Raw genomic sequence first — 70,569 nt, 5'->3', positions numbered from 1 at the left:
ATTGGGTTCCTGGGTGACCTTGATTGTGAATAATTGTTCCTACTGTGGGTAGGAAGACTGAACTGAAAACTACAAGCCCTTCAGTTGCATTAAAGTAACACTTGAGCAAGTGTTTAAAGGATGGGTGTGTCTGTCTGTTAACCAAGTTTGTTAGTGTCCATCTTCATCAGATAGTTTTCCTTGAAAGCGAGATGGATGGATTCATAATCCCTTTTCCAAAACCTGCTTATTCAAGCCTTGCAATGGCAGAAGTATGCTAAATTGAAATTATAATGTGTCATAAAGCAATACCTTCTTTTTAAAAACATACACACACAACCCAGAGGACATGTGCCATTTGAAGGCTATTCTTAGCAATTAAATATGTTGTTGGAATAAACAACTGGCTCCAAACTCCACTGAAAGTCTCTAAAGATGGTAGTACATTCTTAATTGTGATGGCATGTTTGACCAGAATAAACTAGCAGCTAACACTCCGTTGTGTGTGTCTCTAGATCCCTCTGGTGTCTTGGTTCTGCTTGACGAGGAGCTAGAAGCTCGCTGTGGCTATGTCCTGTCAAATGATGTGTGGGGTAATACCATATTCCGGGCTTCTTTTCTTGGCTGTCATGTTATAAATGAGGTGAGGCCAACTCATGCTCTGATTCTATACTCTCTGTATCCGCAGTGCAGGAAAGGTTAATGTGCAGTTTTACTGTTCGGTGCCCCCTACCAGAATGAAACAAAAGATTTGATCTGTGAAACTTCTGAGAATTGTGGCAGGGACTCCTGACTTGGAAAGCTCCCCTCATTCAGTCTAATCTTTGGTTTTACATTGAGGTAGCTGCTTACGAGTCTTGCAATGCTAAGATCCCTAGCTCAAAGGAGGATGGGAAGCAGAGGCTGGATTTGATTTTCCAGAGATGCTGGATTTCCCCTTACCCAACTGGGGACCTTCTGGATGAACACAGAGCATTTATCTTGATTTATTTGAACAAAGTTTACATGTAGCTTAGACATAATTCAGCAGTGCATTCATCCTGATTTGCCTGTGGAGTGTTCTTCCTGTTAGTCATCTGACTTTCTTCAATGCATTCCTATGTCCCTTCCTGACTTCAAAAAGCCCACTTACCGTATTTTTTGCTCTATAAGATGCACTTTTCCCTCAAAAAAATTAAGGGGAAATGTGTGCGCGTCCTATGGAGCGAATGCAGGCTCCTTGGCTTCAGCGATAGCAACGCGAAGCCTCCGAAGCGCAGAGGGAGCGCTCCCTCCGCGCTCCGGAGGCTTCACGTTGCTTTCCCTGAAGCCTGGATAGCGAGAGGGGTCATTGCGCACCAACCCCTCTCGCTCTCCAGGCTTCAGGGATAGCTGCCTGAAGCCTTTGGAGCGCAGCGGGACCTCGCCTGTGCTCCAAAGGCTTCGGGTTCCTTTCGCTGAGGCCGGGAGAGCAAGACTCTCCTGGCTTCAGCAGAGAGGGAGAGCTGCGCAGCGCCCCTTCAGCGAAGTGGGGGGAGAAATGGAAGGGGCTCCGTTTCTCCTGCTGCTTCGCTGAAGGGGCGCTGAGCAGAGAGGGGGAGAATTTTTTTTCTTGTTCTCCCCCTCTAAAACAAGGTGCATCCTATGGTCGGGTGCGTCCTATAGAGCGAAAAATACGGTAATTATTATTTTTTTGCTGCACTAGAGTTACAGAACACTCTAGTCCAATGCAATTTAATTGCACAAACCTAAATTTCCAGTGTGTGCTTGAATCCCCCCAAAGTTTGCAGTTACTAAGTAATGGGTAGACCACCTGTGCTTTTTTCCTCCTTTTTGCCTGCCCTCTGTGTACGTATTATGCTAAAAAACACCAGATGCACTTCCAGACTTCCAAACTTTTGCAAAGATCTCTCACATTTGAGCAGATACTGATAACAACAACAACAACAACAACTTTTTATTTATACCCCGCCCTCCCCAGCCAAGGCCGGGCTCAGGGCGGCTAACAACCAATAATAAAAATAAGTTGAATGAATACAACTTAAAAACAATAATAAAATACAACATTAAAATATTGAAGCATTAAAATATTAAAATGCAGCCTCATCAGGAGTGCAACATCGTATCCCGTTGCAAAGAAAGCGGATACCTTGCAATAAATTAGCAATGGTGCTCTTGCAAAACAAATCTGCTCCCCCATGCAAAAAATGATAAAATTTCAGTTTTAGTTTATTGAGGCAAGAAAGGTGACAGAAAACTACTGTGGAATGTGCAGGATAACAGCCACATGACAGCGCTGCTTTATAATCTCCATGCAGTTGCTCAAAAAAAAATTATCCGGAAGCCACCCAGTTTTGGATCACACAATGACAAATGTCATTAATGGGCAGGAGTCTTTTCCTGGATACCCAGGGAAGCAACTAGTACTGAGTGAAAACATGATTGCCATCTTTGTGGACCCCAGTCCTCCACACTTCCTATAGATAAATCCAGATGGTAATTTTGAAGTTGCATGTGCAGAAAAACAGAATAAATCATTCTTCTTTTCATACAATTTAGTGCTGGGCCAGGTGTTGTCAAAATGGCGCCATTCAAACAGGTGGGGGAAATCAGCTGAAAATGAAAATAAATAAATAATTTGGGCAAAATAAACCTAAAGAGGGGTACCCCCAAACCATGAGGACTAAGTAAGCTCAGCAAACATATAATTTTGAAAAGGGAGAAGTGTGAAGAGAGATATGAAATAGAGTATCCAGGAAAAGAGCCATCAATGATGTGCTGGAATACTGAATAGGAACACTCCATACTTCAGGATTTTGTAACAGGAACTATTTGTTGTAGGTGTTCTGCTGCCCAAGCATGCTAACCCACACACATTTGTGTTTTGACTGTCAAGAGAAATGTGTGATGAGGGAAGCTGGGACTATTATTATTATTATTATTATTATTATTATTATTATTATTATTTTATTAATACCCTGCCCATCAGACTGGGTTTCCCCAGCCACCCCGGGCGGCTTCCAACAAAATATTAAAAAGACAATAAAATGTCAGACATTTAAAAAATATCCTAATGAAAGGCCATAGATGTGGAGGCAATGAGAAAACAACTCTGGGATAATGTATGCAAGCATTAAATTAAGTTTATTTAAGGAACCAGTTATGTCAGATTCTCTTTGAAAAGCACTGAGTTGGGTTTTGGAAGAGAACAGCAGAAGAAGAAGAATCTGCTCAGTGACAAAATCTACAGAAGCTCAGTGTTCTCCTCAGATATTATCTCCTCCTTGAAGATGTAAACTACAATGGCACAACTGATAGTAAATGCAGCAAACTTGTATGGATCATCACTCTGGCTTTATTAAGCACTTTGGTGGGGGGGGGGATGCATCTCTGTCACTAAATTCAGTGTTTTCTTCCCAAACCAATATCTCAAATTATTGCAGATGGATGAAAAGTTCTCTCTTACTTTAAACATCAGAGTGTCATTATTCCAAGACCTGAGAGCAGCTACAACCTACCAACACCCTATGCGCTGCTCCTACCCCACATGGGCTCCAAGGGAAATTCTGTGTGAAGAGAATTACATGGAGGTAAGAAATGGTTCGATATGCTTCATAAGAATGTGTTGGTATAAAAATGATAAGAATATAAGAGCATTTAGCTAAAAGATTATCAAAATAAGACAAAAATTAAGCAGAAGTAGCAAATATTTAAAGAAGCAGAAAGGGAAGTTGAGGGAAGTCACAGGGTAGGGGGAATTTTCTTTTATTTTCTCTTTTATATGATAAATGTGTTGAATATTAAATTGTAAAATCTAATTTAAAAATTATATATATATATATATATATATATATAGAATGAGTTGTGCTACCAATAATCCTACCATGTGCAGGATGTGAGCAGCCTTCCTCCTTTACACAACAAATAAAAACATTGGAAACTTAAGTTCTCTAAAATAAGGAAACTGGTAGGAGGGAACCGAACAAGTTTGGACCTCATAACCTGTTGCACATTCTATAAATAAGTATAATCTCGTTTCAAGGTATCAGTGAAGACCGATGTCCCTGTGATTTCGGATTATGAGACTGCAGAATGGATGTCTGCATTGCCTGAGGTAAGAGGGGGGAGGGGAGTATATGGTATGCTGTTTTTTGTAAGTTTTATTACCTACCTTTCATGGTAAGAAACACTCTAGAGTTGACTTACGGCAATTCAAAAACAGAAAAATTTAAATTTAAATCCAATGAAATATCAGTTGAAATCTCTCTGCCTCTTTCTCCCTCTGAAAGAAATCGTTTGTAATAAGCTGCCCATCCTATGTGTATACAGTGGTACCTCGGGTTACATACGCTTCAGGTTACATACGCTTCAGGTTACAGACTCCGCTAACCCAGAAATAGTACCTTGGGTTAAGAACTTTGCTTCAGGATGAGAACAGAAATCGTGCGGCGGCAGCGGGAGGCCCCATTAGCTAAAGTTGTACCTCAGGTTAAGAACAGTTTCAGGTTAAGAACGGACCTCCGGAACGAATTAAGTACTTAACCCGAAGTAAAGGTAAAGGTACCCCTGCGGGTACGGGCCAGTCTTGACAGACTCTAGGGTTGTGCGCCCATCTCACTCAAGAGGCCGGGGGCCAGCGCTGTCCGGAGACACTTCCGGGTCACGTGGCCAGCGTGACATCGCTGCTCTGGCGAGCCAGAGCCGCACACGGAACGCCGTTTACCTTCCCGCTAGTAAGCGGTCCCTATTTATCTACTTGCACCCAGGGCTGCTTTCGAACTGCTAGGTTGGCAGGCGCTGGGACCGAACGATGGGAGAGCACCCCGCCGCGGGGATTTGAACTGCCGACCATGCGATCGGCAAGTCCTAGTCGCTGAGGTTTTACCCACAGCGCCACCCGCGTCCTAACCCGAGGTACCACTGTATATTGGAATGCAGAGCCAAGTGCAGTCATTATTTATGGTCCACCAAAGGAACTTGAAGTAGCGGTTTTGGATTTTTTAATTTATTAAAAAGGGAAGGGGAGTTGTTAAAACATCATCCTCACAACCATAAGGTAAGTTAGACTGAGAGAGAATTACTGGTTCAAAGTCACCTAGTGAGGTAGCAGGTATTCAAACCCAAGTCTCACTGGGCAACATCTAGTATTTTGTCTGCTACGACAAATTGCATCAATTCTGGTCATGGCATAGTTTCTCCAAAACCTCAAAGTGCCCACTGAGAGGAATATCTCCATTCTGCATGGTGGATCTGTAGCCATGACTAGATAGCAGCCCCCATTTTATGTTCCTAGCTTACAAAAATCTACAGCACTTCAAACCCCCTGACAAAAAAGTACCCATCACACTTTACTAATACAGAAATAGTTGGGTATTCCTCTGGAATATATCTAGCTCACGCATGCTGGTGGATTTTATGGCTGGTTGAAGAATTGTACTGAAGTCTTGACCTTGCATAACATTCTTTAAAAGCTTGTAATGAAATTGAAAAATTGCTCATTTTTGTTCTGAAGCTTAAGCCGCTTGAAAATGCTTATCAGCCTAATACGCTCCCCCCCCCCATTTTTAGGCACGAAAAGTTCTGTATCAGATATGGCAGCTGATATTCTATTCTCCTTCGGGGAGAAAGAAAACATTGGTGAGTGACGCTGACAAGCTTGGCTACAGTTTCAATAATACGCTGTCGAGAGTGTTCCTCCGGTCTCCCTACTCTACAAATGAAACAGAACATTCAGTGGTGAGTTAATCCTACTAGGAAGAAGATGGTATTGCTGAGATAGGTCTCATACTCCAGCTGGACTAATAAAACTTTACCAAATGCTTTTTCAATAGGCTAATGGGGTCACTATGAGCACAATCAGCTCCACTTCCATGTACAGACAAAGGTGGCTGCTTCTGTTGATTGACACCACAGTGTCATGCCCAGTTGGTGAGTACCTCCCTTCTCTTACCCTAAAAAAGCATAGTTCATTCCTACAATCCAATGTGACCTGATCCTTTCTGGGAAACTGTTTCCTTTATGACCCTTTTCATGAAGTCCCACGACACCTGGTCAAATGCCTTTTCTGCATCTATTGATATTAAAGCAGCCTTTTTGTCTGATCTTTCTTCTTGGTATTCTAGTAAATTTATTACATTCCTCATGTTGCTGTGTATGTATCTGCCTGGCAGAAAGCCAGTTTTCTGGGAAACTATTACATGAATGTTAATACAAGCCAGGGCCTTCAGCAACTTGAGTTGTATGCCTACTGTGTATGTAAAAAAATAATTAAAAATGCATGTATTAGTACTAGGTCTTAAAATAAGATTTGGTCAGCTTGTGCATGGGTGGTGTTACAAGGTGATTCACAAACATTTAAATGTTACCTCCTGGTGATCTTGCCTGTTTTTTGTCAAGCACTGATCTGAGTCTTACTAATCGGTAGATGGTACCAGCTTTACGGATGTTGCCATAATATGGACTGTGCCAAGTATGATCCCCCGATTGGTCCTTCAAGAACCCACCTTTACATCCCATAATATATCAATGGCAGTTGATGGGCAAAGAATAGAGAATCCTGAACTTTTCGGTTATACGCTGGATCGTAACCACACACACATTGTAACGACTATCCCAATTGGAGCGTCTGGGGGCAGGTTAAAGGTAAATGTGATTTTTATAAAATCAAACAATATGGAAGCAGGCTCAAGTTGGTATACAAAAAAAAATGCAATGTAAGTTTCCATTAATTCAGTCAGCTGTTAGATCAGCACTGCAGCAAAGCAAAACCCAACTACTTATTTCCTTTGCATATAGATATTGCAATCAACCCAGCTGGCATAGGGTAGGGCTGTCTCCTGACTTGTTCTGCGTATGTAGGTGAACTCTGAGGCCTCATGATATGGTTTTACAAACTAGAAAACAGTATAAACTCTGCTTATATACAACACTGTGACCTGCCTTTTGGGTCTCTGAAGGAATGCGGTCACTAAAACCTTGCGACAGAAAGATTAGTGTGTTCATGTTAACTTCATATTGCCATTGAAGTGTTATGAAGCCTTAGATGGTTGAAATCATCATACCTGAGAAATCAATAAGGCTGACATGAGTCCTCTGAAATATATCTATACACCAAATCATATTTTTATAAAGACATTCTTGATGGCTGCTCTTTAACTCTGGAGTGCCCTTCCTCTATAGTTTTCTGAGCCTGCCTTCAGAAAGTAGTGTGATATATTTCTATTCAGAATAGCTTTTGACAGTATCATGTACTGTCAATCTATCCAGAACCCTCTGGATGGGGCAAGCTTTGAAGTCAATAAATATAAAGTGTTAAACTTCTGTTATTCGGGACAATGATAGATGCATTTAAGCACTGCAGAATAGAATGTGGGAAGATACAAACCCTGTATGTTTTGAGTTCAGGGGCATATAACTACTTAACTGTACAGGTGGTTTTCACTGCTGTTCGTCTAAATCAGGCATGGCCAAACTTGGCCCTCCAGATGATTTGGGACTACAGTTCCCATCATTCCTGACCACTAGTCCTGTTAGCTAGGGATGATAGAAGTTGTAGTCCCAAAACATCTGGAGGGTCAAGTTTGGCCATGCCCGGTCTAAATGAATCTACTTTCCTTAACACTTTTTTTCCTCTTGTAGAGCACTGTATCCAATGGTGTCTATGGGGCAGTATATAGCATTGACTTATTATTGGAGCATACCTGGACAGATACAGATTGGCACTTGACCAAGTACACTGTGATTAAGCAAATCACCACACCCTTCATGCCTCGAATACCAAGAGTAGTCAATAGTAAGTGGGGCTAAGATGCATCTACTTTTCAGTTATATGTAAAACATAGGGTTGCTGCTGGGTCATTGTAGAAAGATGTGCCTTATTGATAAAGTATTTCTTTTTTTTTAATTAAGAGATGAATGTACTTTCATTAGTTCCTCTGCCGGGTTTTGTTTTGTTTTTTATAAAATCTTCATTTACCATTTGGGATCTAATCCCCTAGTCCTGAGTCCTAATATTGACTCAAAGATGGTATGTGGAAGGGTGTAAATGCATGGCTTGTAGCTTTTTTTGTCTCAAAGGTGAAGAAAACAGTTCTGCAGTAAAGGGTCTTGTTGGAGGGACAAGACTAAGATCCCAATTTCTTATTGAAAAAGTTTATTTTGTAAATTCCTTTTCAAAATACATCCAAGAACACCCCCCTAGGCAGAATATAGATCCTTAAAGAAGACCCTTTCTTCTGCATGGAAAGTTTTTGGGAGTCAGTTTACTAAACCTACCAGTTATTACCTGTGGCTACCAGTTGACTTCCATCATCTAGTTACAAAAGACATGTAGATCAGTTTAGAGAAACTTCAATTCTCTCTTCCCCCTGCCCCCAGTCACATTCTTAAATGAGACTAAGCTAGTGGTAAATTCTCCTGAGAGTTTATTTTCAAAGTGGAGACCACGGGAAACAAACTGTGTTCTAATGTTCTAGTTACAGGTAGGTAGCCGTGTTGGTCTGCCATAGTCGAAACAAAATTTAAAAAAATCCTTCCAGTAGCACCTTAGAGACCAACTAAGTTTGTTATCGGTATGAGCTTTCGTGTGCACGTATCTGAAGAAGTGTGCATGCACACGAAAGCTCATACCAATAACAAACTTACCGTATTTTTCACTCTATAAGATGCACTTTTCCCCTCCTAAAAAGTAAGGGGAAATGTGTGTGTGTCTTATGGAGCAAATGCAGGCTCCATGGCTTCAGTGAAAGCAACGTGAAGCCTCCGGAGCGCAGCAGAAGTGCCCCCGCTGCAGTCCGGAGGCTTCAGGCGGCTATTCCTGAAGCCAGGAGAGCAAGAGGGATCGGTGCGCACCGATCCCTCTTGCTCTCCTGGCTTCGCTGGAGAAGCGCTGCACAGCTTTCCCTCTCTGTGCAGCACCCCTTCAGCGAAGCGGGAGGAAAAATGGAAGGGCCTCCGCTTCTCCTGCCGCTTCCCTGAAGGGGCGCTGCGCAGAGAGGGAGAGAATTTTTTTTTCTTGTTCTCCTCCTCTAAAACTAGGTGCGTCTTATGGTCGGGTGCGTCTTATGGAACAAAAAATATGGTAGTTGGTCTCTAAGGTGCTACTGGAAGGATTTTTTGTGTTCTAATACACTATTCCTAAACTTTGAGTCCTTGGATATTATTGGATTAAAATTCCCATGATCTCCAACAAACACCTGGGCACCTTAGGCTGAAGAACACTGTTCTAATATTCATGCCTTCCCAGTGACAAAATGCTTTTGTCTTAACACAGACACTGTTCCAGAAACACGACTCTTTGATGTAACCTTGGGAGTCTTCCTTCATGATGTCATTCTGGTAGCACTTAAAATAGGAGAGGAACATCTATCCCGTAAGGAAGCACAGCAAAGGGGTTACAAGATCTCTGACATTCACTTCCCCAATGGAACAATAGGCTTTAATCTGGTAGTACCTTTTGACGATCCCAACATCTTAAGAGAGGTAAGGCAGCTGTGCATAACATCTCACTGGGGCAAGCATTGTACACACATAATGGTTGAGCTACTGGTAGGTTGGATACAAAAGCTATTTGAGTCTCCTTGTGCATGTATTTTCTTGATCCCGGAATTAGACATTAACTCTAACCATACAAATGTGCATATAATTAACTTGATCTTGGCAAATATGCATGTGTTTCTCTGCACTGACCACTCAAAGTATTGAGAGTATTGGGAAACTTTTGCCTCAGTAAGTTTGATCTTGTGCTTTTTAGCATCTTACGGTAAAATACTGGTGGGAAGTGGTGTTGAAAGCTAATAAGAGGTACATGTGGGAGAAGTTCATACCTAGAATATGGCGTTGGGGAGAAAAACATCTGTGCAGCACTAGAGATCTTTCTATTGTCATCCTTCCAAAGTGATTTTGGCATAATGTGACTATTGCCCTGAAAATCCATTCTGATTAAGCTAATGCAGTCAAATTCTCTCTCTTCGTGGGTTTTACAAAACTTGTTTAAAGTATGTGAACAAAAATGAAACCAAGTATCACCTTCATGTGAACTACACTCTGAATGTGGGACCTCAGCTGAAGTTGTATCACCACCCTGCCGACATAGAATGCATAATTGCAGATGTTGGTAAGTTGTTTTGTCTAAACTGACAAAGTTATAACTCCTGAATGGCTTGTTTAAGCTGCATGCACGATAGCTAGACAATTCCTATTGTATCCTCTAGAAATATAAACCACTGGGAGCAATGAAATCTGTGTGAAACTGAGTAGATGAGCCAGTAAACTGTCTGGATAGATTTTCGTTCTTTGCTTTTTAAGACTTTAAAACTCTCATAGCATGTCCTAAAGAGGCAAATATTTGCAATACGTAACCCCAAACCGTATGATAGCAGACTTCTTTAGGCTCTGGGTTCCACCATCAATCCTAATTTGAAACAAAGAATCTACTTCTACATTTCTTTTCTTTTCTCTCACTCCATGACTCCTTCATTTTTATTTTTATATACATTATTTAATCACATTTTTTTTTAGTGTAAACCATCTAGGGCACAACCCCAAATTTGACTATGTACCATGAGTTGGAAGACCAAGTATGCGGATAAACTGTGGGGAAATCTGTGGCCTTCCAGATGTTGAGGGACTTGAACTCTATTGGCCATGCTGGCTGGGGCCAAAGGGAGTTGGGGGTCCCAACAACATCTGGAGGACACCAGGTTACCCATCCATGATACTGATAATCTTTATATTTGCAACCAAATGGAGAACAGTTACCCAACAGAGAAGCGGTTTCCGGTGTCCCTACCTGTTAGGCATTTCAATGTTAAGCCACTTCTGTCAGAAGCCTCATGAGATGGTATCTTTTCATACAGCTTTTTTTCAAAAACAACAGCATTCACTTAGCAACTTTCTTTTTTCCTTTACAGAACTACCAGAAGGCATTGGGTACTGCGACAAAGAGAACATGTATTTAGCTGTTCCGATTGCAGGCCTATATGAATACTGGAGCCTGTATGTAGGCAGTAAGCCGCTAAGTCAAGCCACTGCCCTCACAGATGGGTATTTTGTTACTACAAATGATACTCATCTAATATTGCAAGTGCCTCTCTTTGCTGTTGGGATTATTTATGAGGTACACAACGTGAAGGCCGTGGTGCCTAAAGCTTCCTTGTCTTGATGAAAAAAGCAGTGATATAACTAATGTGATTTTCTAGGGATGGGAGGCCAGCAGAACTCCAGATGTTACAAGTTCTATCAGACCCCAGCTAGCAGGGTTAATAGAGATGATGGGGAGCTGTAATCCAAAATCACCTGAAGGTCCACAGGCTCCCCATAGGCTTTTCTTCTGCAAGGATATGTGTGTCAAAGTATGGATGCCCAGGGAGGGTGGACAGTGCCTCAGATGGCAGGGGTGGGCCATGCACAGGTTCTAGTTATGGAGAAAGGGGTATTCACAGAATTGTGTACGCTAGGGGGCTATTATCCTTTCAAAGCAATCCTAGTTGATTAGTGTGGTATTTGTACGGAGCCCCCGGTCATCTCACGGACTATTGACCTGTACACCACTAATCCGCTGCCACCAACCAGGTCCTCCCTGGTAAATCACTTAGTCTCAGTCAGGTTCTCAAGTTAACAAAGAAGAGTGTAGTTTATTGCAGACAAAAACAAACTTTAACTGCATTCCAAATGTTGTTACTCTTTACCTTCTTAGTCTTATTTTATCTTGTCTCTCTCTTCTACCTCCCCTCACTCAAGAACCCGCTGCACTAACTGTCTCTCTATTTCCAACTGCCTGCCAACTGCTTTTCCAACTGCCTTTCCCAACCAACCAACCCACCAAAACCAACCAGCTACCCACCAACAACTAACTCAAACCTCAGGCTAAGCCCATTTATAAACAGGTAGGCTCCGCCTCCAGCTTTCCTATTGGTCTACATTTTAACCCTTTTTCTCCCCCCCCCCCCCCGTACAGACATTTTCTAATCGAACGGGCAAACGCCAGTTAGTCATATGGGTTTTAACTGATGATGGGTTTTTAATTTATTTTCGTAGATGAGATGAGGGCTCAAATGCTTAACTTTTAACTAATGCTAGAATATATAAATGAAAAGTTATCCTTATAGATACACTTCTTATCATGTTTAAAGGAAGTGTCATTTGAGAGAATTCGAGCCAGGTTTGATCTTCTTCTGAAGAAAACAAGCACTATGGAGACTTTGGATATCTTCTCTGTTAGATGCAATTTTCACTCTTCACAATTCATAGGTGAGCTATATTCCAGTCCAGTTTATCACTAAAACAATGGGGAGATGTCTTATGATCTATTGTGTTTTATTTTTTAAAAAAAGTTTTTTATTTATACTTTTCAAATTTATACATTTCACATTCCAAAATTTGACTTTCTTCCCTCTCTTTCTGCGGTTCCCTAAATTTATTTTTTAATATCTTCTGCAGATCCAAATTCATTTAACTTGTTCATTTAATTATGTACTGTAAATATATACTCTCATAAAAGTGCAGGTTATTACAATTATCCTGCGGGACTTGACATCTTTCCGCAGGGCCTGCAAGACAGAACTGTTCCACCAAGCCTTTGGCCAGGGCACAGCCTGACTCCCTCCCTCGGCAATCTTCGCGGAGCTCTGGCCCAATGGTTGCCAGTGGCTTGAATTAATTAATTTTATAATGAATGATTTTAGAGTGTTGTTTGTGCTGTACTTTTGTACTGTTTTATTGTTGTTAGCCGCCCTGAGCCCGGCTTCGGCTGGGGAGGGCGGGATATAAATAAAATTTATTATTATTATTATTATTATTATTATTATTATTATTATTATTATTATTTAATGTTTTATCTGTTTACAATTTATCTGTAAATATTCAATGATTCTTATGATCTGATTTATTGTCATGGGCTTTTCTTAGTGTGCTACCCTAATGGAACAGTAACCGTATCTGCTCTCATGAAGACTGTGCCATCCATTGACATGGGCAAAACCAGGCTGAAGGACAGCACCTGTAGGCCTAAGGAGTTTACAAAGGAACAAGTCTTCTTCCAGTTTCATGTTTCTACTTGTGGCACTTCACTAAGGGTTAGTCCTTGGGCGAAGGGGGTGGAGAACAGAAGGGGGAAAGGGTGTTCTTTCCAAGCATGATGAACCTGAAATATTTTCCCCAACAGTTTGAAGGTGATCACCTTATTTATGAAAATGAATTATTATTTGAAAAAGAGGCTCTTCCAGCACAGGGACCACCAACTATCACAAGAGATCCAGCATATAGGTAGGAGTTACTTTTTTTAAAAAAAGGTGGAACCAGCACTACTCTAGTATCTAAGAAATGTCCCTCTGTTGCAGGCTGACTATCTTGTGCTACTACCCAATCAAAGAAACGCTCATGCAAAGTGCGGTGATCTATGGCTCCTCCTCCTCTTCTGGAACTCTTCCTACTGGCTACGGCACAATGATGACTAGGACAAATGTAGCAGGTAAGCAATTTTGTAAAATGCAAAAACCCGGAAGCATGTAACTTCATTTTGTGTGTGTGTGCAAGAGAATAATCATTGAATACTTTCTTCTCCTATAGGCCCTAGAAGAGCAAGGCAAGTTCTACATATCATCTCAAGCATGTTCAAAGGTAACATTTTCCTAAAGGGAGAAGGAGAGCTATACTTGAACTAAAACTAAATATATCAATTGTTTTAAAAATAATGATCTCCTTCCCTTTATTGCTCTTGCTGTTGGCAGATGAATCTTTCACGGAAACCTATGGGCAACATTCGGTAGCTCTCAAATACTCAAGGGAACCTGTTTATCTTGAAGTTGAACTAAAAGACGAAGCTCCTGGTGTTGAACTGTTCCTGGATAACTGCTGGATGGCTGGGTCTGAAGAGTTTGGCGCCATTCCCCAATGGAGCATCATTGAAGATGGGCAAGTGGCTCTAAACACCTGTTCTATAACCGTAATGATCAAGCTTCGTGGATTAATGACTCTTTATGTCTCCTCTCAAACAGATGCGAGAGCAAAGAGAGTGGATCTGTGAGCTTCAGCCCAGTTACTAAAAGTGACAGAGTGAAATATCCCAATCACTTCAAAAGGCTGAGAATACAGATGCGGACTCTTCCTTTGAGAAAGGTACAATCCAAGTGAAGCAGACAGGACTAGAAAATATTCATTGTGCAACTTCCATAGTTGAGGCAATCAGTTCACAATTGTCAGTTTTACTTGAGCATGACTAATTTATTGCTGTGGCATTCCTAATCAAACGTCCCACCCCGCATTTGAAAATATATTGGGTGGGAAGTGCATGATGTTACCCAGTGAGCAGTACTTAATTTTAGTTTCTTTGGGATTCCATCCTATATGGCAAAAGCCGCTTAAGCCAAACTCCTACTGAAGTTCAGTAAAACCAGAAATGGCACATGAAGGGCCAGTGCAAATGATGTCATGCAGGGGAAACAGAATAAGCAGCCCTAGAGTATCAGCACAAACATCTGACATCATCCCTCTTTGCTAGTGAACACTGATGGCAGGTCTGAGTAGGTCTTTTTCTCTTAAAGTTCTGAATGGCGTAGACCTGGCCTGTGCAAGTTGTGATCCATCAGATCAAATGCAGAGAACTCAATTGTTTTAATGGTTCCCTACCTCCTTGCCTTGGAATGCAAGAGGGGGCTGTGTTGGTTAGGCTTAATCAGTGCTTTTATTGAGTGAGTACCTTCTCACACAGGGACGCGGGTGGCGCTGTGGGTTAAAGCCTCAGCGCCTAGGGCTTGCCGATCGGAAGGTCGGTGGTTCGAATCCCCGCGGCAGGGTGCGCTCCCGTTGTTCGGTCCCAGCACCTGCCAACCTAGCAGTTCGAAAGCACTCCCGGGTGCAAGTAGATAAATAGGGACCGCTTACTAGCGGGAAGGTAAACGGTGTTTCCGTGTGCGGCTCTGGCTCGCCAGAGCAGCGATGTCACGCTGGCCATGTGACCCAGAAGTGTCTCCGGACAGCGCTGGCCCCCGGCCTCTTTGAGTGAGATGGGCGCACAACCCTAGAGTCTGTCAAGACTGGCCCGTACGGGCAGGGGTACCTTTACCTTTACCTTTAACCTTCTCACACACAAAAAGAGTTTTGATGCATCACAGTTGCGCAGGACTACTCTATACTGTTGTCATCCAAGCACTGGTCAGAAGTGTGTCACTTTTAAGAAACTTTTTAAATGCTGGCACTTAGCATATTGCTATTTGAAACAAAAATGTAAAATCCCACTACAACAAAGCTAGCATCTTTTCATAAAGCTTTTTTAAAAAAAGTTCAATTAAGGGATCCTTTCCATAGAAATAAGGCTTGTTGAATGAGAGCACTTGGGTACATTATTTTCGGCTGTAGGACTTATTCTTGCAATTTTCTAAGCCCGCCTGAAATAAGGGTCCTTTAATTTCTCTCTTCCCCTTCTAGGTATACTTCCACTGTACTGTAAAAGTCAGCACCTGCCTTCATCTGCCTGGTAATGGTCTTCCAGAAGGACAATGTTCACAAGGAAGGAAACTTGGTAGGTGCAGCACTGAAAACTTGGGAGATGCTGACCATTAACTGACTGCTGAACTTTTAATATATTGTAAGGTTACTTGTCTTATCCCATAATTTCAGTGCAATGTTGTTGTTAAAGAATGAGGGGGGGGGGGTCACCAGCTCTTTTCAAACTTCCTGGTAAATATGCACCCATTAATTCCAGGAACATATGACTACACTTGCCATACTTCAGATCAGCGTTCTGAAATCCACGGTTACGCCGCAGCTGGGCCAGTCTTGGTTAATCACTCCTGAACAAATTAAGTAGTCGGACACACAGATATATAAGGTATGTTTGGGGAATTTCAATAAATATACAGAATTTACTTTTTTATATAGAATTGTGCATCTATCAGTATTGCTGATTGCCTGTGGCAATCTAGGGTTCTCCAACCTACCTTTCGTAGACCTACCTTGAAATGCTGATTGAACCTGGATCGCTTCTGCATTGCAAAGAATAAATTCTACTCAGCTTTAGGCCCCAGCCTTATAGCAAGATGGTATACAAGATGCTGTGTATGGAGGATGAAATAATGCCTTCGGTCTTAAGATCAATAACTTAGGCCACAATTGGTGCTGCAATATATATGCAGTTAGGTTCGGCTGATGACAAATAGATTTAACCTGTCTGCACTTCATTGGTGGCAGATTTAGGTAAAGGTACCCCTGCCCGTACGGGCCAGTCTTGACAGACTCTAGGGTTGTGCGCCCATCTCACTCAAAGAGGCCGGGGGCCAGCGCTGTCCGAAGACACTTCCAGCTCACGTGACCAGCGTGACAACGCTGCTCTGGCGAGCCAGAGCCGCACACGGAAATGCCGTTTACCTTCCCGCTAGTAAGCGGTCCCTATTTATCTACTTGCACCCGCGAGTGCTTTCGAACTGCTAGGTTGGCAGACGCTGGGACCGAGCAACGGGAGCGCACCCCGCCGCGGGGATTCGAACCGCCGACCTTTCGATCGGCAAGCCCTAGGTGCTGAGGCTTTAATCCACAGCGCCACCCGCGTCCCAAGGTGGCAGATTTAAGCATGTCTAATTCTACATGGTGTTGGAGGAGACTCTTGAGAGTCCCATGGACTGCAAGAAGATCAAACCTCTCCATTCTGAAGGAAATCAGCCCTGAGTGCTCACTGGAAGGACAGATCCTGAAGCTGAGACTCCAATACTTTGGCCACCTCATGAGAAGAGAAGATTCCCTGGAAAAGACCCTGATGTTGGGAAAGACGGAGGGCACAAGGAGAAGGGGACGACGGAGGACGAGATAGTTGGACAGTGTTCTTGCAGCTACCAGCATGAGTTTGACCAAACTGCGGGAGGCCGTGGAAGACAGGAGTGCCTGGCGTGCTCTGGTCCATGGGGTCACGAAGAGTCGGACACGACTAAACGACTAAACAACAACAAATTCTACACTGAATTTTGGGCAGAGTCTTTCTCCCAGACTCTGAAACCATAAAAATGAACCCCGTGATCACAGACGCAAGGCTGGTGTGGAGACGAGGACACTTTGCCTATCAATTCTGTTCTTGATCCTGCCCCAGGCATAGGCAACAGTCCAAGACAATGGCCCACCACCTGGATCCAGAAACCTTTTGACAAATTTAACAGCTTGATGTAGCCACACCTGCTGAATGAGAAGTTTGACTTAACTTTCACAAGCTGTGGACTACTGATTATTCTAGTACCAAGAAGATCTAAAAGTTTCTTCTTTCTCCCAAACAAACAAACAAATAAACAAACCCCAAGCACCTACCTGGTACAAAACCCATGCTTATTTGCTGAATTCTAGGACAAGGGCAAATCTGTGTGTGGTCCATGTATGTAGTAGGCACCCACGTGTGTAAGGGGACAAACTGAAAATTATTTTTCTTTTCCAGATATAGCTACACAACCCTACTTGCTATGGCTGGCCTTTGGATTCGGTGCATTACCTGGGACTGATTTAAAATGTACATATTGGCTTCCTATGGCAACACTTCATAAATAAAAATCTGGAGGTGCAAAATGTGAGTTGATCTTATTTTAGGACTGAATATGCTACTTCTACAAAAGCATTTTGAATAATTTTGAATTTGGGGGGGGAGCCGAGAGGCCTGTGGGATGCAGTTACAAACCCAGATATTCAGTGTTGGATTGGTGAGGGGGTCAAGACCCTGGTTTGCCAAAGGATATAGTCGTACCTTGGTTGACAAACGCCTTGCAAGTCGAAATTTTTGGCTCCCGAACGCTGCAAACCTGGAAGTGAGTGTTCCAGTTTGCAAACGTTCTTTGGAACCCGGACGTCCAACGCGGCTTCCACGGCTTCCAGTTGGCTGCAGGAGCTTACTGCAGCCAATCGGAAGCCACGCCTTGGTTTCTGAATGTTTTGGAAGTCGAACGGACTTCATGCTAAGCTACCACCTTCTTGCATATCTTAGTTACAAGGATAAAATGAGAACCTTGACTTATAATGCTTTAAGTCTCTTACAGTAGAAAGAATCAAACTGTCTCATTCTGCAAGACAAATTCATTTGTTCTTGGAGGCAAAATCACATTATTTTGTATCTACTCGATTGTACTAGACAGCTTGGCAAATATCCAGGGTTAGCTAGTAAAACATTTTGCAACAACCCATGCCTTTGCCATTTCAAGCAACACCAATGTAACTTTATTCCCCATTTTGTAAGGCCAAGAGTTGAATAGCTGGCTGTCAAGCAACAGCCTACTTTAGACCTCCTGCCAGGTGTGCATGTGGGCCAAACTACCTCATAGAATAAAACAAAGCCTTATGTAATGCAGTGAACCACTTCTAGACAACTATAGTAGGATCACCAGACAAAAGTGTGGCCATTGTTTGACATTAATGGCGCAGATCTTATAGGAAGTGACGCATCCCAATTTAGAAGAAACATGAGGAGTGCATAAAATAATCTGCATCATTGTTCTGGACATTCTAAGGCTTTTCTTACAATATAACCGAAGGTTTCCTATAAACTGTCCATGTCTGAAGACATCTTAGCCAAGGGAGAGTCCACCAAACCTACAAATCAGCAGCTGCCCATCTGCTAAATTTACAGGTCCCCAGGACTGTGAAAGGCACTGCCGGAATTGCTTCATGCATTCGTCATATAGTGCTGGAAGGCTGTAATCCTGCATGCTGACCTGTTTTTCTATAGAATCTCTACAGCTTATTGTCTCCCTGAAGCTCAGCAGGCTCTTTTCCGTTGGAAATATATTGTTAAAATGTAGGGGGGGGGGTTTGTTTCACAGCCTCTCTACTAATCAATCTATGAAGGCTTTACACAATTATTAAACCTGCTTGTAAGAGCCAATGTGACTTCGTTGTCACATTTGTCTAATGTCATACGTATCATACTATGCAAAATCCTTAAATAAGTGAATGTGGCCCCTGAAGGAATTTAATGCTTGTCTTGAGAAAGACAAAATGTTACCCACCCTTGGTTCCAATATCTACAATGAAGAGAACCCGAGGCAAGGTTAATACAGGACTTTTAAAAAATAATCTGCTTTGTGATTAGAAAACATTCACAATACAAACAGGTTACACTTCAAATTAACTGACTTTAAATTTGACAAATTAACATAGTGGAGTGGGGTGGGGAAAACATGTGTGTTCCTATTACCAGGTAATCCAATCTCAAGTTCGTCCAGGTTCATCTGGAGTAGAATTTCAATAGTTTCTTTTTAGCTTTTCTTCTTTATCAAGAATAGTCTGCTTTAAACTCAGAGAAGCATCTTCAAACTTAGGGTTTAGCTCCAAGACCTTGTTAAAATCCTTCATGGCTTCATCAAAGAAACCTGCCTCCAAAAAAAAAAAGAAAAGAAAAAAAGATGCATTTCTCTTACTCTGAATATGACTATTGAACTATTTTTATGTATCTCTTCTGTCTATTGAATCTTGCTGTCCTGCAGAAACTTCAACTGCTTACTTTCATTGTCACTCACAGAACTCCCCACAAAACCCAAATTTGTTGGGTTGACCTAACAATGAATGAATGAATAATAATTATTTGCACCCTTGTGTGTTTTCCAAAGACACAAAAAGTGCACACCAGATACTATTCCTTGGTAAAGTGTAATGATTAATATACTGAATAATAAACTCTGAACTAATTCATGTTTGTATGTCTGTGAGATTGAGGCTTCTGGCTGCATGAGTTGACAGAATTGCAATGGAGGATATAGAATCTATTACAAAGCAGTTATGTCCCCCCCTTGCCTCTGAGGCCATTTCAGTGCACTGTTCCTTTGCCTACAGTGGGTGTTTTCACCTTGTATATTAGTTAGCAATACTAATCTTAATTCATAGCCCCAATAAGACAAAGCAATGGGTATTACAGTGCAATTGTGTAGACTTGTGTTTAGGAACTATCCAAATGCTTGAGTAAACCATTTACATGTACAGTAGTAATATACCAGCTTGAGCAGGAGATTTAAGAAGGTTTCAGTCACTGCCATCATACTTTGAACTGATCTATTTCTGATACATTAGTTTGAATCTTCTTCATAAAACTTTTATCTAAGAAATCACAGCACACAAGTAAAAGGGCAAAATCTTCAAACAAACAGGAAACAAAGCAGCTTTTACAAAGTCAGCACACATTATGGACACTGTGCCCTTTCAGATAGTGGGTCGTTGTGTTCTAGGGTCGAACATTGCACAAGCACTTTATTTTTACAGTACTGCATTTCTAAAGTGGAATCTTTTGGGAATATGGTGTTATGTAAACCCAAGGGAAATCACGGAATGTGCTGCTACAGTTTTGCATTACCTTTTTATTCCATTTGTTAAAGGTAATGTGTTGGCATTCTGAAGGGGGGCTTACTCTGTGTTCTGCTGTGTTCTGGGTTTCCTTAGTGGAAGGACTGCTGATGGCTTCTGGAAGATTTCTGGAAATACTGCTCACCTACACTAGCAATAAGCCATGGGTCGGCAAACTAAGGGCTGTGGGCCGGATCAGGCCCAATTGCCTTCTAAATCCGGCCCACGGAAGGTCCGGGAATCACTGCATGGATCGCCAGCGAGCGAGTTCTTTCCCTCCTCCCTCTCCCTCACACGGCGGCAGCGGTGCCTCCTCCCTCCCTCCTCCTGGCTTCTCCCCGCCCTGCCTAGAGGAGGAAGGGGGCTGGGCTCTGTTGGTGCCAGCCCCTCTCCGGAGCCCTTTCGTGCACCGCTCATCATCCCCCCTCCACCACCGCTAGCCCCTGCCACTCGCAAGACACAGATAAGCAGCCACCAGGGCTCGTCCGGTGCTGTGGAGAAGGGAGGGAAGCGTCTGGGGGGTGGCCTACCTGAGTAGAATGTGTCCTTTTATTTAAAATGCATCTCTGGGGTATTTCTGCCTGGTGGTGGTCTTGCATAGAATATTGTGTCCTTTTATTTAAAATGCACTACAAATACAATATGTGTAGTGTGCATAGGAATTCATTTTTATATTTTTTTCAAAATATAGTCAGGCCCCCCACAAGGTCTGAGGGACAGTGGACCAGCCCCCTGCTGAAAAAGTTTGAGGACCCCTGATAAGGCCTGGCAGTGCACAACCACAGGAGAGCACTGGGTTTTTGTTAGGGCAAGGAGCAGAAAGTAGATACCACTCAAATGTTTAGCAGCAGCCGAACCTCTGATTATACTGCTGAATATAAGGAAGCTGGGGCTAATCAGAAGTTCAGCTCAAAACTAATTCCTGCACATAGAATTATTTAATTTTAAGTTAGAATTGGGACATGGGTGGCGCTGTGGGTTAAAACACAGAGCCTAGGACTTGCCGATCAGAAGGTCGGCAGTTTGAATCCCCGCAACAGGGTGAGCTCCCATTGCTCAGTCCCTGCTCCTGCCAACCTAGCAGTTCAAAAGCACATCAAAGTGCAAGTAGATAAACAGGTACTTCTCCGGCAGGAAGGTAAACGGTGTTTCCGTGCACTGGTCTAGTTTGCCAGAAGCGGCTTAGTCATTCTGGCCACATAACCCGGAAGCTGTACGCTGGCTCCCTCAGCCAATAAAGCGAGATGAGCGCTGCAACCCCAGTCGGTCACGACTGGACCTAATGGTCAGGGGTTCCCTTTAGCTTTAAGTTAGAATTAGCCTCTATTCTGTGGATCTTGGGATTGATCCTGCAAGCCTGAAGTCTGCCCTGTTTCGGGAAATTTTTAATTTTTAATATTTGATGTTTTATTGTTTTTAGTCTGTTGGGAGCCGCCCAGGGTGGCTGGGGAAACCCAGCTGGATGGGCGGGGTATAAATAGAAAATTATAGTGAAGATGATGATAGGGTAGAGCAAGCCTCACTTCATATAAGTGAAGCCTAAGAGGCCTGATGAGCACTGATGTGCACACAAGAATCTGCCTCAGAATCTTGCTAGACAGGGGTTCCTCAACAAAGTGGAAAAAGTTCCCAGAAGGTAGAAAGTTTTAAGCCATCAGTCAAGAGAACCTACTCTGAATGTTGCCAATTGAATTAGGACAAAGAAATGCATTTAAATATCCAATAATGAAAGCTTACTTCCATACCTAGCCTATATAATATTAATCCTCTGTTATAGTATGGGACTTCAAATTCAGGCCAGGCTTCTATAGCTGATGTATAATCCTCCATTGCTTCATAGAAGTCAACTCTCAAATACTTGATCTGTCCCCTGTTGTTAAATGCTGTTGCCAGATCATGACTGATGAAAAGAAAGGGAAGAGAGTTATTGTCACCTACAAAGAATTGTGCTGCCTAAACATAAAATGACACAGAGAATCTGTCAAGATTTTAAAAAGTTAAGACACGGCTGAAATAAAGTGAGTTTTTAAAATTAGGTGAATAAAACAAAACTTTGGAACTACAGGAAGAAGATGCACACAGTAGTCACAAATCTGTTGCAACATCTTAAGCAACAACCCAGGGCTAATCCTGTGCATGTTTACTCAGTACAGTGAGGCTTGTCTTTGAAGTAAAAGTACACAGAATTGCAGCCTTGGGACTGCTTGCAAAATCACTTCCTGTGTAAATGACACGGAGGTCTGTTTCCCAAATCCTCATGTCCTTGCATTTAAATCCCACCCTTTTCTCCAAGGAGTGTAATGTGACGTCAGTAGTCCTCCCCCCCTCCTCATTTTATCTTCCACATCGACCCTGGGAGGTAGATCTATGACGCAGTAGTGACTGACCCAAGGTCACCTAGTGAGCTTCATGGCCCAGTGGGAGTATTTGAATCATCCTCTCCAGATCACGCAGCCTGGCACTCTAACCACTAAACCACACTGCCTCCCCTTCCTTTCCCTCTCCCTATTTTAAGAGGGAAAACGAGGGGAAGGGGCTGTGAAGTTCATTACTGCAGCAGAGACGTTGAAGGATTTTGGATGGGGGGGGGAGAGAAAATGCGTAATAGCTTCCCTGCTAAACACACACGCGATATTAATCTCGTCTATTGGAACTGGACTGCCCACCTGCCGGCGCATGCGCAGTACTCGATGTAGCTACTGTACAGCTCTTCCGCCCTTTCGTACCGTCTCTCCCGAAACGCTGCGTGCGCATCACGCAGGACGTTCAGCGCAGGTGCGGACTCAGCTGTCGAGCCTCCGTCCATTATTATTATTATTATTTTAACGGCCGCTGTTCGGATGTGAGAATTACTCGGCGGCTCCCAACACGCAGCTCTTCCTCCCAACCCGCCACAAAATATCTACCGTGGGAGCAGAGCCCCCTTCCCTCCCTCGCGCGTGCCCGTTCGCCCGCCTGCTCTCGCCCAACTGTCCTCCGTGGCAGCCGTTGGGGCTGAGGCGGCCTGGCGCGTCTCTCCTGCCGTGACGTCATCAGGAAGGCCCCAACCATAGATCTATTCAAGAAATGAAGACTGCCGAACGTTTCGGAGCTTCCGGGTTAGTTTGGGATATTCGCTCGGATGGCAGCTAAACGGAGCACATGCGGTTTTTAATGGATTTGGACTACGGAATCTTACGGGGAATAATTATTATTATTTTAAATATTGCTAACAGTATTTATGGCAGTGTGTAAGCAAATATATATGTATGTGCATGTGTATACATTATATATATATATATATATATATATATATATATATATATATATATATAATTAGTAATATTTTATATATATATCGAACATTATATATGCAAATAAAAATACAGTGGTACCTTGGTTTACGAACTTAATCCGTTCCGAAAGTCCGTTCTTAAACCAAAGCGTTCTTAAACCAAGGCGCGCTTTCCCATAGCAGCGGAGGACTCAATTTAAAAATGGAACAAAACTCAACAGGAAGCGAAACATGTTCTGCTTCCAAGGCAAAGTTCCCCAACCAAAACACCGGGTTTGCAGCGTTCTTAATCCAATTTGTTCATAAACTAAGCTGTTCTTAAACCAAGGTACCCTTGTAATAATATTAATAAAACAAGTGGTTGGGTGGCCATCTGTCATGGATGCTATAGCTGAGATTCTTGCATTGCAGGGGGTTGGACTAGATGACCCTCAGGGGTCCCTTCCAACTCTCACATCATAAAACTCTAAATTTTAAAAGGCAAAAAGTTGGAAGGGACCCTGAGCAATACCCTCCAACATTGTCTCTGATGAAAATAGGGACGTCCCATTATCCATAAGGATAATTTTACTATTTCTACCCCACCCATCTAACTGGGCTGCCCAACACATATAAAAAACATAATACAACATTAAACATTTTTTTTAAAAAAAACATGCGGCTTTGGGGGGTTGGATAACTGCGTACCCCCCAACATTTTTCTAATTAAAATAGGGACATCCTAAGGAAAAGCGGGACGTCCTGAGGTTAAATCAGAAACCGGGATGGCTTCTCTAAATCAGGGATGTCCCTGGAAAATAGGAGACTCCTGCAATACAGGAATCGCAGCAAAAAATCTCTGATATAAGGCCATTGAACCTCTGTTTAGAAACATCCGATAAAGGAGTCCACATTTCCGCTGTCCAAAAGCTCTTACCCTCAGAAAAGTTCTTTCTCGTGTTTAGTTGGAATCTCCTTTTTCTTGCAATGCCTTCTTTCGTTCCATCAGTTCAGGTCCTACCCTCTAGATCAGAAAAGTTCTCTCCATCTTCAACGTGACAGCCCTTCAGATATTTGAAGATTACTATCATCACCTCTCAAGTCTTCTCTTCTTCAGGCTTAGCAATGCCTGACTGCCTCATCTGTTCCTCAGAAGGCTTGGTTGCCACACCTTTTAACATCTTGGTCTCCTTCCCCTTACCCCAATCTGTACAGGGGCACTACACATGCACAAATAAGCTTACAGGTGCATATTCTTGCCTGAGTTGAAAATTGAATGTGCAAAATGCATCCTCTGTATGCAGCCTTTAAAAATAGCTAATATTCTGCTGATCGGCTGCTTGGCCAGAGCGTGGATTCAGCCTTCACCCAATACCTGATTTGAAGGTGTTTTAGCTTTGGAAAAAACCACTCCATGTGCTGCTGTGACTGATCTGTTTGAGCATGGGCTGCCATCACAAATTCTTTCCTTCCAACGTTTTTGGAAACTTCTTTGGCCCAGTATATAGTGCCCATAGAAAAAGAAGAAGAAGGAAGGCCTTGTGAAGTAGAGAGGGACTTCAAGAAACCAGAGAAAGTCAGGGCAGGCATTCATTTTGTTTGTGTTATGTCTCAGGCCTCGTTTATGTTAAGAAAGTGTTCTGCCAGATTTGAAGAAAAGGTTCAGATCATTTCAGTTGCAGGAATGGATGAGTCATTAAATTGCTTTTTTTGTTTGTTTGTTTCTGAGTTCATTCTGTCCTCTAACCACTTTAATGGGTTTCTAAACTTTTCAGACCATATCTATCAAGTGTGTAAAAAGCAAAAAGTGTAAAAAGCAGAGACATCACCTTGCTAACAAAGCTCCGTATAGTTAAAGCTATGGTTTTCCCAGTAGTGATGTATGGAAGTGAGAGCTGGACCATAAAGAAGGCTGACTGCCGAAGAATTTGAATTACGGTGCTGGAGGAGACTCTTGAGAGTCCCATGGACTGCAAGAAGATCAAACCTATCCATTCTGAAGGAAATCAGCCCTGAGTGCTCACTGGAAGGACAGATCCTGAAGCTGAGGCTCCAATACTTTGGCCACCTCATGAGAAGAGAAGACTCCCTGGAAAAGACCCTGATGTTGGGAAAGATGGAGGGCACAAAGAGAAGTGGACGACAGAGGACGAGATGGTTGGACAGTTTTCTCGAAGCTACCAGCATGAGTTTGACCAAACTGCGGGAGGCAGTGGAAGACAGGAGTGCCTGGCGTGCTCTGGTCCATGGGGCCACGAAGAGTTGGACATGACTAAATGACTAAACAACAACAAAAATCAAGTGTGTAGAATCCCAGAACTAATACCATATGACAGGAAAGACATGTTAGAAGGTTCCCTTCTCTCCAACTAAACACACTGAAGCAGCATAATTTTTGCAGAAGAACCCCAAAACTCAACATTATAATGTTGTGAGGGTTGTTTTTTTAATGCAGGGCTGTATGCTTGAGTCTTTTCTGTTTCCTGGGTCCAGCAAAGAATCAGTTGCTGAAATAGCAATGCTATCTTCCTGGTGAGGTAATGCCCTTTGTATGTGTTGTTAAGGTAACAAAGAAAATGGCTCTGTGCCAGAGGACAAATGTGTGGTGCTCCCTTGCCTCAACTGGTTGGTAGTTATCGAAAGACAAAAGCCAGAGTTGGAGGTGGGTGAGAACTAGAAGCAGGCAGCAGGCTGAAGCATGTAAGGGAGAGATATGCTTGATATCTGCGGAAATCCAAGGCTGTGGCTATGGAAGAAGCAAGGCCGCCTTGGGGGGTTAATGCTGTGAGCCCCTGACTTGTAAGCTCAGGTTGAAGATCTGTGTAAGCGCCTGGAACCCCTGAAATCTCACACGGCTCTGAGATTGGGATGGCACGCAGCAACAGAATTGCTCTTTGTTTAGGGTTGCCATGTTTCAAAAAGTAAAAACCAGGACACCCAAAAAAAAGACTTATACAAGCATATGAACAACTTGCATATAAACGCAGACTTCCATGGGCGAATTCAATGATATTTGGAGTCCATTTTTACAAATACTGTAATAGGTTAAAATCTGGTGAAGTGCAATAAGAACCTTGTAATATATAGTTATATGCTATATGGTATATGGTAATTTTGGACACGGGTGGCGCTGTGGGTTAAAGCCTCAGCGCCTAGGACTTGCCGATCGAAAGGTCGGCGGTTCGAATCCCTGCGGCGGGGTGCGCTCCCGTCGCTCAGTCCCACGCCTGCCAACCTAGCAGTTTGAAAGCACCTTTGGGTGCAAGTAGATAAATAGGGACCGCTTACTAGCGGGAAGGTAAACGGTGTTCCGTGTGCTGCGCTGGCTCGCCAGAGCAGCGATGTCACGCTGGCCACGTGACCTGGAAGTGTCTGCGGACAGCGCTGGCTCCCGGCCTATAGAGTGAGATGAGCACACAACCCTAGAGTCTGTCAAGACTGGCCCATGCGGGCAGGGGTACCTTTACCTTTAACTTTACCTTAAAATATAGTTTTGGTTTCCCCCCCTCCCTCCTTTATTTTCCCTTCTACGTGGGTTCTGTTTCTCTTTTTCTGTTTCTCTTTTTTATTTCCATCTCACCATGTTCAGTGCACATATAATTATGTACTTTTTGAACTTTTAATAAAGATGTTAAAAAACAAAAATAAAAATGCCAAAAAAAACACAGTTTTTCGCCACATCTCGGAAATTCCCCCCGTACATCATTTCTGCCTTTGAAATCCTGGTACTGTCTGAACGTATGGCACCTTTGTGCATGAAAACAAACGAGCCACTCTAATCAAAGCTCTGGTTACAGCTGTGAGTCATAACACTATCTTCACTAAACTGTGATTTGGATCCAGGCTAAGGCTCCAATACACACTTAACTGGAAGTATGTTTCATTGAACTCAGTGGAGCTTACTTCTGAGAAGGCATTCCTACAGGTATGTGATGATTGCGCTGTAAATCTGTTGCATGTAGATTCCATTGAACGCTGTAGGGCAAATCTATCATCACTTAGTTCTCATTGAAAACAGTGAGGCTTGAGACAGAAGGTACTTTCTTTCACCTTTGGTGGACGTGCCCAAGGATTAAGACCTTCTGGGAAATAATATATAACGAAATGAAAAAGGTATTCAAATATACCTTCTTGAAGAAACCAGAGGCTTTTCTCCTGGGCATGGTCGGCCAATTTTTATGTATGCCACAACAGCAGCAAGAATACTTATCACAAAGTATTGGAAGACACAAGATCTACCCACCCGGGAAGAATGGCAGATGAAGCTGATGGACTATATGGAAATGGTGGAAATGACTGGTAGAATCCGAGACCAGGGAGAAGAGTCGATGGAAGAAGACTGGAAAAAATTTAAAGTATATTTACAGAAATACTGCAAAATTAATGAATGTTAGAAGAATATTGGAATGAAGTTATATGGTTTTAGCAGAAATGTTATAAAGAATTAAGCAAAAACTGATTGTTAATGGGTTGAAATAGAAAATTTAAAGTTAGATTGTGTCAAGATTAATTATAGAACAAAAAGTTGAGAAAGAGGGAAAGGATTTGCCGAATTAGCTAATTTGAACTAGAATACAAAAAAGGGAGGTGTGAGGAAGTCGAGGAAACAAGTAAATGAAAGGTAAAGATATGGAAATTGGATGTGTTTTTTAAATGTTTTTGTTTTTTCTTGTTGTCTTGATGTATCGTTTCTTCTTTTTATTTTTTTTGATGTATTGTTTGTTAATTTTTTATTGTCTTTTTTTTCTCTCTTACTTTTTTCCCCTGTAACTATAAAACCTTTAATAAATATTATTATATAAAAAAAGAAAGAAAACAGTGAGGCTTAAGTGCAACTAACTTACAGTGCTATCCTTCAGATGCCCATAAGAACGATCTTTTAAGTTCAGCGGGCTGTCAGTGAAGCTGCAGCAGAATCAGGCAATGTGGATCATAGACACCGTTGAGGCTGCAGCATTCAGAACCAATTGAAGTTTCTGAACTGTCTTCCAGGGACATGGAGTGAAATGATTCTATATTGAGTTAAATTAGCATGTGGGAAAGGGAAATTAACCCTACAAGTAAGATATTGACATAGCGAGAGTGCAAATCCTATTAGTGCTGCTGAGTTTATTAATCATGTTACCAGTGGATGTGCAGTTTTGAAATCCAATTATTGGCCCATTCACAAGTTTCCTTTGCTGTTTCTATAGGAACATATGTCAACCAGGATTTGTTTTCTCTGCAGAATTATCTTCTATAACCTGAGGGCCACAAAAGAAGCCTCAAATACACATTAGGTCATGCTGGCAAACAGGGTTTGCAAAAATGAGCTGTAAATTATTCTGAAAATCTGAACAAATGTGAGCCTTAAAAAAAAAAAAAACCTCTTAGTCCTACCTCACAGAACTTTGGTCTGACTACCAACTTTTTGTTTACTATGGCAGTGACACGTTTACTCTGAGCAATGGACCATTGCATAAGATTCCAGACCTGGTTTGAAACTCTTGCTTTTTTTCTTTTTCTTTTCAAAGAGTGTATACACAACAGTCCTAGCCAAAAACCCAAATGGGTATGGCCTTGGAAATGAAAAGTAAAACCAAATAAAACCACTCTCCTGAGTTGACATGGCTTTGATAGATACTGTTGATGTCTTCTCTGGAGGCAGGCGAGACCAATAGTGGGTCCAACAGGGGCTCGTCAACCTGGGAAGGTGGCCCATCTAGGAGAAGGAAAACTCTAATCCTAAACCTCTGCTGCCTTGTGGGACATCTTTGGGAGAGAAAAAGGCTAAGGGGTAAACCCTACACAAATTCGGAGTGGAGTCCCTAAGACAGTAGCATGTTATCTTGTACTCCTCCTTCTGGCTGGGACGCAGGTGGTGCTGTGGTCTAAACCTCTGAGGCTCTTGGGCTTTCTGATAGTAAGGTTGGCAGTTCAAATCCGCACAACAGGGTGAGCTCCTATTGCTCTGTCCCAGCTCCTGCCAACTTAGCAGTTTGAAAGCACACTAACGCAAGTAGATAAATAGGTAGCGCTGTGGCGAGAAGGTAGATGGCGTTTCCGTGTGCTCTGTTTTCCGTCACAGTGTTCTGTTGCTCCAGAAGCAGTTCAGTCATGTTAGCCACATGACCTGGAAAGCTGTCTGTGGACAAACGCCGGCTCCCTCGTCCTGAAGCAAGATGAGCACCACAACCCCATAGTTGTCTTTGACTGGACTTAACCGTCCAGGGGTTCTTTTACCTTTTACCTTTTTACTCCTCCTTCTGGCAACTCCCACAGCTAAGCTGGTGCCAGACCTATTGCTCTGCTTTCCTGTGGACCACATCAGCAAGACAGAGAGCAGGGTCTTGTCATCTGGCAGCCCAGGACCTCCATACACACTGCCCAGACTTGTGCCCCAGGGAGGTCACTATATAATAATAATTGTCTGTTATAAAATGCTGTTATTTGACAAATTGGATTCCTTGTTCCCTGAAACCGTATAAATGTTATTATCTAATAATCAAAATTGGAATAAGTTAAAACACACACAGAGAGAGAGAGAGAGAGAGAGATGCAGAGCAAAACCACTAATATGTTTTTAATAGTAGTTAATAAAGTACAGTGGTGCCTCGCAAGACGAAAAGAATCCGTTCTGCGAGTCTCTTCGTCTTGCGGTTTTTTTCGTCTTGCGAAGCAAGCCCATTAGCGGATTAGCGCTATTAGCGGTTTAGCGGCTATTAGCGGCTATTAAAGGCTTAAGGGATTAGCGGATTAGCTGCTAAAAGGCTATTAGCGGCTTAGATCAGTTGATATGCGGCTTAGATCAGCTGTTAAGCGGCTTAGCGATCAGCTGTTAAGCGGCTTAGGGGCTTGGGAAAAAGGGGGGAGGGGAAAAAAACCCCAGGAATCGCAAGACATTTTCGTCTTGCGAAGCAAGCCCATAGCAAATTCATTTTGTGAAGCACCTCCAAAACGGAAAACCCTTTCGTCTAGCGGGTTTTCCGTCTTGCGAGGCATTCGTCTTGCGGGGCACCACTGTATCTCTCAATTTGTGAGTATTTGATTCACCCAAAGGTGATCTCAGGCAGTTTTATCTTGGAAACAGCAACCCTGGGTAGCTTTCATCAAAGACTGGCAAAATAAAGTACAGTCTTACCTCAGGTTAAAGTTGCTTCAGGTTGAGCGTTTTCGGGTTGCACTCCGCGGCGACCCGGAAGTAACAGAATGCGTTACTTCCAGGTTTTGCCGCTCACGCATGCACAGACGCTCAAAATGACGTCATGCACAGAAATGGCGAATCGCGACCCACGCACGCACAGACACCGCGTCTCTTCGCATCTCTTCAGGATGCGAACGGGGCTCCGGAACAGATCCTGTTCACATCCGGAGGTACCACTGTCTTGATTGAAATCGCAGCTTACCCAGGTGGCTTTGGGCATCATTCAAAAGGCATATCATTCATCTGTAGACTCTGAAACAAAACAAGTGTTGATGGGTGACCAGGAAGATTGGATTTTGAAGCAGGAGAAACAGGGCCATGTTGGAAAGAGTAAAAACAATTTAGGGCAAGGAGGCACACATCGCAAAACAAGATACAGTGGTACCTCGGGTTACAGACGCTTCAGGTTACAGACTCCGCTAACCCAGAAATAGTACCTCAGGCTAAGAACTTTGCTTCAGGGTGAGAACAGAAATCGTGTGGTGGTAGCGTGGCGTCAGCAGGAGGCCCCATTAGCTAAATTGGTGCTTCAGGTTAAGAACAGTTTTCAGGTTAAGAACGGACCTCCAGAATGAATTAAGTTCTTAACCCGAGGTACCACTATAGTCCTAACCTCTGATCAAAGTATTGTGCAAGATAAAGAACATAAGAGGATCAGCCAGAAGAAGACCGACCCGTCTAGTTCAGCATCCTTTTTCCACAGACACCAGTGGGGAGCCTGAGAGCAGAACCTGACCACAACAGCACTCTGGTGATTCCCCATAACTGGCATTCAGAGTCCTACTGCCTCCAACTCTGGAGTGGAGAACATGGTCGCTGATAGCCTTTCTCCTGCATGAATTTGTCCAATCCTCTTTTAAAGCCATTTGGGTTTTGCTATGCAAAACAAAAGCCCTCTTCAGCAGGGCTGGATTTAGGTCTGATGAGGCCCTAAGCTACTGAAGGTAATGGGGCCCTTTATATGTCCTTTGTCAACAACAAATTGTCTCTGTTTTTTGTGTTGAATATATGCTATATGGTAATTTATGGACCTGATAGGTATCTAAAGCCATTGGCACATAAGAAAATATGTATTTTATCTTATATTTTGGAAATGTACATCCAGTGCTTTTTTCCTTTAAGTTTTTTTGGGGGGCCCTAAGAGAGTGGGGTCCTAAGCTATAGCTTGTTTAGCTTATATGTAAAACCGGCACTGCTCTTCAGGTGTGCATCGGGGAGGGAAAACATGCTTAGAATGGGGCTGTACTTCTGGTCCCGTACCTGAAGTCACAAGGCATCCCTCTGATGTCCACGGCTATGGAACAATCAGAGTAGGAATCATCAGCACTATGCAATACTGAAAGTGGGGGCAAAGGCACCAGCCTCATTCTTCCAGTGATTCCCCTTCATGCGATACACAGGTAAAGGGGGCTGATAGATGTACATTTAACAAGCAGCCTCGACCATCCCTATTATTTTGTGCCTTAGGTGCATTCCACGACAGTGAAGATAAACAAAGAGCCAAAACCTTTAAATTCAGCTCACCTTATATTCCCTCCGAAAAAGTACTGTGGGCTTTTCGCCACCACTTAGGAAAAAATGAGAAAACCAGGGGAGGATCTTAAATTATTACACAGCGAGGCAGAACAAAAACTGGAAAAATATGTGTATCAGAATCAGGTATTTCAAAGCCTTAAAAAAAAAAATTAAAAATAGCTAGACGTTTTCATAAACTTGGCAGGCGATCTGTGACAGGAATTTGATGGGATACCCACAAGACAAAAACATTAATTATTTTGCTGTGTTTATGAAAAGTGACGTTTGTTAAGTCTGAACTAGTGAGGCTGCAGAAACCTTTGGCAATTAAAAAATGCAAAGAGTCCTAGTCTCAGGTATTTCGCATTCTATGAAGGTGTGGATATTTGCCGTCTAGCATTTTTAACAGATGACACATGGAAGTTAGGATCCAAGCCACTGTGAATAGGGTGTGTCTGGCTTATTATACATTTGATATTGTATATGCTCATCTATTAGCAGAAAATACTGAATGCACATGAATTTACGTATGTGGAATCATGCAATTCAGTGAATGCACTTGGTTGATTTATTTCTTAAATGATATTCATATATTAAATGTAAACGTAACTTAACATTTAGGCATGGCAGATTAAATAGGGTCACTGATATTCCATAACAGGATATACACATTAAAAAGTGGAATATACTGACCGATAGTGGAGTTCTCAATGCAAGGAGAAAGCTGCGCAGAGGCAGCCAAGTATTTCAGGGATAAATTGATCTAGTTCCATGTTGAGGAAAGTTGTTCTCTAAGGTGCGACTGGAAGGATTTTTTTTGTACCTTGGGTTACATATGCTTCAGGTTACAGGTGCTTCAGGTTACAGACTCTGCTAACCCAGAAATAGTGCTTCAGGTTAAGAACTTTGCTTCAGGATGAGAACAGAAATCGTGCTCTGGTGGCGCGGCGGCAGCAGGAAGCCCCATTAGCTAAAGTGGTGCTTCAGGTTAAGAACGGACCTCCGGAACGAATTAAGTACTTAACCCGAGGTACCATTGTATTTTGTTTCGAGGAAAGTTTGGTTCTCTCTCCCCACCTTTCCACACAAATGTGTCACCTGTTCTTTTATCATGGCTTTCATTTCCATCCATCGCTTCTGAGGTGTGGGGAACCTTCCTACCTTCAAAAATGAGGAACCATTTCCTGGGGTGATCGTCTCCAAAAACAAAAGGTTTTCCCACCCCCCATAATGGGCTCCCTTAAAGGTTGGCTTTTGGAAGCTAGTATTGGGGGGTGCGGGTGGCGCTGTGGGTTAAACCACAGAGCCTAGGACTTGCTGATCAAAAGGTCAGCAGTTCGAATCCCCGCGATGGGGTGAGCTCCCGTTGCTCGGTCCCAGCTCCTGCCTACTTAGCAGTTCGAAAGCACCTCAAAGTGCAAGTAGATACGGTAAATAGGTACCGCACTGGCGGGAAGGTAAACAGCGTTTTCGTGCGCTGCTCTGGTTCGCCAGAAGCGGCTTAGTCATGCTGGCCACATGACCCGGAAGCTGTACGCTGTACGCCGGCTCCCTCGGCCAATAAAGTGAGATGAGCGCCACAACCCCGGAGTCGGTCACGACTGGACCTAATGGTCAGGGGTCCCTTTACCTTTACTTTAGTGGGGACTGCTGAGAATGGAGAGGGACAAAGTGAGAAATGGGGTGAGGGAGAGCTCAGCTGTATGACCAGTTATGACTTGGTTGTGCAGGTGCAACTTCTGTGTCTGCCCACCCAGAGGCTGGAGTTACTACTCCCCGTGTTTATTTTTATCTAATACAAATCCTGAACATCTTTGACAGCTGTGTGAGAGGAATTTATTTTTGGGGGTGGGAGGGGACAGGTTTAACCTCCCTTCTTCAGTGCATCTCTCTGTGTTGACATTAAGTATCCAAAAATCAGAGACACAGAGCCTTTATTAGGAACGCTCTAGTCTACTTCCTCTCTTGCTTCAGTTTATATCTGTGCGATTCATTTTCCCCACCTCAGGGTATGAACATATATTCACACACAGTTAGGTTTGCCATACATCTGGAATTTCCTAGATATCTGCAGGATTTCATTCCGGCAGGGAGTTTGGAAAATCGGCAAAATAGGAGAATGTTGCCTGAAGAAACCAAAATGGTCAAAGGCCTGGAAACGATGCCTTATGAGGAACGGCTAAGGGAGCTGGGCATGTTTAGCCTGGAGAAGAGGAAGTTAAGGGGTGATATGATAGCCATGTTCAAATATATAAAAGGATGTCACATAGAGGAGGGAGAAAGGTTGTTTTCTGCTGCTCCAGAGAAGCGGACACGGAGCAATGGATCCAAACTACAAGAAAGAAGATTCCACCTAAACATTAGGAAGAACTTCCTGACAGTAAGAGCTGTTCGACAGTGGAATTTGCTGCCAAGGAGTGTGGTGGAGTCTCCTTCTTTGGAGGTCTTTAAGCAGAGGTTTGACAACCATATGTCAGGAGTGCTCTGATGGTGTTTCCTGCTTGGCAGGGGGTTGGACTCGATGGCCCTTGTGGTCTCTTCCAACTCTATGATTCTATGAAAGCTAAATGACTTTTGTTTCCTGACTCTTACTTCTAGAAATATGGCAACCCTAACTTAGTGAACAATAAGCAGTGCATGTAGGGTCCCTGTGGGAAAATCAAAACTTGCTATTCAGATATAAAAGCATTTGTTTATTTTAAGGGCCTGTAATAGAGAATAAGGGACAACTATATTAAGATAAGAACTCGCGTTGAATCAATGAACCATAGGCTAAGTCGCTTTCACAGTGACAAATTTCCTGTTTTTTAATGTATTGAATACATTCTCACAGAGCTACATAGAAAAGAAAACATTTCCAGAGTATGCTGATCTTTATTAAAATGAAAGGTTGCAAGATGTAAATTACATTAATATGCCATAGATAAATAATGTCAGGGGCTTTTAACCTTCCGCTGTACATTGTGTTTCATCCACATAGTAGTGATATTTGAGCCAGTCCATTCTGCTGATATATTCTGAGTCCTTCTGGATTAAAAAATGGGGTTTAAAGGGACCTGAAGGTCATTTGGAGCAGCTTGTCCCACTGGACATATATGTCTCTAAGGGCAGAGAAATATCATTTAAATCGAAATCAGAGATAGGAGATAGCATTTATATTCTACTTTGCCAGATGCAGAAAAGTTTTTACAATGCACCATACCAGCCACAACTATTTATATGGCTTTATCTGTACCTATAAATGGTTGGATATGAGAGGGGCAGATTTAGTTTTAACCACCGCATTCAAATATAGTTGTAGAAATATGCACTGCACAGTGCATACGACTATAAAAACAACAACATTGATTTTTATGCAGAATGAACTTTCTTTGATTAGACACAGTTATGTGCATTACACAAGTGGCGTCACTACACGCATTTGCACTTCTTTTTTTTAACAACAAAGCAACTCCTTTGAAATAAAAGCTTGCAAAGTGCAATAGGCAGGAATTGTTTTTAATTGCAGCAGGTTCTTCAGCTCTAGACATGCTCTGCTCCATACTGGTATGCTTCTAATTTCTTGGACAGATCATCTAGTGGTCAACCGTTAAGGAACATATCACATTGTTGCAGATCAGATTTTGCAGAGACGTTTGCTACACGAGGAAGCACACGAAACAGCAATGCATCCACCACTGAAAAGATCTCAAAAGAAAGGATATGTTTTGTAGATATTGCCTCAAGGTATGAAGTGGCCTGCTTGTGAAATTTAGCAAGTGATTCACATTTACAGGCCTCTTCCGTTGTCGCAGAAGGAAGACGGCTTCTTGCTATTCCTGAGGAGAAAATGAACCATATGCTTTCGGTTATCTATATATTAACAATATTTGTTACCCACTGTTCATTGCCATGGGACGCGGGTGGCGCTGTGGGTTAAACCACAGAGCCTAGGACTTGCTGATCAGAAGGTTGGCGGTTTGAATCCCCGCGACGGGGTGAGCTCCCTTTGCTCGGTCCCAGCTCCTGCCCACCTAGCAGTTCGAAAGCACGTCAAAGTGCAAGTAGATAAATAGGTACCGCTCTGGCAGGAAGGTAAATGGCGTTTCTGTGCACTGCTCTGGTTCGCCAGAAGTGGCTTAGTCATGCTGGCCACATGACCCGGAAGCTGTACACCGGCTACCTCAGCCAATAAAGCGAGATGAGCGCCACAACCCCGGAGTTGGTCACGACTGGACCTAATGGTCAGGGGTCCCTTTACCTTTACCTTCATTGCCACGGGCAATCTCAGAGCAGGGTACAATAAATAAAACATTAGTATCTAAACCAGTGGTCCCTAATTAGCTGAGTACTGCGGATGCCCTGTTTTTTAAAAGGCTGAGTTACTTTTGAAAATGTTGATATCTCTGTGGTAGTTCTTGCTATGTGAATGGTGGTGCCACCAAGCCCTCCAGCATGTCCCAGTACAAAACCGGGATGTGTGTCTTCCAGGCCTCGCTCCCATGTGAGTCACATGACCCATGGGAGAGCACAGCTCCCCAAAATGGGATGTCCTGGACAGAAAACCATTAAACGTCTCCATGACAGGGATATCGTGATAGCATAGCTTTCCTCCTCAGTACATCTCTCTTCAAGGGTAAGCGTCGTCCTGTCATGCAGCTGTTACACACACCCCAAAGAATCCTGGGAACTGTAGTTTGTTCGGATGCTGTGTGGGGTGAACTACGGATCCCAGGATTCTTGAGGGGTGGGTGCCTTAAATGCATGGCATGCACGCAGCCAAGGGGAGAGAGACCATTCCCAAGAAAAATGGCAGTTAGCCCACTAAGAATGCAGTTTCTCAACCAAACTGAAATATATACTGCGGGGAAAGAAGCAACACAATGCTTTTCCTTCCTGACGTATCGGCCAGATTCTTACTTGAGCATGTTTTCTTATCTGCATTCAAGGTGAATCCTTCATAGCACTCACAACGATGGGAACTGCCACTGGGAACACAGATTTGTTGGCAGTCGTGGGTTCCAGGAGCACAGACGTCCAAAGCTGAAGAATGAACTATTTAAAAAAGAGAGAGAATCGCAATAAATAGGCTTGCACCCTCCCTTTCTCATTAAATATATGCTGAATGAGCTGCCATATCTTTACTTGAACAGGTCTTCTTGTCCGGATTCAAGGTGTGCCCTTCAAAGCAGTCGCAGTGCCAAGAGTCACCGCTGGCGACACAGATCTGTTCGCAGTCATGGTCTCCAGTTGTGCAAACATCCTTTTCTCTAGCTAGGGAGGAAGTTGAGATACACTGTGTAACTTGGTCTTCACAAAGACTCATTTACTTATTTAGCACATCCATATACTGCCTTTCTATCAAGGAGGCTCAAAGTGGCATGACCTGGTACAGCCATTATATATATATGGAGAGAGAGAGAGATTGGTTTATAAAGACTTTTGTAACTGGGGGAAAAACAAGACACGCTAATTGAAAAATGATTTGAATCACCCTCTTGAAGTATTTAGAGAGAGTGGAAGTGACATAATAGCTAGGTTTGTCACCTGAGACATGGGGAACTCTCCAACTCAAATTGTACTTTAGCCAAGGTATAAATAAAGTTTTGGGGATGCTATTCCCTCAGACCCAGCCCTCCTTTACCGGCAATATGGGAATAAATAATAATGACCTAGCTTACAAGATAGTTTTGAAGAACAATAAGATTATTCAAATGCAAATAAGAAATCACATCGCTGAATATTTTTAAACCCCAAAAACACAAAACCTCCCATCACGAAATGTGCTGGCTAATGAAGCTGCCAGATTCTTACGTGAGCAAGTCCTCTTGTCTTGATTCAAGACGTAGCCTTCAAAGCACTCACAATGCCAACTGCCATCACTACTCACACAGATTTGCTCACAGTTGTGAGTCCCAGGTACACAGCTCTCCCCACCTAGGACAGAGAAGGAACTACATTAATAATTCAACACTAAACTTTTTTTTTTTTTTTAATGATAAAAAGACCCTCAGAAAATGTATTACGTGAAGGAGCCTCCAGATTCTTCCTTGAGCAAGTTCTTTTATCCGGATTCAAGGTATACCCTTCATAACACTCACAATGCCAGGAGCCATCGCTACTCAAACAAATTTGCTCACAGTTGTGTGTTCCAGGTACACAGTTCTCTTCACCTAGGTTGGATAAGGAACTATATCAATAACTAAATAATAATTTAAAAAACAACAAATCTCTTCATAACGTGTTACCTGAGGGAGCCTCCAACTCTTTCCTTGAGCAAGTTCTCTTGTCCGGATTCAAGGTGTACCCTTCATAGCACTCACAGCGCCAGGAGCCGTCTGTACTCTCACACAATTGCTCACAGTCGTGGCTTCCAGATACACAACCCTCTCCACCTAGGATGGATGTTAAGGAATTACATTATTAGTTGAATAATAAATGGAAAAATTACACAGAAAACAGAAGAAATCTCACAAAATGTGTTACCTGAAGGGTCCTCCAACTCCTTCCTTGAGCAAGTTAAGTAATAGTTGAATATTAAATTGCTGAATTGCTTAGAAAACAAAATAAATTTCATGAAATGTGATACCTGAGGGGGCCTCCAACTTCTTCCTTGAGCAAGTTCTCTTGTCTGGATTCAAAATGTACCCTTCATAGCACTCACAGCGCCAGGAGCCGTCTGTACTCACACACAATTGCTCACAGTCGTGGCTTCCAGATGCACAACCTTCTCCAGCTAGGACAGATAATAAGGAATTACATTAATAACTAAGTTATAAATTACTTTTTTAAAAAAGCAAATGTCCTCACAAAACATGTTACCTGAAGATGCCTCAAACTCCTTCCTTGAGCAAGTTCTCTTGTCTGGATTCAAGGTGTACCCTTCATAACATTCACAGTGCCAGGAGCCATCGCTACTCACACACAATTGCTCACAGTCATGGCTTCCAGATGCACAACCTTCTCCACCTAGGGCAGATGTTAAGGAATTACATTAATAGTTGAATAATAAATGGATAAATTACTTAGAAAACAGAAGAAATCTCACAAAATATGTTACCTGAAGAATGTTCCAACTCTTTCCTTGAGCAAGTTCTCTTATCTGGATTCAAGGTATACCCTTCATAACATTCACAGTGCCAGGAGCCATCGCTACTCACACAAAGTTGCTCACAGTTGTGGATCCCAGGCTCACAGGTCTCCCGACCTAGGAGAGGCATTAAGGAACTACACTAATATTGAAATAAAAAATTTATAAAAAGGCAAATCTCCACATAAGATGTGTTACCTGAGGGGACCTCCAACTCCTTCCTTGAGCAAGTTCTCTTGTCTGGATTCAAGGTGTACCCTTCATAGCATTCACAATGCCAGGAGCCATCTGTGCTTACACACAATTGCTCACAGTCATGGCTTCCAGATGCACAACCCTCTCCACCTACGGCAGATGTTAAGGAATTACATTACAGTTGTACCTTGGAGCAAAAAATACGGAAAATCTCACAAAATGTGTTACCTGAAGAAGCTTCCAACTCCTTCCTTGAGCAAGTTCTCTTGTCTGGATTCAAGGTGTACCCTTCATAGCACTCACAGCGCCAGGTGCCATCACTACTCACACACAATTGCTCACAGTCGTGGCTTCCAGACACACAACCCTCTCCACCTAGGATGGATGTTAAGGAATTACATTAATATAGTGGCACCTTGGGTTACAGATGCTTCAGGTTACAGACTCCGCTAACCCAGAAATAGTACCTCGGGTTAAGAACTTTGCTTCAGGATGAGAACAGAAATCACACGGCGGCTGTGGGTGGCCCCATTAGCTAAAGTTGTACCTCAGGTTAAAAACAGTTTCAGGTTAAGAACACAGCTCCAGAACAAATTAAGTTCTTAACCCGATGTACTATTGTAGTTGACTAATAATTGGATAATTACTTAGAAAACAGAAGAAATCTCACGAAATATGTTACCTGAAGAACGTTCCAACTCTTTCCTTGAGCAGGTTCTCTTATCTGGATTCAAGGTGTAACCTTCATAACATTCACAGCGCCAGGAGCCATCGCTACTCACACAAAGTTGCTCACAGTTGTGGATCCCAGGCTCACAGGTCTCCCGACCTAGGAGAGGCATTAAGGAACTACATTAATAACGAAATAATAAATTGATAAAAAGCCAAATCTCCACATAAAATGTGTTACCTGGGGGAACTTCCAACTCCTTCCTTGAGCAAGTTCTCTTGTCCGGATTCAAGGTGTATCCTTCATAGCATTCACAATGCCAGGAGCCATCTGTACTCACACACAATTGCTCACAGTCGTGGCTTCCAGATGCACAACCCTCTCCACCTAGGGCAGATGTTAAGGTATTACATTACAGTTGTGCCTTGGATCCTGAATGCCTTGGTACTTGGAGGTTTTGGTTCCCAAACAGCGCAAACACAGAAGTGAGTGTTCCGGTTTGCAGACGTTCTTCGGAACTTGAAAGTCCGAAGGGGCTTTCGCAGCTTCGAATTGGCTGCATAAGCTTCCTGCAGCCAATAGGAAACCACACTTTGTTTTCCAAACGTTTTGGAAATCAATCGGACTTCCAGAACGAATTCCATTTGACTTCCAAGGTATGACTAATAGTTGAACAATAAATGGATAAATTACATAGAAAACAAAATAAATCTCACAAAATGTGTTACCTGAAGAAGCTTCCAACTCCTTCCTTGAGCAAGTTCTCTTATCTGGATTCAGTGTGTATCCTTCATAGCATTCACAGTGCCAGGAGCCATTGCTACTCACACAAAGCTGCTCACAGTTGTGGGTCCCAGGCCCGCAGGTCTCCCGACCTAGGAGATATATTAAGGAACTACATTAATACCTAATTAATAAATTAGTAAAGAACAAATCTTCTCTCAGCATGTGTTACCTGAAAGATCCTCCAGATCCTTCCTTGAGCAAGTTAATTAATAGTTGAATAAAAAAATTGCTAAATTGCTTAGAAAGCAAAATAAATTTCATGAAATGTGATACCTGAGGGGGCCTCCAACTCCTTCCTTGAGCAAGTTCTCTTGTCTGGATTCAAGGTGTACCCTTCAAAGCACTCACAGCGCCAGGAGCCATCACTACTCACACACAATTGCTCACAGTCGTGGCTTCCAGATGCACAACCCTCTCCACCTAGGATGGACATTAAGGAGTTACTTTAATACAGTGGTACCTCGGGTTACAGACGCTTCAGGTTACAGACTCCGCTAACCCAGAAATAGTACCTCGGGTTAAGAACTTTGCTTCAGGGTGGGAACAGAAATCGCACGGCGGCAGTGGGTGGCCCCATTAGCTAAAGTTGTACCTCAGGTTAAAAACAGTTTCAGGTTAAGAACAGAGCTCCAGAACGAATTAAGTTCTTAACCCAAGGTACTATTGTAGTTGACTAATAAATGGATAAATTACTTAGAAAACAGAAGAAATCTCACGAAATATGTTACCTGAAGAATGTTCCAACTCTTTCCTTGAGCAAGTTCTCTTATCTGGATTCAAGGTGTACCCTTCATAACATTCACAGCGCCAGGAGCCATCGCTACTCACACAAAGTTGCTCACAGTTGTGGATCCCAGGCTCACAGGTCTCCCGACCTAGGAGAGGCATTAAGGAACTACATTAATAACGAAATAATAAATTGATAAAAAGCCAAATCTCAACATAAAATGTGTTACCTGAGGGGACCTCCAACTCCTTCCTTGAGCAAGTTCTCTTGTCCGGATTCAGGGTGTACCCTTCATAGCATTCACAATGCCAGGAGCCATCTGTACTTACACACAATTGCTCACAGTCATGGCTTCCAGATACACAACCCTCTCCACCTAGGATGGATGTTAAGGTATTACATTACAGTTGTACGTTGGATCCTGAATGCCTTGGTACTTGGATGTTTTGGCTCTCAAACAGCGCAAACCCAGAAGTGAGTGTTCCGGTTTACGAATGTTCTTTGGAACTTGAACGTCCGACGGGGCATCCGCAGCTTCGAATTGGCTACATAAGCTTCCTGCAGCCAATAGGAAACCACACTTTGTTTTCTGAACTGAACGTTTTGGAAATCGAACGGACTTCCAGAATGGATTCCATTTGACTTCCAAGGTATGACTGTAATAGTTGAACAATAGATGGATAAAATTCACAGGAAACAAAATAAATCTCACAAAATGTGTTACCTGAAGAAGCTTCCAACTCCTTCCTTGAGCAAGTTCTCCTGTCTGGATTCAAAATATACCCTTCATAGCACTCACAGCGCCAGGAGCCATAGCTACTCACACACAATTGCTCACAGTCGTGGCTTCCAGATGTACAACCTTCTCCAGCTAGGATAGATAATAAAGAATTACATTAATAACTAAATTATAAATTACTTTTTTAAAAAAATCTCCTCATAAAATGTGTTACCTCTGGGAGCCTCCAACTCCTTCTTTGAGCAAGTTCTCTTGTCCGGATTCAAGGTGTACCCTTCATAACATTCACAGCGCCAGGAGCCATCGCTACTCACACAAACTTGCTCACAATTGTGGGTCCCAAGGGCACAAACATCCACAGCTAGGGAAGGAGTGTACAGAAGAATTATGTCTGATGGTGCCACAGAAAACATTTAAGGCTCTCTGGTCAAATAACTTATTAAGCATTTCCTGGCTGAGATGGCACAACTGTCTCATAGAGAGACACAGTTCAGTTTTTATGTGGGGAATTTATTTATTTTAAACATTTGTATACTGCTGTATCATGAAAAGATATATCAAATCAATTTACATCAATAAAACAATATAATACATTTAAAAAGAAAAAGGGGGGGGGGAAATGGATTTACCTAGCAACATACCTTGGATCCTGAATGCCCTGAAACTCAGACGTTTTGGCTCCTGAACGCCACAAACCCAGAAGTGATTGTTCTAGTTTGTGAATGTTCCTTTGGAACCCGAATGTCCGACGAGGCTTCCGCGGCTTCTGATTGGCTGCAGGAGCTTCCTGCAGCCAATCAGAAGCTGTGCTTTGGTTTTCAAACGTTTTGGAAGCTGAACGGACTTCCAGAATGGATTCTGTTCGACTTCTAAGGTACGATTGTATATCCTTATCCTAGCAGCAGAAACAAAAGGGAGTAATCACCATGTAGTGATTATCTTACCACAGAACGTTTTTCGAAATTTGGAAGCCAGCTTTTCTATCACACCATAGGTCTCCACATAAGAAACGTGCTCACTGACCGGCTCACTCACTATCAGCCGCAAGAACTCCATGTCCGCTCGGTCAACCCCAACGGCATAAATCTCGATTCCAGAGGCTCGAGCCTTGTAAGCCACCTCATGAACCTGATCCTGAGGTCGGCCATCGGTCACTATAATGACCACCTTAGGGACGTCACGGGACGAGTCCCTTGCCCCTCCGTCTCTGGTGAAAACTTCGTTGATGGCTGTCTGGATGGCCAAGCCAGTCATAGTCCCCACAGATAATGGATGGATGTGATAGATGGCATTCTTCATGGAAGCTTTGTCAAAGTACTTCCCAAGATTGAATTCAATCTTGACTGTGCTGGCATAGTTCACCACCGCCACACGAGTCGCTCTTTCCCCCACATCCAAGGCTTCAATCAGTTTGGCCAAGAAGGTTTTCACTTTTTCAAACTCCTGAGGCCGGACACTGCGGGAGCTGTCTATTATAAATACAAGGTCTATGGGGCGACTCCGGCATATAGCCTCTGCAAGACAATTGAAGCACAATATTCCAAATTAAGTGGCTGGACTTAAAAGAGGCTTTGACAAACTACTCCTGATTTTTTCTTTTCTTTTACAAGTTGGACTCCAGTGTGGTACAAATGGAAAAATCAAGAAATCTGCCTGCCTGGGATAGTAATGTGTAGCACAAAATGGTGCAGTTTTAGACCTGCTCAGAAGTACATTTAAGAAAAATATAGAAGAGTTTAATAGGGCTTACTCCCCTCAGGTGAGTATAAGTTTGCAGTCAAGACTTTAATGATTTTATCACTGTGAAAGTATTGAGAATATCAGAGCTATTTATTTATTTTTAAATGATTTCTACACTAATGGTCATCACAACAGGCTTGACACAATTGGAATAGTGTGTTTTCAGATAAGTGTTTATTGTGGGATTGGAACTCCTCACACATGCAAGTTTTTCGCGATGTCCTGCCACCCTCATTTAATATGAAGTTACCAATTCTGGAGAAAATCTGAAAGCAGGACACACACACAAACATGTCGCCAATGGCCCATTTGTAATATTTCAACAACTTCTTTGCAGTTTAAGCCCCTTTCTGGAGATTCAACCATGGTAGCAAGTCAGGGAGAATATTTAACATTTGTGCAACTTTTACAGCTTCTTCAAATTCCCTATCCCCCACCCTGCCTGCCTTATTATGCTTATGCTCAGCCGCATGGTCTAACAAGCCTCTCTTGAGTTCCTATATACCAGTGATTTGGGAACTTTCACCACTTTGCAACTAAGCCAAGTTATACTGCCTGTGCAACTTTTCCGAGGGATGTATGGAATACCACATGGACTGGCCCTTTGAAGGATTTGTAAGTGAACCGATTTTTAACTTAACAAATGTGGGGTCTTCTTCTATGCTAGGGGAAGAGGTAAGTTTTGGAACTCACAAGGGCATAATTAAATTACTACTTGGCATTTCTCTAAAACACCCTGGTATCCTCCAGGTGCTTTGGGTGACAACTTCCATCATCCGTGACCATTTGTCATGCTGGTTATGGGCTTGTGAGAGCTGTAGTCCACAACATCTCAGCTACAGCGTTGAGAAAGTCTGGCCTAAAAGTTACACCAAAAGATACACCAAAACAATTTGTGTCCCACCTGCAGACCTGCCAGAAAAAAAGGAGATTGCGTTGGTCCTGAGTGGGGTAACTGTGCCCCTGAAGGACCAAGTACGCAGCCTGGGAGTCATTTGGGCTCACGGCTGTCCATGGAGGCACGGGTCAATTCTGTGTCCGGGGCAGCTGTCTACCAGCTCCATCCGGTACGCAGCCTGAGACCCTACCTGCCCACGGACTGTCTCGCTAGAGTGGTGCACACTCTGGTTATCTCCCACTTAGACTACTGCAATGTGCTCTATGTGGGGCTATCTTTGAAGGTGACCCAGAAACTACAATTTATCCAGAATGCGGCAGCTAGACTGGTGACTGGGAGTGGCCGCCGGGACCATATAACACCAGTCTTGAAAGACCTACATTTGCTCCCAGTACATTTCTGAGCACAATTCAAAGTGTTGGTGCTGACTTTTAAAGCCCTAAACGGCTTCAGCCCAGTATACCTGAAGGAGCGTCTCCACCCCCATCATTCAGTGAGGTTCAGCTCCTATTATTATTATTATTATTATTATTATTATTATTTACTGAATATTTGGGAATGCAAGACATGGAGCATATAGCCAACACCTACAAAATATGCCTGACCTTTAGCATTTCTCCAGAACCTCTGCCCATAGCACAAAAGCTAAATTACCTGTAGAGGAGACTGTTGAAGAACCCTCGGTATCTCCGGAGTAGGGTTCATCGGCCCTTGCTGCAGCTTTTCCGCCGGATGTCTTGCCCTGCAGTGGAATGGAGCGCAAACCCACCCGAACTGAGCGCTTAGGAAACCTGTACCGGGCCCCTAAAACTGCAGGCAGTAGTAGGAAAAGGCAAGCGCCAGGCGTCTTGAGTAGCCAGAGCATTTCAGCTGCTTTGGTTTGAAGACCAGCTCCTCTACCTCACCGACACCGTCTGTGTGCTTTTCCTTGAGACAGGTTTCATTTTATTTTTTAAGTTCCTGGCCAGAGAGCAAGTGTGTGGTGGGCAAGGAGAAAGCACAGTCAGTTCACTCCACCCTTTCCCAGGCAGTTTCTTCCGTTGAGTCACCCACGTTCCCTCAGTAACCTTCTCAGTAATCGCAGTGTTAAAGACTCATCAGAAGGGGAAAATCAAAGCCAGGTACTTCGCTTCATCAATCAAGTGCTTCAGCTGTCAGGATTTGGGGTGGCCAACTTCAACTTAGCAAGGGGATCAGCTGCAGTGAAAACAGGGCACAAAGGGAAGCCAGTATCCCAAAAAATGAAGGGCAGAGTAGAAAAAAAATGTATTTAATTCATCGGCACTAGCGTCCGGTTTAAATTCACAGGTAACTGGACAACCAGGAAAGTGAATTTATCTCCCTGCCACCCCCTGTCCAAATATCTTTGGGGAAACTCGTACATGCATCTCAAACTAACTTGAGAGATTTAAAGTGATCAGCTAATTGGAAAGTAAAAAAGTATCACCATTTTGGAAGAACCTAGGGAGCTGGCTTGAATTGTGTCAGAACACTAGTTCTTCTAGCTCAGCAATGCCTAAACTACTCAAGGCAGCTCTCCAAGGTTTCAGGCAAGGATCTGGAGATGTCAGGACTTGAACCCGGGACTTTCTGCATCCTTCTGCCCGACAGCCCTTTTAGCAAAGTTCCCATACCTTCTCTGAACTCAACATGCCTGCTGCATGCTGAATATAGGTAAGTCACATTCAAGCAAATCAATGTTTAGATAATGGCAATGAAGTTGCACATGTTGTTCTCGGCACATCGACAGAGAGCCAAGGAGCAAGTCTTGGCTTGTTTACATGGATGGACCACCCTCGTATAAACTCCCAAGACGACCAATAGTCCACATTCAGAAACCCTGAGGATCCACGTCAGTGATACAAATGGAGCTGAAATCCTCCTGCTTCCTAAAAATATAACCAGACTTCTCGCAAGCACAGGTATGTACATAAGAACAGAAAAGTATTCAAGAGGTGAGCCCATCATGACCGCATCAAAGGGCTATGCCATCATATCAGAGGGTTGCAGCCAACTACGTATTAACCAGAGTAGACACACTAAAATCAATGGGCCTAAGTCAGTCATGCCCATTAATTTTAATGGGTCTGTTCTGGATAGCCTTTTAATTAAAGCCAGAAAAATTGAAACGCACAGCACAGTGCACTATCTGCCCTGAAAATTGAGGTATCAGCCTGGGAGTCAATATGTTTAACAGCAGTGCTGAGATCTGAAGACCAACTGAACCCCTCATAGCACCTGTTTTTAAAAGGTGTATGGGGAACACTGCAAAAGTAATGTTTATGCGGTATCTGCCATGGAGATTGAGATATTGCAGTTAAAGTTGATGTGCATATTCAGGACTGTTTTTTTACCTACCAAACCTGAACACTGTACAATTTTCCCTCTTGAAAGTGGATAGCACAAACAGAAAGGAATCTGTTTTGAAGACGGGGAGATCGCTATGAACTATGTTTATAGCAGAATTCTGTATCTAAACTTCAAATACCCAGCCTGCACCCCGCATCTGTTTTATGGTTATGGGAAAAGAAAATATACATGTTGCAATGTCCTGAGGGCCAAATTAGACATTAGACAGATCTATATTGGGGATGGGATTCAGCTAAGGAGTCCCATCACCTGCAAAAGGGCTTCTGTAACAGAGTCCCCCCCCCCCAAACCCCTAGGCCTCCTGAAATTGGGAGAACCTCCATAACAGTATGTAGGGGGAAGGGAGGTAAGGCTGTTCTATCTAGCAAACCAAAATGCTTCCCTTAATGGAATGATCACCTTAGTGCAACACTGAATTCCTCCCAAGGTCTTCTTCAAAGCAGCTAAGGGATATTGGATTGGGACCATAATAGTGAAGAAGGGGCTTCTCTCTCCTTCCATCCAGACCAGGCTTTGAGATGGACTTTTGTCAGCCACCCAACTCTTTCCTGGGATCTTCTCCCAAAGGACAGTTGGTGGTGGGCAGGGAAAATCTCTGGAGTAGGCTCAGAGGTAGTCTTTACCCATGGTTCCCACTCTCTCCAAGGGTGTACAAGTCTATTGAAGGTGCTTCCCCAAGCATCCTAACATCCCCTAACATCTAGAGCAGGGACGACCAACTCCCAACAGACTCTCACAGTATAAAAAAACTGGAGATGATCTACCCATTGGACCAAAGTTGTTGAGCCTTTTTTAGGAAGCCTAAGGTTTTTTCCCCCTGGGAGGGGGAGATCACTAAGGGGCCAAAGATCTACCAGGAACACCTTATAACCCACCCCCCTCTTGAAGAATGGTGCCCACCTCACAATCCCAGCCAATGTTCATATGCAATTTTAATGTGACTAGAGAGACATAGGAAGCACATGCACAGACAGAATATATTGCAAAATTCACTTTTTCAGTCCAGGAGAAGGGAAACCCAACGCCTTGACTTCAAAGTGTATAAAGCAAGTATTGCTAAAATTAACAGTCCATGTTTAATACATAAAGCATATTCTGCAAAATATTACATCTGCCATCACCCCACACCCAAATGTATTACCATATTGGCCTGAATATAAGCCTCGCTTTTTTTCCAAATTCCAACTGTCAAAGTGCGGCTTAAATTCGTGACCTTACAAAAATTGGCTTTCACAATATCGCTGCTGAAACAGACATACTGTAAAACGGAATGGTTGTGAGTGCCTGCGGAATTTTAAGGGAGCAGCTCATATTCAGGTATTCTCTCTCTCCCCCCCCCCCCCACCCCGTATTTTAAAGATGCAACTTATATTCGGGTCAATACAGTACAGTGGTACCTCGGGTTACATACGCTCCAGGTTACAGACTCCGCTAACCCAGAAATATTACTTCGGGTTAAGAACTTTGTTTCAGGATGAGAACAGAAATCGTGCTACGGTGGTGCAGCAGCAGCAGGAGGCCCCATTAGCTAAAGTGGTGCTTCAGGTTAAGAACAGACCTCCGGAACGAATTAAGTACTTAACCTGAGGTACCACTGTATTTAAAACTGCCTTGGTATCTTTATTTTTTCCTTTTTCTTCCTCTCAAACACACACACACACACACACACACACACACACACACACACACACAGTGAGATAGAGAATCCATGCCTTCAGATAAACAGAACATGAGATACTACTGAACTCTCAAAAGTCTCCTAGGTCAACCCACAGCTAATAACATTTGTCTCTGGCTCCAGTGATGAAATAGACTTAGCATTGGCACAAAAGAAAAGAGATATGAAAGCAATTTCTTATACCACCACAATGAAATATGAATGCATATTCTCTGGTAATTAATTGTTTTTGCTTGAAGCTACAGGACTGATTTCAAAGTATGAGTTTTATTTTGGCAGACAAAAAAACCCCAAGAATCATTTTAATGAACACAATGAATGAAATCATACACCACTGGATTATTTTTTTAACAAGATTTTATTAAACATCATTTATAAACAAAGATGGAAATGCACACAGATTGGAAGCATGCAACTGACACAAATGTAATTTCTTGCTGCACTTTTGCTGCATTCACAGCATATAGGAAAAACTTCAAATTAGTGCCAGCTTTAGGCTTCCTGAACATACTGTTTCAAGGCATTGAATAACAATAAAGAAAGGTAAGAGAAAGTGCAAGTAAATATATATATACATATGCATGTGTATATATATATATATCATATACCACATCTGAACTTCCCACTACAATATAAATGAAGAAGAAAAACACAAGCTGTTATCTTGCCAACTGATCAGATTGTCCTTCAGAACTAATCCATATTTGTAAAATGCCTGATCATGTGAACACCTACGTCCAATACTAATCCTTATTTATCAAATTAAATGAAAACGTAAATGCATATGAATGAAGTTATATACAAATATAGAGGTACTTGCAGAATTAAACCCTAAGGCATAACTGTAAAATGATTGAGATGATCAATGAAATTAAAAACTACTGGCAAAGGGATGATTTTCATATGGATTTTAGTAAGGTTATATCAAATGCCTCTCAACCATGTAGCTTTGCACCTAAAGCCCTGAATATTAAAGCAGTCTGGCAATATAAAAAAGTGAAGCTGGTACGGGTGTTCAACCACAAGTTTTCAGTTTTCTTCAGGCAGGTATGTAAGGAGGTGGAGGTTCCTTCTCTGGCATCTTTACAGCCATTTCATAGGTTGGCAGGACATACTATAGAAGGGAAACACAGATTTTAAATATACATATATATGAGGAAGTTGAGAAACCAATTTCAGATAACCTCGAGGAAGTTTCACTGCTATGTGTTTTTAATAATAATAATAATAATAATAATAAATTTTATTTATACCCCGCCCTCCTCAGCCAAGGCTGGGCTCAGGGCGGCTAACAAGCAATAATAAAAACAAGCTGAATGAATACAACTTAAAAACAAGATTAAAATACAACATTAAAACATTAAAATGCAGCCTCATCACAGGAGGAGAAAGGAAAAAAGAAAGAGGGGGAGGGAATCAAATTGGCTCCAAGCCAAAGGCCAGGCGGAACTACTCTGTCTTACAGGCCCTGCGGAAAGAAATCAGACCCTGTAGGCCCTGGTCTCATGAGACAGAGCGTTCCACCAGGCCGGAGCCAGTGTTGAAAAAGCCCTGGCTCTGGCCGAGGCTAATCTAACTTCCTTAGGGCCCGGGACCTCTAGGGTGTTGCTATTTATGGACCTTAAAGGTCCTCCGTGGGGCATACCGGGAGAGGTGGTCCCGTAGGTACGAGGGTCCTAGGCCGCGAAGGGCTTTAAAGGTCAAAACCAGCACCTTAAATCTGACCCTGAATCTGATTTCGGAGGCATCCTTCCTGAAAAGTTGCTTACACAGGGAAACCCATTACAGCTATTGCAAGAATTGTACTGCTTTAATAGTAGGTACAGATACAATTTGAAACAGCTACTAATTTAATCATTTGTCAGATGTATTCAGGCCATAAATGATGAGTGGAATTTTGAAACTTCTTAAGATTCCAGAAAAATTCATTGAGCTGGAGTTGCCCAAATCATGGCATAGCAAAACTTTGACGATGTAGGCTCCTGGATAGGAACTTGCAGCTGCTTTGCTCCTCACTGAAATACTCTCTTCAAGCTCATGGGTAAAGTTCTCTCCACACTAACCACAAGCTGTAACCAAGACCACCACTTGGTTGAAACTCATGGTTTGCCTGGAGAAAGGTTAACCAGAAACCCATCTTTGAATAACACACTAAGTCAAGCCTTAGCTCAACTCAGCATGGTGTTGTAGCAAAAAGGCCCAGGGAAGAGTACAGCAGTTGCAATCTGCTTTCTGGGAGCTTGCATGTTTGCATAGTCCCAGGCTTGGCTAACCCGAATATGCAAACTAGGCCGTTATATAACATTTGCCTTAATACACTGCTGTCAGTTTGATACCAAAGCTTGTAGCTATCAGATTTTTCATGCTGTTGCATTTTGCATCCAAATACTTATGCTTGACGGAAGAATTCTAATTTGGCACTTGTAAAAAATGAAGTTGGTTCAAAGCATGGGTAGGCAAACTAAGGCCAGGGGGCGGATCTGGCCCAATCGCCTTCTAAATCTGGCCCGTGAATCAGCGTGTTTTTACATGAGTAGAATGTGTGCTTTTATTTAAAATGCATCTCTGGGTTATATGTGGGGCAAAGGAATTTATTCATATATTTTTTTCAAAAAATAAAATAAAATGAAAAAGTTTGCTGACCCCTGGCTCAAAGACATATAATGTCATCAGCCCTGTCACTCAAAATTACAACTGGCAGCTTATTTTGGTGTTGTCAAGATTTTACCTGTGGAGGTGCTTCAAATGCAGGGTACACTGCGATCTCAGGCAAGTTTCTGTTGCAAATGTATTTATAGCAATTCCACACACAGTTAATTAGGTAGGCCTGCAAGGGGACAAACAATATTTTAAAATAATAAATAGCAGATTTGTAAATTACATTTCTAGGAAGACCATACATACATACATACATACATACATACATACCATTCAGCAGATATGCTATGTAAGCTTATTTAGTTGTTTATTCTAGCACAAAGTAAGTGCTATCATTTTCTAAGGAACTGAAGGCTGCTACAGCTAAAACTACAACACAAACACCTTGTTGTCACAGAGCCAGCACTTCTAGTGCATCAAATTAAAATACCTTCATTTTAGCTGGATAGCATACCAACATCAGCATAATGTATATGGAGAACAAAACAAAGCACAGAGGAATGTAAACTTCAGAACTGCAGGGGAGATGGAATTTAATTGTTTCAACAGTTCCTAACTGTGATTGTGTACTCTTTATGCTTAAAAAGACAGGTTCAGTGCACCAAACAGGAAACTTTTAGACTAGATTCTGAAACTGCTATGAAAGGAGCTAAAATTACCAAACTGAAGAAGTAAAGGGATGGTGTTGAGTGCATCCATTATTTCATGCCTCTAACAGACCTCCACACCTGTCCCCAAGCTAATTTGTAGGCAGAAAATTAAAAAGACAGGCCAGTAACCCCTGATGCATTCCACTGTCTAGAAAGTGTGGACCTTTTCCTGGATGATGGAACAAAGGGGAAAGCAGTATTAACTAGGTAACTTGGTGCTGCAAATAGGCTGCCTCCTAATTGTTAGAAGTGGGTGGGAAATCTTTAGCCTGTATACTTCATTATGTCTTCCAGGTTCCTAAACTTAGTCCACCAGGGCATTTTGGCAAACTATACCTGCCTGCCGTATGACTATCACATAAAACCAGGCATGAAAATAGATTATCTCCAATCTAAGCACATAGTTTTATACTGTATGGATGCCATGTACTTGCAATGTATAGTTCAGGGGGGAAAATATGTGTCTAAAACACCCTAAATGTTACTGTACTGGTCTGATTGGTAGTAATTTTGTCTTCTTTTTTAACTCTGACCTAGTACAACAGACTCTCTGCTTCACAAGGCCATGCTCCATAAGCTGAAAAGTAAGAAGAATAGGGGCAGAACTTGCAAACTTGTTCTCACATTTAGTAAACATTTGGGGGGGGCAGGGCAGGGCAGAGCTTATTAGTTCCATCCCAATCACCTTTTAGTTTGTGGGGGTTGACCTTGTGAAGTGAGGAGTCCCTTGCACTCATCAAATGCGCAGGGAAACCTCAAATACTTCAGAAAATTGTCTTTTAGCTAACAAGGGAATTAGCACACCTAATCTCTACTTGCTATAAATCCTGTTTACTTAGCCATAAGTTAAACACTTGAAGAAGGCTATAGAGAAAATTCAGCAACAAGTGAATTCAGCACTAGTGTTTCCTAAAAGATGCAATGTATAATATCCAAAAACTGACCTTCAGGATGATCACCAAGGCAAAAAACACCAGAACAGTGAACAGAAGACAGCTTGAATCGAGGGAAAGGAGGTCATCTTTGTACGGAAACTCTGGCTAGTGAAGGAAATAGAAATGTTTTAAATATAGACCAGGATAACGTTATTCAACAACTTCAAAAGCTATCTTTTGTACTTAGAAGTTATTTTTTAAAGAAAAACAACAACTATGTTTCCTAAGCTCTACTTTATTTGTAAAGAAAATTAGATGAAATGAAAACAGTTTCATAGAGTATCCATTTAGCTTGTGACAGATACACCTCTGCTTTGGAACCATAGAAGGCAGGCCCATACAAGTCTCCTGACATATTTAAATATGACACAGATCCATTCTAGGAAGCAAGGAGGAAGTCAATGTGTTTCATTAGCATGGAATCCAAGGCCAACACCCATTTTCCTCAAAAGTTTCAGAAGGGAGGAATACACCAGTCATAACCAGAACAAGGATGTCAGACCTTGTTCTTTTAAAAATGAGTTTCAGTTAAAATGACATTCAACCAAGCTGTAATTTTCATCCACTAAAAATACAGCTAGTAAATATATTTTAACCAATATGATATAAGGGAGAACACCTGCTGTTAAACAAACAGATGTAGAACTTTTCTTTAGAAATACAGAAGTTAGGATCCAAACATACTGGGCATGTATGGAGGTCACTGTAAGAATGAGCCACAGCAAACCACTCACTCATTTCCCTCTGCTCCTCTGATGCAGCCATGAGTTTGGAAGCTTTTGCTTCCAAACTCATATGCAAACCAGTTTAGCATATTGTCTCAAGTCTACATTGCAAACAAGCCAGCTTCATAACCCATGATCTAAAGCCAGCTTGTCTCAAACACACACAGTGTTAAACTTTATACTACTAGCTGGAGTAATTATAAATTAGACATGAAAAGCTCCCAAACTGCTCATTGTGGCCAAGGGGGAGAAGGAGGGGGAGCACATAAGCCCAAGGCTCTCTGCAGCTCATTCTCACCATGCGAACTCTGCCTTTATCTGCATATCAAACTCTGATAAAGCATCCCCTTCATCAGGAAAATAATAAATTTGTCTCCGTAACAGAATACAACATTTACATTTAGACACTTACCAGCTGATCCAGGTAGTCCTTTATTCTTGGTAAGTATGTCAAAGAACTTATAGCCACCAGACAGCTGAGAACAAAGTCAAAGAGCTGGTAACAGAAGAATGGAATCAGCCAGCCAACTCGATGCTAAAAGTGCAAAACAGGAAGAATTCATTAATTCTGAAGGGAATCGAATCGAGGAAAGTTTAGTGCTGAAAACCATTCATATATACTTACAGCAATTGCTCCATACACCATCATAGCACTTATTGTGAACATGAGGAGCGAGATAGCAAAGAGAACACATGCATTTTCTGGTGGGAGAAAAACACCAAGAGTCATTTTTAACAATAAAAGTACATCAAGGATTTATATTTGTTGAACATCCAATTAAGTACCTCGCAAAATGGACTGAAAATTAACATAAATGGCAAACGCACTGTGCACTGGTTAACAGAAGAGTGCATCAGAATGTAGCAGAAGGAAGAAAAAAATTTCAGAAATGCGATCAAGAGTATTGTAGGCCTCTCTAGTAACTGCTTTTTGAACCACTATTTTAAATATACAATATGATTAAGAATTTCTATCACATAAAGGGGATGTTGCAGCGCACTGACAATCTATCAGTATGTAGGCATAAAAGTTTATATAGAGGCATAATGGAGCCCACCTCTAAGCTACCAGAACACTCTACATCTTTGACAAATTTTAACACTCACGAATTTTTCACCACAATGAATTATTTTATCTATTTTAGGAAAGCTGGTTGCAAGGGGAGAAGCTAGTTTAACAAAGCATATTCCTTAAGAATACTTCATTTTCTTTTTATGTTCTCTATAGTTTCACTGTTGTTATACAGCTTTGCAATACTATTCTGCTGAGCATCTCAATGTCATTTGTTAGTGAGGGAGCACCTTGACTTCTGCTCTGGATTTTAGAGCAGCTGTCTTTCAACCTTTTCAGACCCATGGCCCACCTTTGACCCAAACATGCATTTGGAGACCCATTTCTTAATCTTTTACAATATAATTGTGTAGCGGCAGTACTCTTGTTGTGACCCACCATGGATCAGGCCATGGTCCACTAGCGAGTCCAGACCCACCAGTTGAAGCCCAACTGAGTTTCAGTCTGCATTTCCTGCTTATCAATTTGTTGACCAAGTCAGCTTAACTCTACACAAATAGAATAAGATACTGTTTACTATCACTTGAGATAGAAGATACTTTGCCATGTTTTATTTGTCTGAAGAAAGTTGGAAAACAGGATGCTAGGCAACACTTAGTCACAAGCCTAATTCTTAGCTGAAAAAGGCATTAGTTAAGTTTCTCCTGCCTCCAACTGATGGAGTGTGTTGTTTTCTATACAGATCTTCCATGAACATCTTTCTATTCTAAGTTGAGAGGTCAGTGTGAACAGACCTCCTGTAAATAGGACTTGCAGAGTGGTGAGGGATCTTCTAATCAATCATCTTCTCACCAAAGAGAAACATGGACATGTTTCCCTATGTTCTCTGGCATATGCAGAAGAGAGGAGAAATTACTGAAAGCCACAAATTATGGCTTGGCAAGCTAAGTGAAGTGTTTGATCCCTGATTAACATACCTCACAAATGAATTTTAAAACACATTTTGATATGGAGTTATGTACTCTGAAAAACACACAACACACTATATCAAAAATCATTGCCCTCCAGAAAATATATATACCTACCAGCCACCCTCTCAGAGGGATAGTAGCTACCAATGATTTCAGATTGGATATCCACTGTTGGCACAGTATTAGGGTGAGTAACTTCAACAGTCAGCAAAATGCCCATCAACAGATTCACTACCTGCAAAAAAAAAAAAAAAAAAAAAAAAGCAAAGTTACTACATGAGAACAGGGGAAAGCAAAATACTGTACTACAAACCACTTATATAGCAAAGCTTTCTCAGTATATATACTCAAAACCCCAAAAAGTTCAACAAGGAACGCTCCCTGATAAGCACATTTGTGTCTGAAGTTTCCACTTGTCATCTGGTGAGGTTTCTTTCAGTGACTCTTTTCCCTGTCTAAAATCTGGCAGGTCTGATAAGCTGGGGGACAGAAGATACGAAAGTTAAAAAACAGCAGACCACCTGCTTACATTAGATAAGTTTCTTTCAACCATATTGAAGACATCAAAACAGCTCTAATTTGCCATTCAGAACTAGAACATCCAGTAGTGAGTAGCGGGACCCGCTTTTATCTTTTTGTTCCACTTCCTGCTCCATGCCACCCACAAGAAATCAAGCAAAGGGCTGCATTCAATTGGGCAGAGGCCACTGTTGGCCCTCACCTCACCTCACCTCAGTATTTACTCTGGTTTCCACTCCTTAACTTGTATCTATTTTTTTTTCCTGTTTTCTACAACATAAGCACTTAAGAAGCTCCACATTTTCAGCTTTGCATGTCAAGACTGCGACTGATTGGAATAGGATGAGCAAGCTTGAGATAGTTAAAGAGGGGAGGGGGCTTAATTCATCCATTTAGAGCATGGAAGCCTCAGACTAAAAAAGAAAAGAAAATATGGTCTTCCTACTTCCACTTGTTCCTCTTGCACTGCAGGGAGTGGGACTAGATGACCCTTCGGACCCCTTCCAACTCTACAATTCTATGCTTCTTTCATCACGTCAACAAATGTGACCCATCCCCTTCTTTTGCTCTTGGCATCATTTCTATGGGGCTGTGCCAGTCCTTGAGGTCTCTAAGGGACTTAACGAGGCTTTTAAAGGAAAGGAATGTAAAAGTAGAAAGGACAGAAGAGATTCAGAAGCTGCTGTCCCAGAATATGTTCTGCTGTCAAGCACAGCAGAACCCATGCTTTCTAGTTATCAATGAAGAGAGAGTTTTAAGTTTCACAGAGGATAAGATTACCTTCCAATGACTATTTGCCATGATGGCTATATACTACCTGCCACTGTCAGAGGCAGTATACCTCTGCATGCCAGTTGCTGGAAATCACAAGAGGGGATGTGTTGTCAGTGTTTGAAATTAGTTAGGCTCCAGGCGCATTTGGCACCTGGCTATTGATTACTTGCAACCAAGTGAAGATACCTGGGTGCAAGGGCGCCTGACATCTCTACCATTATGAGGTACATGCCTGGGGATCACTGGATCTAGACTGTTTTCACACACTAAATGCAGCATCATGTAGAATTCTATCAGTTATATTTTATCTGTACAACTGGAATGAATTTCTGGAACCAAGATGCTTTTTCTGTGCAGCCTGAGCAGGAGCAGTCACCATTAAGAAGAAGAGGTTGAAATAGGCCAATATACAGGTGGACTGTCCTTGGGATCAAGGGACTTTTCTTCTTTAAATTCTCAATGTTCTTAACCTAGCTCAAGGTTTTCATCTGGACTGGCCAGATGTTTATCTGAGAATTAATCAGTCAGTCCATCATCTGAAAAATAAGACTTTAAAGAAGTCTTGCCCAAAAATGGCAACTAGACATTCCGTTTTGGCGACTGCAACTCTGGTTTAAGGAGCCATTTAATTTCTAACTTATATATCTGAGTTTCTTACACTGTGTTGCACTCTGGTCCTGCTTGCAGGTTTTCTGTAAGCATCTTGTTAGGTACTGTAATAACAAAATACTGGACTAGACAGGCCACTGGCCTGATCTAGTAGTGCTTATGTTCTCCCAACAAACTACAAATTATGTTACATGACCTCCACAAGATCTTGAGAATGAACATTCAACTCTCCATTATTTTGCCTATCCAAATGGCTACCGACACACAACACAAAGTGAAAGCAGAGAAATCTGGAGAGCAAACCACTGCAAGAAGGAAACTTGATGAGAAACTGTGTGACAATCCCACAGATCAAGTTGTCATGCAAATCACCCTTGCGGAGACAAGTGGCAAGGTTGCTAAAAGGAACAACTTGTATGAGTAATAACACTTAATGAAACACAAGCGACTCTTGTTACATGTAACTGAGCTATTAATATATATTGATGCTGTGATGAGACCTTTCTAACTCCTGAGAACTTTTCTAAACATTAAGATACCAAGCTGCAGGTATAAAAGCCTGAGCTAAGGAAGGCAGAGGTGGTACCACCTGTGTTGTACAAAGGATACGAAATGTCCGTACACTCCTACAGAAACACTGTGTTACAGACTTAAATGTTATATTTTAAGTCTGGTCCCCCAAAAGAAGCACTGGCCATAGTTCTGGTTATGGGGGGGGGGGGAACCAGTGCAACTCTCCCAAAAATGTTTGAAACTTCCATTGTTCTAGGCACATTTTGCGACACAGAATTTCATTAGTGCAAGCAGTTTCTGAGCTCTGGGATCAGTACTGAGCCTAAGATTTCAGATTCAAACTGCAGAGTGGAAGGAAAAGAGGAGCTTTTTCTGCCTCCCCACTTCCAGCTACTTTCTGAAGACTGGAGAAGAGACTCTCTTAAAAATATTAGGGGGGGTGAGCAAGGGAAGGACTAGGCTATGTGAAAAACGAACATAATATTTTTAGCTGCAGCTCGTTCATTTCCAGCTTTGTATTCTTGTTATAAAAAAGCACGTCCAGACATTCCGTTGCTGTGCCCCTAACCTATGCTTAAGGTGCCATTTAACTCCTAGCTTTCATATCTCAGTTTCTAATACAGTCTCCAAAAACACCAAACTTTGGAACACTAAATTGAAGGCCATGGGTTGAATTTAAGATGTGAAGATGCACTAGACACACCAAATGTTTTTAATCTCAGCAAGAAATATCTTCATCTTCCATCCCCCCTCCCTACGGATTAACTGAAAACATCACCAACATTTTGAGGTCTTTGGGCACCATATCACATTTTGCAACCAAGCAATATTGATGACATTAGAATGCCTGTATCAAGGCTAATTTCAAACAGGGTAGGGATGTCCTGCAGGCAGAAAAGAAGACCCCCTGAAAGCAAATGGGTGCCCATGGGCATTACACCGACAACCACAATTTTTCAGTTTATTACAACAGTTAAGCAACTTAGGTACAGCATTCTGTATCTGACAATTGTGATACTATTATACCCTGCTCATCTTTCTTAATGATCACCATCAATGAATATTTTAGAAATACAAACTTCACGGTATTCTATTCACCAAAGAGGTATATGCAAGTGGGTTTTGTAACAGGAATTTACATTCACTGCAAAATGAGCGACCGTATTTATGCACCATAACACTCACTTTTTTCCTCCTAGAAAGTAAGGGGAAATGTTTGTGCGTGTTATAGAAGAAATGCCTACGGGTGGCATGCCTACAGATTTTCCTCCTCTAAAAACTACATGCGTGTTATGGTCGGGTGCGTGTTATAGAGCGAAAAATACGGTATATATCTAGGAAAGGTTGAATATGAACGTGGACAGTTGGAAAAATATAAAGAGCAATAATTTGGCTCCAAATCTTCCTATCACTCCAATGCAGTAGTAAAAAGCTTTACATTAACTTAAAATATTTCAAAGGATTTGGATGGTTTGACAATCTACTCTTTCCACCTAAGAAAATATGAATATGGCATGTGTTTAATATTTTGTAAATTATTTTTTCAGGGAGCATGAATTAAAAATTTAAACTGCACAGGCAAATCCCCAATGTGATTGTTTTAAAGTATTCTAGCTTAATATTGCTCACATAGCAAATCTGAGAAAGCATACCATCAAGGAGGGGTGGAAATCAAATGGCAGCAATTGAACAGAATTGAGACATGCTTTTATAAAATGAACCACAACACTTTCCTTTAAGTTTGCAAAAGAGGATTTTGTTTGGCTAATCTTAATAGGTTTGTTATAATCCGCAACACAAACAGAAAACAAAAGTGCCTCATGAATAGACAGGCATTATGTAATAATTTGTGTTCCAAGCAGCCAGTGAACTTTTCCCTATTATAATCTTACCAAAGAACAGAGACTGAAATGCACTTTGCCTTGCATTTAATAAGTGTTTTTCTAGGTTAAAACAGAGGAACACAGGTTCACCGTACCAAAAAGGGTTTATAGGAGCTGGTCAACTTACTGGTGAAATATGATCAAACACTGGTCAAGGGTTGCATCCAGTGCTACTCAAGTGGATTTCCACTTGAACAGTAGGATTTCCCCTTCCCTTCCGGCTCTTCCAAAATCTGCCCATAATGGTCCTGACTGCAAGTGACAGAGAGGAAAGGGCAGCTCCATTGTGCACATGGAACCTTGTTGCACGAGCAAAACTGCAGTCTTACACACAACTCAGTTTTAAAAAGCATTTATTTAGCACAACTACAATTAAAGACTTATGCTAGTTATGAAAACTCAAGGTGTGGCCCAATCCTACTCAGAAATCATATAATGTTCAACTGGGCTTACTTCTAAGTAAATGTGAATAGGATTGGATCCCTAGTTAATTGCAAAAATATTGCAATTCTAAAATTAATGCAATGTATATGCCTCATTAACAATGTTATGCATTATAGAAGTATGTGACTATGTGCAATATATAAGTATGTGACTATATAATACGTGGAAAAAATATCTGGATAAAAATCTCTATAATTACATACCTCCCTCAACTGAGTATTGATCTGTCTTATTCATCATGATCCCAACTTAAAACTACACTCTGTAGTTTTAAAGTAAACAAAAACAGCTGTAGAAAGGTCATGCACCTACAGTTTTGTTGAAAAGTGTTTGAATATCTCAATAATATAATGTATCCACACACACTTGGTTACATTTTTAATTTTACTATGTACTGTAATGCAACCAATGTAAATTATGTGAATAAAAAGAGGTGGAATGTGAGCTCTGCCAAGATTGCCAAAGAGAACAAAGCTAGTTGCTGGTGGCTATAAACAGGATTTTGTTTAAGCCAAACATCAGATTAAAGGAAAATAACATTCCATGAAACTGCGTATTTCAGGATGGCTGTGCCTATTTGCCTACAGGCACCCTGATCTGGACACGGAGTATGGCCTTTTGTCACATACAGTATTGAGAAAAATCCTTGCAATTCAAAGGATATCTGCAAGCAACATAGTAATTGGTCACGTAGCAAAGAGCTAAGGAGCTTGTATGAGCTTTGAGGACACAGCTACTTTCTGGAAAAAAAGTTTCTGCAGCACTCCAAGGAGCCATATGAAGCCTCATCATCTTCCTGCTCTATCACCTTCTCTGTACTATTATCTCTCCTTCCCCCTCCAGTTTCAGGATGCATTTAAGACAGAAGCTTCAAGTCAATGTATTTTTAATTTCCTTACTATAGTATCTAAAGTTTTAACTTCCCAAGTACTTTACTTCCCAAGTAACTTTCCCCAGAATTTTCTCCAAAACCACCTAAGTCACACAAAAGCTATTTTTGAAAGAAGACATTTTGGATACATACTTTACTTAAAACACATTTCTCAGGCATTTAATACCATTTCTAAATTTGAAGTTTGTAAGTTCACAATGTCCTATTAACAATCAGCTAGAGAACACATTAAATATCCTACACAGTCCATAAGGCCACCTTACGGTTGCAATATAAATACTAATAGTTCCCATTGTTTTAACTTAAGCAGATCAGCAAGCTGAAAGAAACTGCTTCTCAAATTTTCCTACAGTTTACTTCAGTTCATAGAATCTGAAGGAGCTGACATCTCCTTCCACAGAAGAACACTCAATGGAACTGCAACTCTATCACACCAGTTTTGTTAGTGCTATGTTGCCATCCACCTATCTCGAGACAATGCCAACATGCATTTCCTGAATTTCTATTTATTTCAACAGTGCATAGTTTTTTGTGCATAGGCTTAACTTTTACAGCCTATAGCAGAGGTGGCTGAGCTGTGGTGCTCCAGATGTTGTGGAATTCCAACTACCATTAGCTCTAGCCAGCATGACCAAAGATAAATATTGTACCCCAGTAACACCTGAAGGCCAAACGTCAGCTAATCCTTGTTAATCTGAACCCTACTATGCCAGAACAACTACAGCAAACTTCAAACCTACAATGCAGCAGCCATGGTTGGTCAAAATGGATGAAATGTACAACTGTCATTTCTGTGCAAAATTCTGCTACACTACAGCATAGGGTGGGGTGGGGCTTGCCCCTGCTGTAAAGTCTCAGAAAGCAGCAAGATGATTATTTTCTGCTTCTTTAAAAAATCCTACCCATGCCAGGCTCAAGGGAAGGGCAAGGAATCGAAAGATTTAAAAAGTAACTCTCCAGTGTTAAGCACATTTATGAACCCTAGCTAATGAGATGCTATGCCGGAAACGCCTTCTCTAACTACTGCTGTGTGGGAAGTGTCCTATTGACCCAATATTCCCTCCCACCTAGTACAAAGATGCAATCTCTTTCTGCTGAAAGGAAGAGACAACACAAACAGCATCGTAAGGGTGACTGGTCACCCTCACCATGGAAAGGACAACTGACTGCATGCCAACACTTCCCTGAGTACCAGCAGCTGAAAACATCAAAAATAGAAGATCTTGTGAAGACAAGCAAGTGATACAAAGTGGTGTTGAAAACTCACGGAAGTGACACCCCAACCCCCTCCATGCTAACTAGCGCAAGAGTTTGACTTACAAAAAACACTAGTTGCTAAGTGACTTCCCCACTTCCTTATAGAAGTGGAAACTAATGTTACATATATTATGAACTTTGTAGCAAGTTTCACAAGAAGCAGTGAATTAATTTCTATTTCAATTAAAACTGCGCTCACAACTACAACCTTGCAATTTGCTGTTTCAAAGCCACAATGCTATCTCAGTCAGCATTTTCTCCATAGTATTAAAGTTCCAATTGTCTGGTTTTATTAACTCTTTCAGTAGCATCTGAAAATAAAGCATAAACTCAGCTGTTGTTTGGAGTCTGGAAACTACAACAACAGACAAAATAAACTAGTAGCTAATTCATTCTGCCCATAGGATCTATATTTTAGGGGAAGGTGTACTATGAACCTTCAGAAGAATTCTCACCATTATCATCAAAAACTGAAACTCCCAGAATTCTCTATGGAAGAGTGGCAATTTTAGAACAAGAAGATGACTGAATTTTATGAAAAATAATTCTCAAGAGGAAATGGTAATTAAGCATATTATAAACTATTTTTTAGTGTTTCTTCTCTCCTGTCCATCACTGCAGAAACTATAGGACCAGAAACAGACTGAGTAGTCAGTATGGAAAGGGATTAATCCAGTATGGATTAAGAAGGAATGCTTAGCACTCAGAGCCCACTCTACTTTGTGCAATTGGCAAAAGGGGCATGTAGCAGGGAAGAATCCTAAGGAGAAACACAAACCAATTCTCTCACACAAACCTTGGAAGGTCTCTTTCCGACACTACCTCCATGAGTGTAAAGATTTCACAGGTGAGAGGGTGCCATTTTATTTATTTACTACATTTATATACCACCTTTCTCTTCTGAGGAGCTCAAGGTGGTGTACGTGGTTCTCCTTCTCCCCATTTCATCCTCACAACCACCCTGTGAGGTAGGTTCAGTTGAAAGAGATGGTAACTGGCCAAAGGTCAGCCAGTGAGCTTCCTGGCTAAGCAGGGATTCAAATCCTGGTCTCCCATATCATGGACCAACACTCTTAACCATTGCACACCACACTGGCTCTCACCTTGGATTAGGATCTGAGAGGTAAAGGTAAAGTGACCCCTGACCATTAGGTCCAGTCGTGACAGACTCTGGGGTTGCAGCGCTCATCTCGCTTTATTGGCCGAGGGAGCCGGCGTACAGCTTCCGGGTCATGGGGTCAGTATGACTGAGACGCTTCTGGCAAACCAGAGCAGCACACAGAAATGCCCGTTTACCTTCCCGCTGGAGTGGTACCTATTTATCTACTTGCACTTTGATGTGCTTTCGAACTGCTAGGTTGACGTAGCAGGGATTTGAACCGCCAACCTTCTGATTGGTAAGTCCTAGGCTCTGTGGTTTAACCCACAGCGCCACCCACGTCCCTTAGGATCTGGGAGACCAGAGTTCAAATCCTCACTCAGGAGGAGAGCTACCTACGTCACCTTGAGCTACTTGGCAGAAAAACTGGGAACACACAGCAACAAGTGCGCAGCTGCAGGGTTGCTTTCAAAAGGCTTTGCAGCGAGGAAGTTAAGCCTTCGCAGGCAGCCATGCCTAAGGAAGACCAGCCGCAGGCGGCCAATCCAGTCTCCTTCCGGGATCGCCGCTCTCCAAGGTCTTACGTATTTGCTGGCAAAGTTCTGGAAAACACTCCGGGGGGGGGCAACGCGCATGCGCGGCCGCTCCACGGGGCACGTCAGCGCCCGAGGAAAAAAGGGACGTTGTACGGCGGGGCTGTGCGCACGCGCAATAAAGGCTCCCCATCACCCAGAACGTCGCCTCACGACCCCTCCGAACGGACAAAAGCGGCCCTTTCCCCTTAACAGCGAGAACTTCCTTACCATGTACCAAGTGCCCAGGATGATAGTGCCGGTGCGGACATGGCAGCAGCCGCAGCAGCGGGTGCTGTAGAGCCGGTCGCGGGCCCGCTTGAACGTCATGGCGGTGTCGCTAATGGCGCCGGCCCGCTTCGCTCGCCTCGGAACGGAACGCTGAAGGCGCTGAGGGGGTCCCTTAAAAGCGTCCCTACGCGTCCGGATAAACCAATCAGCAAGCGGATCAGGAAGTGAAGGGCTTCCTTTATCAAGCTCGCAGGGCGGGACTACGGCGCGCTATTGGCAGGCGAGCCGGCCACTCACGAGGCTCCCGGCGGCTATGCGGCCCCGCCCACCGACGCCTCACGACGATACTCGGGAGAAAGAAAGAGGCTGGGTCTCGTGGCCACGGGGGGGGGGGAGGAGGAAGGGGGGTCGGCTTATGCAATTGGTCGCGGCCGGGATATGGGCAGGCGCGCGGTTCGGCCGTTGGCGCCGCCAGCCTGCCCGCGTTTACCTCAGAGTTAAGCCCCGCCCTCACGCTGTCAGTTGGATTAGTGGCGTCCGAGTGGAGGATGTTGAGAGGTTTTGCGGCCTTGACGTGAGGAGAGGAATCTGCTTTAGATTCCCCAGGAGTTAGTCGCTTTGGGTTGCCCTGCGACTGACAAATCTAGTAAATAAATGAAAGATAAAACAGCAAACCGTTAAAAGCACAAACAAACAAACGGAGACGATAAAGCGGTTGGTTCCTTGCATTGCAGGGGGCTGGACTAGATGACCTGACTGACATTCTTTGGGAAGTTTATTTCTTTATGGGCTCCAACCATCATCAACAACAGGGGGTGAGGCGGAAGCGGCTGCCTGTCCCTGTCCATTTTTGGTACAAATATACACTAAGCGGGAAGAAGGCAGCAGGGAGAAACCTGTGTGCATCCTTCATAGTAAACCATTCTTAATCCCCGGCCCCCTGCACGCACAAAAAAGAAGTTAAAATACTACTAAAGTAGGATACAGTGGTACCTTGGGTTACATACGCTTCAGGTTACATACGCTTCAGGTTACAGACTCCGCTAATCCAAAAATAATACCTTGGCTTAAGAACTTTGCTTCAGGATGAGAACAGAAATCGCGCAGCAGCGGCACAGCGGCTGTAGGAGGTGCTTCAGATTAAGAACAGTTTCAGGTTAAGAACGGACCTCCAGAACGAATTAAGTACTTAACCCGAGGTACCACTGTACTGGCAAAATTAGGCAACGCAGATGGAATGGGTGTGACACTTGTTGGCGCAAGAAACCCACTTTCTCCCCCCCAGCCCTACAAAAAAGAAAGCCATTTGTATGTGTGCCTTTTTTTGGAAAGGAAACTGATGGAGAAATGCAGGGGGCCTAGCACTTGCTTTCTATGTGATGTGGTATATAACCTTGCAGAGTGTATAAGTTCTGTGAAAACTTAGTGCCAGCAGATCCTAGGGTGTCTGAAATTGTCTCCTGGGCACCACTGCAGGTGCCAGTGTCCTGCCTCCTTGCCACCCAGCCTACTCAACAAATTCATTAAGCAAGTGGCTGGCATAAGATTTCCAACTCTTGTTGCTAGCTGCGCTTTGGTGACTTTTAACAGCAACCTGCAGTAAATGAAACTACTTCCCTTTCCCCCATTGCTTGATCGCTAAGAATTCGCCTTGAAAATTCTACATTTATTCAGCGATAACTCCCCTCCCAGGGAAATTTACATAAGCTTTTAAAACCATGCAGTTGCTTTTATACTCTAATCATACATTTTGAAATAGCGTCATTGAAACAGCTGCTAAGTTTTTTCAAGAACATTACATCAATGTGCCTACAATGTGGCACACAGAGAGACTGAAAGTTAACAAGAGAAATCCCTGAATCACAGTAGGCCAAAGTTTAATCGTGCAAGAGCGGCACGCAGGAAGCAAGGTCAATAAACAGTTCAAAGTCATAACATAAGGCGACAGGAAAACCAAGGTCCAAAAACAGTCTGAAATCTAAAATGGGGTGGCGGTCAGGGAAATCTCGGTACCAGCAGTTTTTGATACAAATGAGGTACGAGTATGCAGATATCGATAAAGGGTCAAGTGTGCCAGCAGAAAACGGCTAACAAAAACAAACAAACACAAATGTGAGTACTGTCTGGGTACTAAAGAACTGGTGCAAAGATAGTGTCATAGCATGCTTGGACTGGAACTGAAGGCTATTAGATCTGAGCCTTCAGAACACAGCTGCAAGTCATCCATTTTGCTTGCATATTTGATATACTAGCTTGCTTGTAAGTATTCATCTACTCCTGAGGAATCCTGCAGGCAGGCACTTTGGCATTTTGCAGCTATCTGAGCCAGGACCTGCACTCCTTGGGGTCTGCCTCTGCCCCTGACATGGGGGCAACTTGTGCTTTGGGGGGTAATGTTGAATTGTTGCTTCCCCTGAGGCTGCAGATCTCCCTCATGTTCAACACAAGCTGCTCCTTTGTGGTATTTTACCCTGGGCACTCCAGGTCATCCTCCAAAGGGGATTCCTCTAGTGAGCATCTGCACCATATATTTAAAGGACATGGCTTCCCCCAAATAATCCTGAGAACTGTAGTTTGTTAAGGATGCCAGGCTTGCAGCTCTGTGATGGGGAAACCACAGCTTCTACGGGGAAGCCATGTGTTTTAAAGGTGCGTTGAGTCTGCTCACAATGTCACAAAGTACTCATAAACCCAGAAAGGTAGCCTCTATCTGATAAGGAAAGTGCTACTTTGGCCTGGAGAGGCAAGGAGATCGTCTCTATTACATTACCTCTGGTATTGCACTCAAATCGTTGTCATCTCTTTGTCGATTACACATTAAACAAAAGAGCGTCACACTCCTCCTGGAAGGGTTAAGCCGAGATATGGTCACCTAAAATGTCACTGCTTTGTTGCCCCTCCCCACAATAACCAACCCCACTTAGTCAAGAGGAAATATTTATTTAGCTGAATATTAATTTCTACCTTCATTTGTTGTGTCAGGAAAAGGCATGCTAACAGGTTACATACTCTCAGACTTGCACCTCTATAAAGTAACTTTTAGTGCCAGCATTTAGTCTGTTACCCCCTTGAGGGCCTGTCCCTCTCTGTAAAAAGAAAAAAGCCATTTGTACGTATCTACAAATAGGTAGATAATTAATAGCAAAAAGTTAAACTAGCAGCCTGGGTGTTTTGATGGCCCAACTCCCCAAGTTTGTTACTGGACAAAGATGAATGAGCTGAGGCAGAATTCCAGTGAAAGCAAAGCTGATCTTTTATTATCTGTTGCAACAAAGTCGTCGTCCCCCCCCCCCCCTCAGGAGGTGAAGGACCCAAAACAAAGAAAAAACCACTCTTGAAAGGTTTGCATTTTGGCATGGAGGAGGATATCCCCTTCTGCAGGGTCACTTGGGATATTTGTCATGGTTACATCAGATACTTTTTTTTTTTTTACATACTAAGTGAAGTCAGGCAGACTGTGGTGTCACATTCCTGAAGATCAGCACGTTTTTCACACAGTTCCAGACAGACTTTACACAAAGTATTGACACTGGAAATAAGAGTTTCTTGGGGTAGTCTACGTGATAACAGCCGTACTCAGCAGGATGCAGAGATTTCTTTTATGTAGGGTACCTGAGCAAACAGGGACAACCTTCTAGGGCTATTAACGCAATAGTGTTTGCAGATTCTGGAAGAGGAACTCCTTTAGGCACTTCCCTGATGGGCATCCTGCCTACATGACCCTAGGCTTTAGGGATTATGGAAGACGCAAAGTTTCCCACAATGCAATATCACACCCACACACTATAGGCTCAAGAATCATACATTGACAAGTGATCTTATACATACAGTGGTACCTCGGCTTACATACGCTTCAGGTTACAGACTCCACTAACCCAGAAATAGTGCTTCAGGTCAAGAACTTTGCTTCAGGATGAGAACAGAAATTGTGCTCCGGCGGCGCGGCAGCAGCAGGAGGCCCCATTAGCTAAAGTGGTGCTTCAGGTTAAGAACAGTTTCAGGCAGAATCCAAGACCAGGGAGAAGAGTCGATGGAGGAAGATTGGAAAAAAATTAAACTATATTTACAGAAATATTGCAAAATTAATGAATGTTAGAAGAATACTGGAATGAGGTTATATGGTTTTAGCAGAAATGTTATTAAGGATTATGTAAAAACTGATTGTTAATGGGCAAAAGTGGAAAATTTAAAGCAAGACTGTGTTAAGATAAATTATAGACCAAAAACTGAGAAAAAGGGAAAGGATTTGCTGAATCAGTTAATTTGAATTAGAATACAAAAAAGGGAGATGTGAGGAAGTCGAGGAAACAAGCAAATGAAAAATAAAGATATGAAATTTGGATGTGCTTTTAAATGTTTTTGTTTTTTCTTGTTGTTTTGTTGTATTGTTTCTTTTTTATTTTTGATGTATTGTTTGTTGAATTTTTGTATTGTTTTTCTTTACCTTTTTTCTTTTTGTAACTATAAAACATCTAATAAATATTACTTAAAAAAAAAAAAAGAACAGTTTCAGGTTAAGAACGGACCTCCGGAACCAATTAAGTACTTAACCCAAGGTACCACTGTAGTTCCATAGAGAAATTTAGGTTTTCCTTGTTTTAACAGGCTAGAGTGAAAGTTTCTGGCTTAAATTTTGAAGAAAGATGAGAGCATATCTAGGTTGGTGCTTTGGAGTAACATAAGGATACTGTACATTTATTTCATGTGCATCCTGGGGAATTGTGGTGAGGCCCACAACAGATGTATAGAGAAGCGAAAAGCGGGGTGTGATGCAATGGGCATTTTTCTGGTAAAACTCACATCTCAGCTGCTTCATGAGTCAGGCATTTTACCAGCCTGTGTTTCAAAACTGTCCTGGGCTGATGCATAAATGCTTGGAAGTTAAAACACTTTCTTTTCATGTATTAAAGAGATATACATCAAAATCACCATGTAAGTGCTATTGCTATACCTTCTATTTTTTTGCAGGGTCCCCCCCCCCCAACTTATAAAGTTAGCACCCTGTCATTCAAAACCTCTGTAAATGAGATTTTGGTGTTTCACACAGTCATTTGTGACTTCTCTCCCCACTGTGGGCAGACATGCCTTTAAAGTTTTTTTTGGTACAGTTTCCCACAGTGAATGTTTTTCCTTGTTTGCAACTAGCAGCTGGCTGAGTCACTGGTAAGAGCAAGCATTACCATTCCATAGGGTTCAGTTACAGAACTATGTGTTGAAATCCTGCTGAGATTTGGGTATTGGCTACTCTGCTGAATGTATAAACACGACATAGTTCTCCATTTAAAGAGCACTTTATCACTGGAGGATGTGTGTTAGAGAGAGGGGGTGCCTCTTCTCTGATACAGTGGTACCTCTGGTTAAGTACTTAATTTGTTCTGGAGGTCTGTTCTTAACCTGAAACTGGTCTTAACCTGAAGCACCACTTTAGCTAATGGGGCCTCCTGCTGCTGCCACGCCACCGGAGCACGATTTCTGTTCTCATCCTGAAGCAAAGTTCTTAACCTGAAGCACTATTTCTGGGTTAGCGGAGTCTGTAACCTGAAGCGTATGTAACCTGAAGCATATGTAACCTGAGGTACCACTGTACTGGGTGTTTACATGGCTAATTTGCTTTAGTGAGAGAGGAAGAACTCTTGTTTGTGGCTAAACTGGAATCTGGCGTCTCAGAACCATCTCAGTTATTTTGCATTTATTTGATGGTATATGTAGTGTTGGAAGTAGGTCCATTGGTGCTTTATTATGGGAATAA

The 70,569-nt window shown here is 42.4% G+C and overlaps 4 protein-coding genes and 2 long non-coding RNA genes across 7 annotated transcripts in view; 2 read left to right on the top strand and 4 right to left on the bottom strand.

Moving 5' to 3' along the window:
* Positions 1-17,496, top strand: part of LOC310673280 (uncharacterized protein) — a 19,806-nt gene extending 2,310 nt beyond the window's left edge. The window contains exons 5-24 of the mRNA XM_083431603.1: positions 495-622; positions 3,402-3,548; positions 4,001-4,072; positions 5,527-5,694; positions 5,790-5,886; positions 6,383-6,600; positions 7,597-7,750; positions 9,230-9,438; positions 9,955-10,072; positions 10,869-11,074; positions 12,090-12,207; positions 12,865-13,031; positions 13,121-13,221; positions 13,296-13,426; positions 13,525-13,575; positions 13,686-13,869; positions 13,953-14,073; positions 15,382-15,475; positions 15,659-15,784; positions 17,369-17,496. Coding sequence (XP_083287729.1) covers positions 495-622; positions 3,402-3,548; positions 4,001-4,072; positions 5,527-5,694; positions 5,790-5,886; positions 6,383-6,600; positions 7,597-7,750; positions 9,230-9,438; positions 9,955-10,072; positions 10,869-11,074; positions 12,090-12,207; positions 12,865-13,031; positions 13,121-13,221; positions 13,296-13,426; positions 13,525-13,575; positions 13,686-13,869; positions 13,953-14,073; positions 15,382-15,475; positions 15,659-15,750 — 2,576 coding nt within the window. The 3' untranslated portion in view covers positions 15,751-15,784; positions 17,369-17,496. The remainder of the gene's footprint in view (positions 1-494; positions 623-3,401; positions 3,549-4,000; positions 4,073-5,526; positions 5,695-5,789; positions 5,887-6,382; positions 6,601-7,596; positions 7,751-9,229; positions 9,439-9,954; positions 10,073-10,868; positions 11,075-12,089; positions 12,208-12,864; positions 13,032-13,120; positions 13,222-13,295; positions 13,427-13,524; positions 13,576-13,685; positions 13,870-13,952; positions 14,074-15,381; positions 15,476-15,658; positions 15,785-17,368) is intronic.
* Positions 2,066-10,911, bottom strand: LOC310673435. 2 transcript variants are annotated; one of them, XR_014509007.1, is made up of 4 exons: positions 10,748-10,889; positions 8,233-8,269; positions 3,425-3,524; positions 2,066-2,571 (listed from the first exon to the last, which is right to left on the bottom strand). It is a non-coding gene; the product is annotated as an uncharacterized lncRNA (long non-coding RNA). The 2 variants fall into 2 exon arrangements; XR_014509006.1 differs by lacking the exon at positions 8,233-8,269 and having other exon boundaries at positions 10,748-10,911.
* A 1,467-nt stretch (positions 17,497-18,963) lies between the features above and the next one.
* On the bottom strand, positions 18,964-23,259 carry TTC32 (tetratricopeptide repeat domain 32). Its single transcript, XM_083431872.1, has 3 exons — positions 22,920-23,259; positions 21,999-22,153; positions 18,964-19,289 (listed from the first exon to the last, which is right to left on the bottom strand). The coding sequence occupies exons 1-3, from the start codon at positions 23,057-23,059 to the stop codon at positions 19,162-19,164; spliced, it is 423 nt and encodes a 140-aa protein (XP_083287998.1). The 5' UTR covers positions 23,060-23,259; the 3' UTR covers positions 18,964-19,161.
* On the top strand, positions 23,247-25,408 carry LOC310673481. Its single transcript, XR_014509061.1, has 3 exons — positions 23,247-23,351; positions 24,516-24,752; positions 25,282-25,408. It is a non-coding gene; the product is annotated as an uncharacterized lncRNA (long non-coding RNA).
* Positions 25,409-34,769: 9,361 nt separating this feature from the next.
* On the bottom strand, positions 34,770-45,893 carry MATN3 (matrilin 3; the record flags this gene model as incomplete). The annotated part of the gene is made up of 20 exons (XM_083432342.1): positions 34,770-36,022; positions 37,104-37,238; positions 37,329-37,457; positions 37,998-38,120; positions 38,210-38,356; positions 38,432-38,578; positions 38,773-38,919; positions 39,006-39,152; positions 39,244-39,390; positions 39,472-39,618; positions 40,151-40,297; positions 40,379-40,525; positions 40,867-41,013; positions 41,198-41,344; positions 41,653-41,799; positions 41,881-42,027; positions 42,376-42,522; positions 42,605-42,751; positions 43,335-43,904; positions 45,683-45,893. The coding sequence occupies 20 exons, from the start codon at positions 45,891-45,893 to the stop codon at positions 35,787-35,789; spliced, it is 3,462 nt and encodes a 1,153-aa protein (XP_083288468.1). The 3' UTR covers positions 34,770-35,786.
* A 3,522-nt stretch (positions 45,894-49,415) lies between these two features.
* Positions 49,416-65,176, bottom strand: LAPTM4A (lysosomal protein transmembrane 4 alpha). Its single transcript, XM_083431839.1, has 7 exons — positions 64,821-65,176; positions 56,142-56,262; positions 54,670-54,746; positions 54,457-54,579; positions 53,329-53,424; positions 51,805-51,903; positions 49,416-50,190 (listed from the first exon to the last, which is right to left on the bottom strand). The coding sequence occupies exons 1-7, from the start codon at positions 64,917-64,919 to the stop codon at positions 50,116-50,118; spliced, it is 690 nt and encodes a 229-aa protein (XP_083287965.1). The 5' UTR covers positions 64,920-65,176; the 3' UTR covers positions 49,416-50,115.
* Positions 65,177-70,569: the final 5,393 nt, after the last annotated feature.

Source organism: Podarcis tiliguerta, assembly GCF_965153285.1.
Source record: "Podarcis tiliguerta genome assembly, chromosome: 3".
NCBI lineage: Eukaryota > Metazoa > Chordata > Lepidosauria > Squamata > Lacertidae > Podarcis > Podarcis tiliguerta.
This window is presented reverse-complemented; position numbering and strand designations above follow the sequence as displayed.

Excerpts from the sequence above, each read along its gene's own strand:
- TTC32 (XM_083431872.1), bottom strand. The coding sequence starts at position 23,059 with ATGGACGGAGGCTCGACAGCTGAGTCCGCACCTGCGCTGAACGTCCTG. Across the intron at positions 22,154-22,919 it reads TACTGCGCATGCGCCGGCAG|TCATGATCTGGCAACAGCAT; the intron begins GTGGGCAGTCCA and ends TCTTTTCATCAG. Across the intron at positions 19,290-21,998 it reads ATTAATATTATATAGGCTAG|GTTTCTTTGATGAAGCCATG; the intron begins GTATGGAAGTAA and ends TTTTGGAGGCAG.
- LAPTM4A (XM_083431839.1), bottom strand. The coding sequence starts at position 64,919 with ATGACGTTCAAGCGGGCCCGCGACCGGCTCTACAGCACCCGCTGCTGC. Across the intron at positions 54,747-56,141 it reads TCCCTCTGAGAGGGTGGCTG|AAAATGCATGTGTTCTCTTT; the intron begins GTAGGTATATAT and ends TTCTCCCACCAG. Across the intron at positions 50,191-51,804 it reads CATTTGAAGCACCTCCACAG|TATGTCCTGCCAACCTATGA; the intron begins GTAAAATCTTGA and ends TCCCTTCTATAG.